The following is a 72089-nucleotide window of genomic DNA, read 5'->3' as shown; positions in this document are numbered from 1 at the left end:
TTGATTATGACTAAACCTTCAGCAACATGGTTAGCCAATAACATAAAGAATCTAGCATAATAGATGTTATTAGGTCTATTAGCTTTGTTACCTAATCTAGTACCTAATTCTAGCATCACATAGTTGCTAAAGGTAAAATACCTATCAGAAACAAGCATATAGAGCATATTAACCAGAGATGAAGTTATGGCATCAAAATTACTAATTTTCCCAGAGAAAACCTTTATAAAGGCATCCCCAAGGAAACTCCATTCTTTCCTAAGGCCTTTTCTTCTAATACTCCCTAAATTAGCAGAGTTAAGAGAATAACCTATGGAATCTAACATGCTGGATACATCACTATCAGTGTGTGGTGTCATGGCATTGTTCTCAGGCAATTTAAAATATGCTTGTAAATCATCACAGTTAATACAGTGAGTTTTACCTTTGAGAGTGAAGGAGATAGTCATATCCATGGAGTTGAACTCAGCAGTTGTCCAAATCTCCTCAACTACTTCACAGAAAATTGTTGGGGCTTCCAGCATTGCATAGCTAAGTTTACAGTTTTTGATGAAGTCCATCATTTTGTGATAGTCTGAGTGGGCTTCATTCTTTTCTACCAAAGCTATGAAATTGTTCTTTTCATAGATGAACCCAGATTGAGACATAATCTTCACGACTGGTGCCATTGTTGTGAGTAGAAATTGCAGAGAATAACTTGAAGTTTTTGCAGAGAGAAAATGGTAAATGCTTGAAATTTTAAGAAAGCGTAAAGTAAAAATGAACAATCAGAAGGACTTATATGCTTTCTCAAATTAAAAAACAAAAATATAAAATAAAGATTTATCAATAAATATGCGTTAGTGAATTTCAGCCGTTTTAAGAATAAACTGTAAGTATTCTAAAAACTACCTTTAAAACCAATACATACAGATGTATGTATGAGTATCAACGGTTAAGAGAATAGAATCAACGGCTGTTAAACACCTGAATTGATTGATGTGACATTTCAACGGATAAGGCAAATTGTCATCCGTTGAAAGGTACTTCAGTTTTATCCGTTGACGGATAAAAATTCCAGAAATGTATTTGTCTTTCAACGGATAATGATTATCCGTTGATAGAGCAATTTTGACTTTCAACGGATAGGGAACATCCGTTGATGGAATAAACTATGTTAAAAGTCAAATTTGTTCTTAGCAACTAATATATTTCAGGCTTCAATTCAAATTGCAATAAAGACATGAATTTTAAGAGTAATTAAGCATACCTAGCTCACTTACCAATCTTGTGAATGTTGATTCATCAAGTGGCTTGGTAAATATGTCAGCAATTTGTTGTTCACTTGGAACAAAATGTAGTTCCACTGTACCATTCATGACATGCTCCCTAATGAAGTGGTACTTGATATCAATGTGCTTGGTCCTTGAGTGCTGCACAGGATTCTCTGTTATGGCTATGGCACTTGTGTTGTCACAAAAGATAGGAATTCTATCAACATGAAGTCCATAGTCAAGGAGTTGGTTCCTCATCCATAACACTTGAGAACAGCAACTTCCAGCAGCAATGTATTCAGCCTCAGCTGTAGAAGTAGAGACTGAATTTTGCTTTTTGCTAAACCATGATACAAGCTTGTTTCCCAGGAATTGGCAGGAGCCTGTTGTACTTTTCCTATCTATTTTGCAACCTGCATAGTCTGCATCTGAATAACCAATTAGATCAAAGCCAGATTCTCTAGGATACCAAATACCTAAATTTGGTGTACCCTTGAGATATCTGAAAATCCTTTTGATAGCAATTAAGTGAGACTCCCTAGGATCAGCTTGGAATCTAGCACATAGACATGTAGCAAACATTATATCTGGTCTGCTAGCAGTTAAATATAAAAGTGAACCAACCATGCCTCTATAACTTGTAATATCCACAGACCTTTCAGTCTTATTTAATTCAAGTTTGGTGGCAGTGGCCATGGGAGTTTTTGCAGATGAACATTCCATTAAGTCAAACTTCTTTAAAAGATCATAAATATATTTAGTTTGACTAATGAAAATCCCATCACTAACTTGTTTAACTTGTAAACCAAGAAAATAGGTTAGTTCTCCCATTAGGCTCATTTCATAATTACTTTGCATTAGCTTAGCAAACTTTTTGCAAAGTTTATCATCTATAGAGCCAAATATTATGTCATCTACATAAATTTGAACAAGTATACTAGAGCCATTAACATCCCTAAAGAAGAGAGTTTTATCAACAGTACCTCTAGTGAAGTGATTCTCCAAAAGAAATTTTGATAAGGTTTCATACCAGGCTCTAGGTGCTTGCTTCAGTCCATAGAGTGCTTTCAACAGATAATACACATAGTCTGGAAAATTTGGATCTTCAAATCCTGGAGGTTGACTTACATAGACTTCTTCCTCTAATTTCCCATTTAGAAATGCACTCTTGACATCCATTTGATAGACTTTGAAATTGGCATGGGCTGCATGGGCTAGAAATATTCTGATGGCTTCAAGTCTTGCAACAGGAGCATATGTTTCATCAAAATCTATTCCCTCTTGCTGAGAATAGCCTTTAGCAACCAGTCTGGCTTTATTCCTTATGATAATGCCATTTTCATCCATCTTGTTTCTGAATACCCACTTTGTGTCAATAGGACTCTTGTTCTTTGGTTTGGGTACCAGCTTCCATACTTGGTTTCTCTCAAATTGGTTCAGCTCTTCCTGCATAGCTAATATCCAATCTGGATCCAATAGAGCTTCTTCCACTTTCTTAGGTTCCTCCTGAGACAGAAAACTACTATACAGACATTCATCTTGAGTGGCTTTTCTTGTTTGCACTTTAGATGATGCATCACCAATGATCAGTTCAAAGGGATGATTCTTGGTCCATTTCCTTTGTGGTGGAAGATGTGCTCTAGATGAGGTGGCCTCAGTATTGTCATGATGTGAGACAGAGTGTTGACTAGTTGAAACTCCCCCTGAGTTGTTGGTCCTTTGCAGGGAACTTGGAGTTCTATCAACTGATGATGTAAATCGATTATCCGTTGATGAACTATGATCAACGGATGCTTCATTTTGTACTTCAACGAATGATGCACTATGTCTTTCAACGGATACTGCATTGCCTCTATCAACGGATGCAGTATTTTGTGCATTATCCAAGGGCATGTTTTGAATCCCTTTTGAAGTGTCATCTCCATCAGTCTCCTCTTCACTATCATCACAATATATCTCAATGTTGTCAAATTTGAGTCTCTCATTATGTCCCTCATCTGTTAGTCCATCAATCTTTTTATCATCAAACACAACATGCACAGATTCCATAACAATGTTGGTTCTTAGATTGTAGACCCTATAAGATTTTCCAGCTGAGTAACCAACAAATATCCCTTCATCAGCCTTTGCATCAAACTTCCCTTTATGGTCAGATTGATTCCTCAATATAAAGCATTTACATCCAAAGACATGAAGAAAGTTTAGAGTTGGTTTTCTTCTCTTGAACAACTGATAAGGAGTCATGCCTTTAGCTTGATTGATCAAAGAAATATTCTGAGTGAAGCAGGCACAATTAACAGCTTCAGCCCAGAAATATGTTGGTAACTTTGATTCTTCAAGCATTGTTCTGGCAGCTTCAATTAAAGATCTGTTCTTTCTTTCAACAACCCCATTTTGCTGAGGTGTTCTTGGAGCTGAGAACTCATGCATGATTCCATTTTCTTCACAGAACAGCCTTAATGTCAAATTCTTGAATTCAGTTCCATTGTCACTCCTGATATTTCTAACCTTCAAGTCAGGATGATTGTTGACTTGCCTGATGTGATTGATAATGATTTCACTTGCTTCATCCTTTGATCCAAGAAAATAGACCCATGAGAACTTTGAGAAATCATCTACAATCACTAAGCAATATCTTTTTCTTGCAATAGACAATACATTGACTGGTCCAAACAAATCCATATATAGCAGCTGTAATGGTTCATCAATTGTTGTTTTAAGCTTCTTTTTGAATGATGCTTTCCTTTGTTTGCCTTTCTGACAAGCATCACACAAACCATCCCTTGAGAATTCAACTAGAGGGATTCCTCTAACTAAGTCCTTTTTGACTAGATCATTCATTGTCTTGAAATTCAAGTGAGATAGCTTCTTGTGCCATAGCCAACTTTCAACTGTGCTTGCTTTGCTGAAGAGACAAGTAATGGATTCTGCATCTGTAGAGTTGAAGTCAGCTATGTACACATTTCCTTTTCTAACTCCAGTTAGAACCACTTTGTTGTCTTTCTTACTAGTGACAACACAGGCTTCAGAATTGAAGGAAACTGTATTCCCTCTATCACATAGTTGACTGATGCTCAGTAAATTGTGCTTGAGACCATCAACTAATGCAACTTCATTAATGATGACATTCCTTGTTGAAATCAAGCCATATCCCATAGTAAACCCTTTGCTGTCATCTCCAAAGGTTATGCTAGGGCCAGCTCTCTCCTTGAACTCTGTGAGCAGGGAGAAATCTCCTGTCATGTGTCTTGAACAACCACTGTCCAAGTACCATAGATTTCTTCCATTTCCCTGCACACCATAAAATCAATCAATTTGATTTTGGTACCCAAGTTTCCTTGGGTCCATTCTTGTTAGCCTTTCTCCTAGACTTCATTCCTCCTGCATCTTTAGACTTAGGTAAGTTTGAGTCAACCTTGGTCTTGGATGTAGTTAGTTGAGGTGTAGGGTTAGTCACAGAATCATTTAGCACATTTGTAAAATTATTAGGCATTGATTGTGCAAACATGTTATTCCATATGGGCATATTGTATGGCATTTGAGGCATACTAAATGCAGCAAGATAAGGATTGTTAAAATATGGCATGTTTACAAAATGTGCATAAGGATTTTGTTGAGACATAACAGGCATAACATGCAGAGGTGATGCAGACATATTAGGCATAGAAGAGGGTACATTTATGGGAGTCTTCTTAATGGATTTACAACTAGCAGATAGATGATTAACACTACTACAATGCACACAGCTTTTTCTAGGAGCATACCTATCAGGTGTGTAATTGTTGTGTTTATTAACTCCTACCTTCCCATTTCTGTTGGATTTTCTTTTAGATTCCTTTTTATCCTCAACCATCTTGAGCCTATTATTTAACTGTTCTAAGGTCATGTGCCCTACATTCACCTTACTGACATCTTTGGATGTGCTTGCTTCTTCTTTGACAAAGTTCTTTGAAGTTGAACCAAACTTTTTGTTGAGTTTCTTTAGATTCTCTCTTTTAGAAACATCTGCCTGTTTTGATTGAGGAACCTTCAACGAATGCTCCTTTTCTTCCTTCAACGGATAACTTTCATCATCCGTTGATTCCACATCCATTGACAGCCCATCAATTAATTCCAGTTTCTTTTTATTTTTATCCCAGGCAGTTTCACAGAATGATTCAATTCCTTGGACCTTAGCAATTTGAGCACTTACATCCCTAGATGTCTTCCAGGCTTTAATCACCTCTTGCTCTTTCTCTAATTGATTGGAAAGTATTTCTACTTTCTTAACAGATTCAGCTAGTTCATTTTCAACAGATATACAATGCAACTTTGTTTTCTCTAGGTCAATCATCTTATCTTCTAACAAAGCATTTCTATTACTTAAAAATAGATTGTTCTCTCTAATTCTACTATTTTCTTTAGCAAGAGATTTAAGAGACACACGCAAATGATACAATTCGGTAGACATGTCATTAAAAGCATCATTGCACTCTTCTTTAGTAAGCTGTGTTAAGTCAGTAGTGATTACCTGATTGCTTGATGAACTAACTTCATTTTCTTCAGAATCAGCCATGAGAGCAAGGTTGACATACTCCACATCTTCATCCTCTTCATCTCCATTAGCTGCCCAGTCCCTTTCTTGAGTAATGAAAGCCCTCTCCTTTTGCTTGAGTAGATCAAAATATTTCTTTTTGTAATCTACTTGTTCAAATTTCTTCTTTTCAGAAGTTGGCTTTCTGCACTCACCTGCAAAGTGTCCACTTATACCACAATTGAAACACTTGAACTTGGATTTGTCCACAGTGTTTTTGTGAGGTTTAGTGGCTCTAGTGTTTTTCTTGAATTTCATCTTTGCAAATCTTCTGGACAGAAATGCAAGATGCTCATCAATACCATCTGAGTCATCTTGGCTGGAGTTGTCTTCATTTTCAGCAACTTGCTCTTTCCCCTTGCTTGATTCCTGATTTCTTATTCCATCTTTGGAGTTTGATGTAGATCTCGCAGTTTCTTGTCTGCATTTCCTCTCATCTTCAGCTACCAATGCAACTGAACTTCCTTTCTTTCTCCCCTTCTCCAATACCTCATCCTGTTCCAGCTCTAGTTCATAAGTCTTCAAGATTCCATACAATCTTTCAAGAGTGAAGTCCTTATAATCTTGAGAGTTTCTTAAGGAGACAGTCATGGGTTTCCATTCCTTTGGCAAGGATCTTAAAAATTTAAGATTTGAATCCTTCACCTGGTACACTCTTCCATACAGCTTCAGTCCATTCAACAGCTTTTGGAACCTATTGAATGTTTCATTTAAAGATTCATTTTCTTCAAAATGAAAGTATTCATACTGTTGAATGAGAAGCTGCATTTTGTTTTCTTTCACTTGTTCTGTACCTTCACACAATAGTTGAACTGTGTCCCAAACCTCTTTGGCAGTTGTGCAATTTATCACATTATCAAACATATCCATGTTAAGACCATTAAACAAAATGTTCATAGCCTTCTTATCCTTGTGGACTTCTTCTGTGTCTTCCATTGTCCATTCTGCTCTAGGTTTTGGAATGGATTGACCAACAGCAACTGTGGCTGTAGCAACTGTTGCTACTTTGTGGGGAATATGAGGACCATTCTCAATGCAGTTTACATAACCTTCATCTTGGGAGAGTAGATGAAGGTGCATTTTCACCTTCCAATGGTGATAACTGTCTTTGTCAAGAACTGGGATCTTTACTCCAATATCCTTCTTACTCATCTTTGTTAGATTCCAAGATCTTTAAACTCTTTGTATGTCAAGAGCCTGCTCTGATACCAATTGTTATTCCTAGTGGACTAACAATGAGATTTACAGAAGGGGGGTTGAATGTAAATCTCAAAACTTTTTCAAGTTTTGAGCAGTTTATGAAAGTTATGTGTTCAAGAAGAACAAGTGTGTGAATTGCTTTAAGCTAATACAGACAGATATATATTCAAGCACAAATGTAAAGAACACAACAGACCTTAAAAACTTTTCTGGTGGATTTGTTGTTCCACAGCTGCATCCTAGTACAAACTAGATGAATTTTCTCTCAATGTTTTTCTAAACAGCTCTGGAAAATCTCACATCTAATTACTAGCTTCTACTTGGTTTATATATATTACCAAGTGTACAAGTGAAGAATAATATAAAATACAGTAATAAAATAAGATCTTCACTTGCTTCTTTTCCTGTTCACTCCAGTACTTTGTTGACTATTGCATCTTTGTACTAGAGAAGAACGGCTGCTTTTTCTGTTGTTCCTGAAATTCGGCTACCACATCTCAGTTGTCTCTATCAACCCATGTGCCTCTGTTTGTAGGTACAACTACCCCTTATCAACGGCTAATCATCAGAACATCCGTTGAAGCTTTCATCCGTTGATGCACTCATCCGTTGAAGGATGTTATCCATTGAAGCTTTCATCCGTTGATGCACTCATCCGTTGAAGGATGTTATCCGTTGATGACTTTATCCGTTGAAGCTTTAGAGACATCCGTTGAAGCTTAGCTTCTCATCCGTTGAAGGTCTTTAAGTCATCCGTTGATACCACTTCACTTATACAAAATTACAAGGCATGAAGTATTTACAATTGGCCTTCCTATCTGCATATCATCTAGTAGTCAACATGACTCATAGTTTCTCTCAACTTCCAAGAATTACATTTTAAATACAGAGACTGAAATATGCTACAACACTAGACTTATTTCTAAGTAAAGCTACACCATCAACGGATAGCCAAAGTGGTCTTATCCGTTGAGGCTACAGACACTAAATTTCTACTTAAGTATTTTGTTAAACATATCATCAAACTAATGCACATACATTCCTAACAGCTTAGTTTTTCTCCAAAGCGATTTAACATATCGCCCATGCGATAAATTATTCCATTACACCGATGTTGCTGATGAGTACTGGTGGCGTTCCGCCAATTATCGGAGTTTCACGCATATCGTAGTGTCCATCCTCATATTAATCTTGATCACTTGATCATAGCGTCTATCTGCATGCTGCTTGAAGCGTCCATCTTCATGTTGATCTTGATCATAGTGTCCATCTTCATGCTGCTTGAAGCGCCCATCTTCATATTAATCTTGATCATAGCGTCCATCTTCATGCTGCTTGAAGCATCCAACTTTATGTTGATCTTGATCATAACGTCCATCTTCATGTTGCTTGAAGCGTCCATCTTCATGTTGATCTTGCATGTAACATTCACCATTAGAGTTTTAGCCGTTGTTGTGAGAGATTCCACCATTGTTAGACATCTTTTCCTCTTAAGATTCGATTTAATTCAAGCCCCTCCTTCTAGCGCCAATTTGTTAACAGAGGAATTTGGTTAACAAAGATTTGAGGTTCGCGGCCGGAATCAAAATCTTCTGCGGAGGTCGGTGATTGGAGAAATCCCCGGAGAGCGTTGATTTGTGCTTTGGAAACGGCTGAGATTGCTAGGGTTTATGTTTTCCTTCTCAGAGCTCTCAAACACATGCTCTCACAATGTGCCTGCATACTTCCCTTTTTAGAGGATCAATCCAAACATAGTTCTTGGGGAACAAGAAACCTAGATGGACTTGCCTTCTTATTCCGTGGCCCGATAGGAGTTTTCGAACCAACTTTTTATCATAACTCGAACACTGATCTGCTTTAGGAGTGCCTGAAGATGCAAACTAGTCACAAAGGCCCAAGGCTCGGTTACGACTTCACATTTCACGAAAAGGAAACTCCCCGGCCGAAGAATATCCCTATCCGCTTCCGCTACTTTCATCGATCGTAATCACAGGTATAGCCATGACTTACTGTAAATGTCAAAGTACATCCTTGCCCCCGATGAAAATAATCCACCGGACTACAGGACAAATGATCTCAAGCATAGAAGTGCAAAGTGTGAGATAGGCCCAAAGTCTCCCGTCAAACAAGGAGACAGGGCTCCCAAAGCACACACAAGATGTTTACGACCGTTCCCCCATGAGGATAAACCGCAAGACTACAGAACGACGCCTTTGACATGTTTTCTGGGATGAAGGGCTCTCCGAGGGCCCTTTTCCTTCATGGGGTGTGCCCTGTGAAGGGCTGGAGCTCTTCGGAGCCCCCCATGCCTAGGGCACGCCCTACGCATGAAGAGGTCCTTCGGGGGCTCCTCTTCCTTGTACGATTCTTATACTTTGTTCACTTTCCAGTTTAGTTGTGGGAGCAACATCCTCGCTAATTCTTCCTTGTCACCTTACTTGTGTTGCAGAGCGGCCACTCCGTGCGACCACATAACATGAGGCGCACCCTATGGGGGTGACATTTCCCCAGATTCTGGGTCGTTCTTCATTTCATGATCGTTTCACTCTTTCTTCCTTGACTTAAGATCATCCTTTGTAGGCTCCTTATCAATACTTGCTCCTTGTCGCCCTTCTTCTTCCATAGCGACCATCATGGTACCATCGTCGTAGCGGTTGTCGCACACTTTCTCCACCATGGTCATCGTAACCCTCCATCGGAATGATCATCGTAAGCCTTCATATAAAAATTCACCAATCGTCACCATAACTTCTCTTCGTCAATAGTCGTCGTAAGCGACTCCCATATAGGGAGCACCCTAGACTCTAGAGACGTGTTCTCCGGAGCTCGTCCTTCCTCTTTCTCGGCGGTGATCCGACCCATTTTCGTAAATACCCGATAAAATATCCATGACAATTTTATGGTATGACACATATGTACGTATCATCCTGATTCATTAAATTACACCCTTGATCGTCAACGTTGATCTTGTATAATTAATAATTGACGATTAAGATTATATCTTATTAGAATAAGTATAATATTAATAAAATTATAAATATAAAATAATTATTTATTTTACTACTATTCAAATACTAATTATGATACAACATTCTAATACAATCCTAGATAAAATATGATTAGAGATTTAACAAGTCATAAATATAAAATTATTACGTTATTTTACTACTATTAAAATACCAAAATATGTATGATATAATGATTAATGAACTAATAGTAGTTAGAATATGATTAGATATTCTACTACATATAACTGTAATAATTCAATACCACATATGTATATTTCTCAATATTTGTATATTTATTGCTACAATATTACAATAAACTATCAAAAATAAAAATATTTTTGCAAAATTATAAGTAACAATATGTATGTACACTAAATAATTATAAAAAAAAATTAAAAAAAAATAAAAAATAGGAAAAATAAAAATCGTGCGTTGCACGGGCTACATGGTAGGATTATATATAAATATTTTATGATATTTGTTGAAACGCCAACTTCATACCTTAATCAAATAAACTTTAATCTGAGTTGACATTATGTAATAAAAAATATTTGGATTTCGAACAAGTCGTTATATCAAGAGGAATTAGCAGTAACACTGGTAATTACAACTATAATTCTTACGTACCAAAATGGTGATGTGTACCTAATAGTATCTTTAAACAACTCAAGTTCAATGGAATGCTATATACATAGAGTTATATTTACTCTAAGTTCAAAATTTTAAAAGTAAATTTTGATGTTTTAGGGGAAACTTTGCTGCAATATATGATTTTTAAAATAATACCAAATATTTCTAAATGAAACTCTATTTTAACTACATAAAATTTTAAAGGTACAATTATATATTTCCCGTATGATCAGTTACCTATTCAACATTCCAGTTACATATATAACTCTTTATTATAAGTTTGTGTTAATTTTCAAGAATCGTACATTATGATAATCTCTCTTAACATCAACATTGAACCGCTCCAAGTATAGCCACCATGAAACTGTTAGTTATAAGCTAAAATATGCAGAAAACAAAACACTTGTTTTACTGGTATGGAATACGTACTAAGATGATTGATTACATTCTAAGGAAATAACAAAGCATTTAAACTACTACTAACCATGCTCCTACAAACCAGGTGCATGATCCTACAAAGACTCCACTAGTTTCCTAACAATAGATAACTACCTAGACTGAATCAAACTTGTCAACGTAAACATGCGTAGCTGACTTATTCAGACTGGACTTAAACAAAGTAACCCATAAGACATGTTTAGATTACTAAGGCCCAACAAACTCCCCCTTAATCTAAACATCTGCAAGACTTTTAACGCCCATCAAGTTCCTCATCCTTTCGAATTTTGTTGCTGCTAACACATTCGTCATTATATCTGCTCGCTACTCTTGAGTGCTCACGTACTTAATAACTATCAAACCCTTCTCCACGCAGTCACGGATAAAATGATACCTCAGGTCTATGTGCTTGCTTCTCCCGTGGAAAGTTGGATTCTTGGCAAGGTCTATAGCTGATCTGTTGTCTATGTACAACGTGACTGGTCCTGTTTCAGTGCCCATAATACAGTTCAAAACTCGTTGCAACCAAATTGCTTGGCACGCTGTAGCTGTGGCTGCCATGAATTCGGCCTCATATGAAGACAGTGCGACATAACGCTGCTTCTGAGAGACCCAAGTAATCAGGTTTTTATCAAGGTAGAAAACCATTCCCCCTGTGCTCTTTTGGTCATCGATACTCCCGGCTAAATCACTATCTGAAAACCCAGACAAAATATAGTTCCCACGACCCTTGGTATAAATCAATCCGTAATGCATTGTTCCTTTTATGTACCTGCAGATTCTCTTTACTGCAGCCATATGCAATTCAGTTGGTCTCTCCATGTATCTGCTTACTATACCTACAGAGTAGGCTATATCAGGCCTCGTGTGTACTAAATAACGGAGACCACCAATAATGCTTTTAAAGTGCGTAGGATTAACCGCTTTTCCCATCTGGTCTGCATGAATATTTAGTTTGTACTCCATTGGATACTTAACTGCTCTACACTCTACCATGCCAGCTCGTTCCAGGACCTTCTTGGCATACTGGGCTTGATAAATTTCAATAAATCCCTTCTCCTACAAAACTTTCAGGCCTAGATAATACGACAGTTTACCCAAATCAGACATATCAAATTCACGATTAATCTCCCCCTTGAATTTTACAATGTCTGAAATATTTGTGCCTGTAATAATGAGATCATCCACATACACGCCAACAATAAGAGATTCTGCTCCTTCCTTCTTAATGTACACAACATGTTTGAACGGACATTAGACAAAACCCAGCTGCAATAAGTATTGATTCAAGCGAGAGTGCCAGGCCCGTGGGGCTTGTCGCAAACCATACAGGGCCTTTAATAACTTACAAACTTTTCCTTCGTGTCCCTTCTTTTAATAGCCTTTAGGCTGTGACATACACCTCTTCCAGGAGAATACCATTCAGAAAAGTGGATTTGACGTCAAGATGATGAACTTCCCAATCATGTTTAGCTGCTACTTCCAGGAGAAGTCACACCATTTCTAACCTCGTTACAGGGGCAAACACTTCCTCATAGTCGATCCCTTGACGTTGAACATAACCCTTAGCAACCAGTCGAGCCTTTTGTTTAGTCACTGTACCATGTTGATCCTTTTTTAATTTGATAACCTACTTGAGGTCTATTTCCTTGTGTCCTTTAGGCAGAGTAGTCAGCTCCCAGGTATTATTTCTTTCAATCGAGGCAATTTCTATATCCATAGCTTCCTTCCACGCAGAGTTTTTCACAGCTTGTTCAAAACATATGGGCTCGTCAATACCCATCAACATAAGTTCTTCTTCGGCCAGCTCAATCTCGGTGGTGTCATTGTGAATGTCTGTCAGACTTCGAAACCTGTGAGGTAATTCACTATCCTGGCTATCTTGACTGTCAGAACTACCCTCAAGTTTCGGTGATGTATTCTGCAGAGATGACTGGGGTGTGACAGGAGATTCAGCAGTGTCTTCAAAAATATGGTCGCTTTCATCTGTTTGGATTGGTGTCTCTTCGTCAACTATCTCCAGAACCGACTTCCTGGTACTTATGTCACCTTATTTCTCCCAATCCCATACTTATCCTTCCTTATAAACAACATCTCGGCTTACATGTATTTTCTTTGACAGAGGATCGTATAGCCTATAAGCTTTAGTCCCCGGTTCTCTACCAAAATGCACCACAAGTTTGCTGCGATCATCCAGCTTTGTAATGTGAACTTCTGGCTGCTTCATGTAACCTGTGCACCTGAAAAGTTTCACTGATTCAACACTAGGCTTTCTCCAAAACCAGGCCTCGTGTGGTGTTAACGACGAGAGGGATCTTGTAGGCAGCTTATTCAGTAAATAAATCGCATGTCGGACGGCTTCACCCCAATACATTTTTGGCACTTTTCTTTCCTTCAACAAACTCCGAACCATAGCAACAACTATTCTGTTACGGTGCTCTACAACACCGTTTTATTGGGGTGTGTAGGGCGCTGTATAGTGTCTTAAAATTCCGCATTCATCATAAAATGTCTTAAATTCCTTTGAGCAAAACTTGCCTCCCCCGTCGTATCTTAAAACCTGTATTCCTCTTTCTACACCATTCTCAACCAACATTTTAAATCTTTTGAAATAATCTAGAGCTTCATCTTTTTTTTTAGCATGTACACCCACATCATGCGAGTGTGATCATCAACTAAGAGCATAATATTTATTTCCAGCTGGTGTGGGCGGGGATATTGGTCCGCACAGATCTACGTGAATTAATTCTAGAGCATGTTTAGCAACAAAGTTTGTTTGATTTGGAAATGACTTACGTGACTGTTTTTCCATGAGACACCCATTGCAATTTTCTTTTGGTTGGTTGATAGGTGGTAGTCCGTGTGCCATCTTGTTCCTTGACATGAGTTGTAGAGCCTTGAAATTTATGTGTCCGAGCCGCTTGTTCCAAACCCACGCCTCATCCTCATTCCTTGTTAACAGACACAGATGTTCTGCCTCCTCAATCTGAATCTTGTATAGTCGGTTTCTTGATCTTCTTACTCGCATCAACAGTTTCCCACAACTATCAAACACCCACGGGCTATCACCATTTATATCAACCCTGTTTCCTTCCTCGGTTAGTTAGCCCAGGCTAATAATATTACTCCTTAAAGTTGGTATAAAGTACACTCCATGGAGTTCTCTGGTTTCTCCATTCTTGCAAGCAAAACGTATGGTTCCTTTCCCCTCGATTTTAACTAATGACCCCTCTTTAAGCCTTACTTCTCCCTTCTCTTTTCTATCCAGTTTCTCGAAATTCTCTCGATGCCCTGTCATGTGATTGCTAGCTCCATTGTCGAGATACCATGTATTCTCCTCCTCCACTTTTTCATTCATTGATTTCTCATTTTCAGTCAGCATAATCACATCGTCTGCAGTGCTCTCACGCATCACCATCAACAATGCAGGTTCACTGTCATTCAACCTGGTCAGATTCACCTCCCCTCTTGGCTGTCTTGCCTTTCTCGACTTTCTGCACTCAATCACGAAATGTCCGTAAGAGCTGCAGTTGAAACACTTCACGGTGCTTCGATCACGAACAATGCGATTGTCCTTCACACGGTAGTCACTCCCCCCTGCAGAGTTATTCTTACCACTCTTTCTTAACCATTCCTCTCTGGTCATGAGGAGTTTGCTCTCTTGATTCTCTGCCTTCTGCCACTCTTCTTTCGTCAGAATGAGTTGCTGGTGTCCCTTGCTGCTTTCCTCTTGCCCCTGCAACCTCTTCCATCGTCATGGTCTTTAAGTTCCCAAATTGCTCAAGTGCTGATGCAATGAAGAAACCTGGTTGGCACGGCTCTCAGCAGCTTTTCACTACATAATTTTCTCCAATCACCTCTCCCAGTGATCTGATCTTTGTGACCAAACCAGTGAGTCTCATACAGAAATCATCTATGTGTTCTGAGTCCTTCATCTTCAATGACTCAAACTCCGATTTTAGAGTTTGAGCTTTAGCCTGTTTAACTTTTTCTGCGCCTTGACATAGAGTTTTTATCGCCACCCACGCCTCCTTTGATGTTTTCTTCTCAGCCATCGCCAACAATATTTCATTCGGTATTCCTTGATATATCATGGCTAAGGCTCTTTTATCTGTCTTCTCTTCAGGTACAACCTTGGGATCTTTTGGTTCAATTGCCTCCCATACACCATGCGCCTGCATAAAAATATTCATCTTTGTGTCCCAGACACTGTAATTTGATTTCGTGAGCATTGGATAACTCAATGCCAATGTCCCCTCTTTGCTTCTATTTGTCTCCATCCTAAGTCGAGCGTGTGTCAGAATTTTGAAACTCTGATACCAGATGTTAGTTAAAAGCTAAAATATGTAGAAAACAGAACACTTGTTTTACTGGTATGGAATACGTACTAAGCTGATTGATTACATTCTTAGGAAATAACAAAGCATTTAAACTACTACTAACCATGCTCCTACAAACCAAGTGCATGATCCTACAAAGACTCCACTAGTTTCCTAACAATAGATAACTACCTAGACTAAATCAAACTTGTCAACGTAAACATGTGTAGCTGTCTTATTCGGACTGGACTTAAACAAAATAACCCATAAGACATGTTTAGATTACTAAGGCCCAACATAAACTAATGTCTTTTAACACCAAAGCTGAACTTGCTTCAAATTGCCTTTAGATAGTCCTCTACGTGGCCTGTCACATAGCATGGGTCAATCCCTATGTATTCCTCTCTTCTCATATATAAATACTAATTAGAAAAAAAAACTTATGTGAAAATGAGGATAGACCTAATTTACTAGTAATTTTTCTATTATGCACGTACACATGAGCATTTAATAGTTACTGAAACTTATAATTTCTATTATATACACAGGAGCCCATAATAGTTGGTACTAAAACTTATAATTTTAGTGTATAGATCTTTTATAATAGTGGTGGACGGCAGTACTCATACAAACTTCATCAATTAAATTGACTTAAAAATTATAATTTTGGCGGAATAGAAAAACGGATTTACAAAAATTAAAATAAAATCAAAGCGTGATAAAGGCAAAGGTCTAGGCGTGCAGTAAGCACAATACCAGGACACCAGCCACTCCTAAAGTCCTAGTCAATACTACACTGAACCTGCGTGGGATCTATACTGTTACTATATGATGAGATTGCAGGTAGGGTTTGTTTCATTAAATCTAGGCTAAGTTGTAAATTTGAATGTGATGTATGCTCAATATGATAATACATGAATGTGATATGTTGTACGAGAGTCTTGTCTAAATGCAGTAAAAAATCATAGTGATATATACATATATCTGACATCTGGCGTTTCACCATTAATGATTCATAAATCTTTTAATTAACTAGTCATCGCTGCTATACATTTTTTATGTGCGACCGCATCTTAAAGTTTTGTACATATTACATAGTGCTGGTAGTAGTAGGCTAACAACTTTCCCAGCTCATTTTGGTAGTTATTTAGACGTGGACTATTGTTCCGATTTACGTGCACGTGTACGTTACCTTCGTAGTTAGAGTTTCTTAAGACCACCTTAATAACAAACGGCTAAATTCGACCGGTCAAAAACCCGTCATATATTTACCGGTTTTTTGTAAGGTTTTTTTAATAATTGAACTCAGAAAAATGTTCAAATTTTTAGGTATATTCGATTAATTTTGACCAGTTGAATACAATTATTAAATTTAACCGACCAAATTTAATTGAAGACAGTCAAATTTAATGCGAAAATTATGTGAAAATATTATTATGAATATATTTCATGCAGATTTAAGTTGTATAGTACTGATCTTGTGACAATGTCTCTTTCTCGGGCTTTTGAAGAATTAGTGAGTAACACCATGATTCCTTTTCATGTAAGTTCATATCAAACCTTCAAATTATGAATCATTTTTCTGGGATGTATAATATATTTTAGGTATTATATCATGAGATTTTACAAGAATTAAAACTAGTTTTAGTTTAGATCCTTCCAGCTTTTACATTTGACAAGTACTGATTTGAAATCATATTGATATTGTTTTAAGTTGAGTTGAGTAGTGTTTGGTAGAACAATCTCAGGATGGAGATGGAGCTTGTTGTTACACGAAATTATTATAAAAATAATTAAAATATAATATTATTTTGAGGGATGATATAATCACTTTCTTTAAGAATTCATTTTGCCCCAATTATATAATAATTATTTTTATCGTAGGTAACCCGCAGCCGCTACCCTTCATTTGCGTACTGGGTAAACCCTACGGGCTCAGACAATAGCCTGCAAATCACGTGAACCAAGGTACACCGCATTTAAGCGACAGACTCTGCCTCAGGAGGCATAATCATAAATTCTCCTGTGGGATTCGAACCTGTGACCAAGAGGATAGTTATCCCCTCTTTAGCAAACTGAGCAATAATAAACAAACTGAGCAATAATAATGTGATTCTATTATTTTTAATTTCGGACCCGTGCTTTGCACGGGTTACCAACTAGTATTTTATAAATATTATTTATAAAACTAGTTTTAGATCATAATTTTGCTTTTAGTTGAGTAGTTGAGTTAGCTCTAAGTTAGGGATTGTTATTTGAACTTATATGAACAACACAACTGATTTGCATAAATAATGGAAGTAAAGTCTCGATAGTACTATGCATACATTGTATCCATCTTATATGTATAGTCTAAACTTTCTCCAACCAATGGCAGATAAGTCGAAGCAAGAGCTGGTATAGGTTGGTCTTTGATAGAACTCGAACCGAAATCATATGTCCTCGGTTTTAGAAATTGTAAACCGCAATTACAGGCCGGAATATCATTGGTTCGATATTGGATTCAGAAACTTCAATTCGATTTTATCGGTTCAGTTTTTGTTTAAAAATTGGAAAAAAGAAGAACGATAAAAATGTACCAAGTCAAGTAAATAAAACCTAACTAAAAAAACTATTTTGTCCTTTTTAAAACACTCGGTTTAGTTTAATCAATATGGAGTATTGGAATTTCAAATTGCGGAAATAACAATAACACATTGGTATTTTGATAAAAATTTACAACATATTTAATAATTCTAAATTTCATAAAAATCATATAAACTAAATATCATACATTATTTTATATAAATAATCAGTTCAGTTAGAACCTATAATTGGAGACGAACCCTTAATTAACTTGGTTCAATTCTTTATATTTCAATTTCAGTTTCGGATATGTGGAAGCTCGGGTACTTGAGCACAAAGGCAACAACAGCAGTGCTGGTGGTCTGAGAGCTACCGAAAAGTAAACCGACGATGTAGTCTTATTATCATACTTAAATATGTCTGCATATGGCATCTAAATATGCACAGAAATTTCAACTTTTTGCCCAAAAATTTAGCGGTTAATTCAACTTTTCTCAAAATTTAGGCCCAACGAATTCTTTCATAAGTTAGCATATGGTTTTTATATCTTCAACTGGACTATAAATGATTGAACTTATCAGTAGTAAATAGGAGCATTTATGACGAATCTAGGGTAAAAACTTTGTTGTATATGACCTTTTTGTGTTGTAGTGAAAATGCTCCTGTACAGCGAATTTCAAGATGGGCAAGACAAGCACCTATAGATTTCAGACTCAAGAGTCAAGCATGGGTTTCGCTATCAAATCATTACTATATATGATGAGAGATTACGTATAGGATTGGTGTTATTAAAACTAGCTAGGCTAAGTTGTAAATTTGAATGTGATGTATGCTCAATATGATATATATATTATAGCTTATACGAGAGTTCTTGTCTAAATGCAGTAAGAAATCATAGTGATATATACGACAGCGCTGCTAGTAGTAGTTGTCTAAATAATATGTACATATTATTTAAAAATTACTGCCAAATTTTTTTCCATTAATACGACCTATTATCATATTTTATAAAAATTATTTATAAAACTATAGTTTTAGATCATAATTTTGCTTATAGTTGAGTAGTTGAGTTAGCTCTAAGTTAGGGTTTGTTATTTGAACTTATGAACAACAGAACTGATTTGCATAAATATAGGAAGTACAGGCTCCGCACTATGCATACATTGTATCCGTCTTATGGAAAATACTTGGTGTACGAAACTTGATACAAAATTGTGTATAAAATATCATGTCTTAAGTTTTAACCTGGAATGGACCTAAATAAAACATTCCAGATCAATTTTCATATTATTATGTACAAATTTTTGGTACACAATTGTGTACACCTAGCAGTACTCCCATCTTATATGTATAGTCTAGAGATGCATAAAACTTTCTCCAACCAATGGCGGATAAGCACGAGCATGAGCCGGTATAGGTCCGTTTTTTTAGAACTAGAACCGAAATCATATGTCTTCGGTTTTAAAAATTGTACACGGAAATCAAAGGCCGGATCATTGGTTCAGTTTCAGATTCAAAAATCTCAATTCGGTTTTATTGGTTCGGTTTCTGTTTTAAAAACCAGAAAAAAAGAAGAATTGATTAGTTTAAAGATGAACAGAATGTCCTGCACAGTTCATAATAGACTAATTAGATGACAGGTGCTGAACTACTACAAAATACTAAAAAGCCACATAATTTTTTCATACAAATTTACAACATATTTACTAATTCTAAACTTGATAAAAATCATATAAACTAGATATCTTACATTAATTTATATAAAATAATCAGTTCAGTTGGATCCTATAATTGGAGACGAACCCTTTAACTTGGTTCAGTTCTATATATTTCAGTTTCAGTTTCGGATTGATTTGATTCAGATTAGTTTTGACTGGTTTTTTGCAGGTTTCAGTTTGGTTTCGATTTGAATCAGTTTTTTGCACAGCGCTTCTGGCCAACAGCATGTTTACGGAAACAAGCTTATAGGTAGTGTATGAATGGTCATATTTGTATAAATCTTGTAATTGTATTACTCGGCACCCCCGCTTCGTACGGCTTATCAGTCAACTACTTCAAGATAATAAGCCAGCTAGAAAAAAATAGGTATAACATGTATCATACCTTTGCAGACCTAGCTCGTTATAGATATGTGGAAGCTCGGGTACATGAGCACAAAGGCAACAACACCAGCAGTGCTGGTGCTCTCAGAGCTACCAATAAGTAAACCGAAGATGTGGTCTTATTATGATACTTAATAATTATACATGTGGAAGCTGGTACTTGATATGCATTATCACACACAATGTGCGCACATACATAGATATATTTCCATCTATTTGGTGTGGGAAATTATGCGAAGTGGAAGGCCTTCCTTCGGTACTGGGATGACGTGGAATTTTATCTTCTCGTGGGGATTGATCTTCTCTAATTTGTATTGAGTAACAATGTTATATATAAAAACTAGAATTTCAAGTCGAGCATACTCTTTTCCCGGGCACATTCTAGGTCCTCCACCAAAAGGTACAAAAGTGTAGGGAGCAGGTCCTTTTCCTTCGAATCTGGACGGATTAAATTTTTCTGGATCCGGAAAGTATTCCGGATTCTTGTTTGTTGTATACACTGTCCAAGATACCTACAAATAATTTTTGATAAATTAACTTAAAGTTTCATAGACAAAGATGGAGTAATATGGTAATTAGACCAGATGTGCATAGGTATCTGTTACATACCTTCCATCCCTTTGGAATGGTAAAACCAGCAAACCAAATATCGGCGACAGCCTCCCGGAAGCCACCGTGACCAGGTGGAGTTAGCCTTAATGATTCGCATACAGCATTCCATGTGTACCTCATCTTCTGAATATCTTCCCATGTTAGCAACTCCCCCTCTCTTTTTGATTGTGCAATTTCCACTAGTTCTGTGATATTGTATAATTAATCATATTTAATTATTGAAACTTAATTGTTTGCTCAAAAGCAATTATAATAATAAGTTATGATTTCTTTCTATGATTTAAAGAAATAGTAATTCACGGTGATCACTTCAGATGTTTTAAAGTACCTCTGTAAACCTCATCGTAAATATGAGGAAGTTCAGCAAGATAGCTGAGTATGAAGGTAATAGCAGTGCTGGTGGTCTCATAGCTAGCGAAAAGTAAACCAACAATGTTATTGTAAATCTCCTTATCGCTCATAATCTGTCCATTTTCGTTCTTCACCAGGAGCAATCGAGATAAAAAATCAGTAGACGATGATAACGTTATTTTTCTCTCCATCATTTCTTTTCTCCTGTTGCTAATGATCTTCAAAACCTCCTCTCTGACAATTTTACCCCCCTTAACACCTTTATTAAAGGCAGTACCGGGCATATTGATTGGGACAGAAAACAATCCAGTACTTACAAGTGTTAAGTGCTTGACCAGCCTCGTGAGATGCTCAACATCGACAACATCAATGAACAATCTAAATGCCAAATCTAACGTGTATTTCTTTGCCAGAGGAAGAACCTTTACTACAGGATTACCATGCCATTCAGATTGCATATGCTCTCGTGCCATGGCATCCATCACCGGGATGTACTGTTTTAGTGCATCCGGTTTCAGGATCTCACGCACATAATTATTCATGACAGGAGAAACTTCATCCACAGGAATGTCTATAAACTCGGGGAAAAACAAGACCTTTCTCACGGACACTGGCCACCAGGGGGTGGTCAGTTTGGTGTAAACAAACTTGTTTCCTCGTGCTCCACAAATCACAGCCATTTTTTGCCCAAAAAGGCTAGTTTGAAACACATCATTGGAGTACTTTTTTTGTCTTTCACTGATAAATTTTTGAGGACCTGATAACAAAAATTTAATCGTTTCTCCAACCACTGGCCATCCACATGAACCTGGTGGAACTTTTATGTTTGAACCTGCACAATTTGGTTTTAGCAATACGAGCAAAAGTGACAGAGGAAGAATTATAAGTGAAATACAGAGACATAATATCAAAGTTAGTGCATTCATTGCTATTTATCAATATGTTGTGGTATCAAAATCTGTACAAACAAGAATTATATAGAAGAATTGCCAAAGTCACAACTACCTTATCAATTCATCCCTTGTCGTCGTCTTGACCAGCTGGCATAAGCATTAAGAAGTGTCATATAGCAAAAGCATAAGAGACTTGTTTGATCGAATATTTAAATTTATTAATGATCACCTCACTTACAGTTGAGAGTTGATCTAATATCTCTCTCCAGCTAAACTTAGTAATGGATTCTTACTCCTGATTGTTATAATCACATAGAGATGATGAAGATGATGACGCGGGCACCTTGACATTGCTGTTAATCTATCCTTCAACCTCCACCCTTCACCAAAATAGACTAAAGGATGAATGACCTATTTAAACAATCTATAATTTGGTGAGGAGTGTGCTGACATCTACATCTTGCCAAAATTTTATTTAATGGATAATTTGGATATGCAGTTGAATGAATTTGAAGAATCTAAAAAGGATACACTCTTGGTCTACCCGCATCTGAAGCTCTAACCAAAATGTTTAACACTTGGTCATGGACATGAGATATTATACAGGTTTCTGATGATGGAACTTCATTACAAGCTCTCCGAGAACGGTGCAGATTTGTCACGACAATTTTGTCACGAGAGTGATCAAGCGTTAAGCCTAGGTTTCAGTGTATTCAAGTTTGAGCGGGTATTCTATCTCATAATACTTCTCACACAAACTCTATCATTTTATCTCGCTTGAATATTTCAAAACCTTTCTAACCGGCTGTTTTATCGCTCCTTATATCTTTGATTTTCAAACAGTCTTGTTTAACAAATTTTATCGGTTTAAGTTTGAAAACCTCAAATCGTTACTTCAAAAAATAAACTCATACCTTTCTAGTGGAATCATCAATGAAAGTGATATAGTAGCGAGATCAGCCCAATTACGCAACTGTTGTTTGAAAATATACATCTTTATCAACTAACTCTAACTTTTTAGCCTTAGAGGTCCTCCGTAATTTTACAAAAGTAACACGTTTATACTTTCCAAGAACACATGACTTACATAATCCAACTTTCACATTCTTCAACTCTGGAATCTTCCCCTTCGAAGTTAACAACTTCATACCTTTTTCACTTATATGACCAAGCTTTTGGTGCCACAAAGTTGAAGACTTAATCTCATCAGTAACTGCATCCGATTCATACCTAGATTGTTCAACAATATACAAAATCTCCCTCTTTTCTCCACGAGCAATAACTAGATTCCCCTTTATAACCGTCCGATGTCTGTCTCCGAAAGTAACCCGATACTTTTCCTTATCTAACTGTCCCGCATACATCAACATCTTCTTAAGTTCATGAATGTACTTTACATTGTTGAACGTCCAACTAATTCTCAAAGAGGTTCTGAGATTAATATCTCCCATACCCGCAATATCCAAAGTCTCATCATCAGCAAGACGAACTTTACTAAAATTTTCAACTCTGAAATTTAACATTAAATCCTTATAAGGGGTAGCATGGAATGATGCACCATAATTCATAACCCATGATTCAACCGAACATTGAACACAACAAATCAAAATATCGTCATCCACCACTTCTTCAACTCTATTAGCTGAATTATGCTCTTTACTTTTTCCTTTAGGAACCGTGGGAGCCGTGCACTGATTCCTGAAATGACCCTTCTTCTGACAATTCCAATAAACAATATCCTTACGATCTTTGGAATATCCTCTCTTCCGTGACTTCGATCTTCTACGCCCCTTATTATGCCCCTTTTCGAACTTTCTGTCTCTACTCTCAGCACTCAACAAGGAACCTGACGAATCTCCTGAATTTCTCCTACGAATATCTTCTTCAAGAATCATATCTCGAACTCCATCAAAAGTCATCTTACCGCTCCCAGATGAATAACTTATAGCAGTGACAAATCCTGACCAACTGTGTGGTAATGATGATGTCAACAATAAGGCCGGTACTTCATCATCGAATTTAATAACCACCGATACCAATCTTGCTAGGATAGAATTAAATTCGTTCACATGATTAGCAACAAAATCGCCTTCATTCAATCTTGTGGCAACTAACAAGCGAATTAAATACACCTTATTTGGAACAAACGGCTTCTCATAATATTTGACAGAGTCTTAATCAAACCATAAGTTGTCATTTTCTTGACGATATTGTAAGCAACGTTCTTCGCCAAAGTCAACTTGACAACCCACAGAGCCTGCCTGTCCAAAAGCTTTCAGTCTTCATCCTTCATTGAAGTTGGTTTCTTATTTTCTAGCGGTTCTTGTTATTTTTTCTTATACAAATAATCTTCAATTTTCATCTTTCAAAACCCATAATCTTTCCCATCAAATTTGTCGATCTTTACCTTCCCGTCTTCTACCACCTCTCCCACTTGCCTGAAAACCTAGGGTGTTGATACCAGTTGTTGAGTATACAACAACGAAAGTAAAACCCAAAGAGAATAAATAAGAACAAGAAAATAAAACGACAATCGCACAAGACAAAGATTTACGTGGTTTGGAAATTTCTACTCCACAAACCGCACTAATTTTGTATTGATTTCTCATAATTTGTTGTATTATAATTTTACATTTGCATGAGAATTATAGAAAAATAAAACTAGGCCTAATTGGTGTCACGGAGATGAGAACTTGTGAAGTTACGTGGCTTTTCGGCTTGCTTAAAGACTTGGATTTCAAAATAATGCCATCTACTCAACTAGAATGGACAACAAAGCAGTTTTAGCAATTGCTGCTAACTCATTCAAACCCGAGCGCACGGGGTTTGTGGAAATTGATAGCCACTTTCTGCACATCAAATCAACAAAGACCAAAAATAAACCCTCATTAGTATAAGTGGTTGATCTTCTTACTGGAGTCCTACCAGTCCAACACACTGCACCTCCACCTCCACCTTGAAGGGGGAGTATTTAAGGACCATATGGCAAATTATAATCCAGCCAATTGTTATTCTCTTTTGTCTGCTAGTTAGCATTTGTTCAAGGCAGGCCAATCAATGATAAACATAGAGATCTCTTGCTCCTCTGATAACTTTCTTCATTCATGATTCATCGCAGTGCATGAATTTTATAAACTCATCAGAGTTATAAGGACCCTGTCGAATAAACACTACAATCATTATCAAATTTTGTATCAATGGCCTTATAACGTGATACTATTCACAGTGTCTTTACGGTGATTATGTTAAAAAACAACAATCACCTCATCAGATTCTAAATAACAAGACTTCAATTATAAATAAGTCATCGGCTATCCTTAAATTATACTGGCGATTTGAGTGACATTGTTTAATTAATAATATTTATCAACCTAATTAAGAATAAAATTCATATTTGTTTTACATTGCAAATATATTACACGTGTAGAAAACCACCGGTAATGTCTTATTGTCTATTTATTACATATAGAAACTAGAACTTGATCTGCATGATCATACACATACGTGTGTATTTATTACGGTAATGTCTTATTGTCTATTTCACTCTCGATGTAAGATTTTCTTACGATTAAGATATTTTTTACTCGATTGCATATATGTGTGTATGTGTATGTATTTTTTGTGTTTATATATATGATTTGAAATTAATTATATATTTTTTGTGTTTGTTAAAGTATTATTCTCACATAAATTGATGTGTTTCACTTCAAATCAAACTTCATTGATTTTTCAGTTTTATGTAAAGTTTTGCATGTTAAACATTCGTCGGTTATGTCAATTTGTTTAATATAGGTTAAAGTCATAATTTTGGGTGTTTCGTCGGTTTGTTTACTCCTTTTAGAAGTATAAATGTATTTTTAGGGGTTTGCTCTCGTTAACACATAAAACTACTCGAAATGGATAATTCTCACTTAAATTGAAGTTCATATGATTTTTCAGTTTTCATGTAAAATTTTGCATGCAAAAGATTCGTCGGTTTTGTCAATTTATTGAATATATGTATAAGTATAAATTTTAGGGTTTTTTTTGGTTTGTTTACGTTTAGGTAGAAGTATAAATGTATTTTTAGGGTTAATTTGTAGGGTTTGCTCTTGTAAACATGATCCGTACTCGAAAATGGATAAATATTGCACTTTATATGTGAGTTTGGAACTTTAATTTGTTGTATATATAGATTAAGTTGATTTAATGGTTTAATTTGCGTAATTAAATAATGCTCTAATTAGTTATGTTTATTTTTATCGTTAATTTGTGAAATGGATACGTTTATATTCATTTTATATGCATTTTATGTGATTTTAAATGTTTTTTTATGTAATGTGATTTACTAATGCAAGTCGTTTCATCGATTTGTTTGTTTTCATATTGGCTAATATATTTTTATTATTTATTTTAGGATCTTTTTGCTTGGATGTTGACATTGGTTATGATAAGTCTTGTGGTGTTGGCGATGACGAGAAAAGGGAAGGGGAAAGACAAGGAGCCGGAAAAAGATAAGGGGAAGGCAAAGGCCAAGGGAAAGGACAGAGTCGCGAGTAAGAAGGGCAAGGGCAAGGGTGCAAAGGGAAAATGAGGGAATTTGCATTTGCAGGATGAGCCGACGGATTCGGATTCGGACCCGAATGATCCGACTCGGCACATGACAAATGCGGAGGAGCGAGAATGGAGAGGAAGGCGACCTCGATCACATTCGAGTGGCATATATGGAGAGAAACCACCATTGAAGCCATATCGCATTGATATCTTTGATGGACAGTAAGTTAAAAAGTTTTTAAATTGCATTATTCCTATATGTTTATATTTTTTGTTCTGTTCAATATTGTTATGTGAATTGTTAATGTTTGTTGTTTTCTTTTCTTTAAATTTAGTATTGAAGATGATACTGCTAAGAAAACGCTTTTGGCTATAATTCGGGAGAAGTGGCCTCTTGGGCGTTACACTTATACCGATATCGAAGAACGTCACCCGGGTTGGTTGAATGCAAGAGTCGAGGAGTTTCAAGTAAGTTAATTTTTTTTTAATTGTCATTTATTTTTTGATTTTATGATGCATTTATCCTCGTTTTCTTTTTTTTTTTGCAATTTTAGAAATATTATAGGCATCTTAAGGGGCAAAGCCGTTCAAAGGCCCGAAAAATTGTGGAAGATCACATTAAAGTGACAATAAAAAGGACTTTGAACGAGCTTAAGAAGAGGGTGAAGCGAAAAGCAAGGGAGGAGGGCGTGAGCAAGTTGTCTTTGAAGCCGCCTTATTGGTCCGTTCCTTCACTACGCCATAGATGGCCTACAGCAACACCCAAAAAATATTACAACAGGCCTAAAAAATGTTACCATAGCCACCCAAAAGACCTAAGGTAACATAAAATTAATTTTTTTTTCGAGTTACCTTTGGCCCCTAAGGTAACATTTCCTTTGCCCTGGTGTAACATGGGCTTTTGTGTTATAATAGATACTGAAGGTAACATCAATGTATGTCTATAGTATCACACTATGTATGTTATCTTTGCATTTTGAATTTGCAAAAAAATGGGGCCCATATTGGGGCCCACTTGTGGGGGGCCATATTGGGGCCCACAGGTGGCCCCCATTTTTTTATAATGATTTGTATTATATTAATTTGACAGAATTTGTTTGTAAATTGAACATATATACCATTAACTTGTTTTTCATATGTAAAAAGCAATATTACATGAAATTCTGCTATTCGAAATCGACAATCCGAAAATATCATTACTTACCACAAAATGTATTACATCCAAATTCCAAACCAACTCAAACATTTAAACCATCAAATGTCTAAAACTACGACAACAACAATTATTTTAACTAAACAAAATAGTCCAGGTTCTCTACTAAACATTAGAAAAAAAGATAAACTTAATAAAATAGTAATACTAGAAACTCTTCACATTCTCCTACAAGATCTGGAGCTTTAAAATTTAAGAACTGGTGTTGGTTTCATTTCTGAACGTTAATCTGACGCCTTCTTCAAATTTCATAGGAGAATAGCCTATCATTTGAATTAGTTTGCTGATGTCCATTGATATGTCAGCAGGGGACTTGACATCGCGATCAACCTGAAAAGTAAAGACTTAAATATCATATATGTAGGGAGCAGAGGAAATCGATATCCAATTAGGTGAGTGTGATTGATTGAATGTTGCGTGCTTTCTGGAAAGGGCACAACTCGCACAAATGATTAAACAGAAGTGTAAACAATGTTACGATGACTAAGAAAGTAACTTTTGATTCAGGGTTCAGTATTAGGGCTCTACCTTCAAACTGAATGCACGTTATAACCCATCCCTTAACACATAACAAATATAAGATGAATTCGTTTTAAGATACTGCACAACTTAGTATGTACAAGCCTACACAACATGAAACAACTTCACCTACACCAGTATATTCAAATTCAAAAAACTCATAAGTCGTTGTAGACACTGGATAATCAAATTAAAAAAACTCATAAATCGTGGTAAATACCAGATAGTCACTTACTTCCTGAACTCCATAATTGCGGATATCAATCCCAACTTTCATCACAATGTTGTACACTTGTTTGTAAGTCAGCCACATGTAACTTCCATGCTACATGTAAAATAAAAGTAATCTTACTGTTACTTAAGAAAATGTAATGTAAAGAGAGGAAGTGAGGACAATACTAGTTAAACTGTATATATAATGCTTTGGAAAATGAGTGATTAATATAACTTAAAAATGGACATCATGCACCAGACGCCAATAGCCTATTCTATAAATTAAGAAATTAAGTCACAGTGAGGATCTAGACAGATGCTGGGCGAAAAGCTAGAGTTGTAAGTTTTACCAAATTTTGGACTAAAACAAAATTAAACTAACCCAACTTAACCCGTTACCTATATAGACACTTCTTACCTGTCTTTCATTAAAAGATACCTATTCATGTTAATTACTGAGCAACAAACAAATCCAAAAGTATGATAATTTCTAAACCAAAATACCCACCATCATACAAAACTACTCAATTCAAATCCTCCCCTCCAAAGCACATACATATACACTTGATACTTCTACAAGTACCAAATCCAGCTAATATACAGCAAACAGAAACCAAACCAACACAAAAACACACTCAAAACCAATCAAGCTTACGAGTTTACAAACACAAAAATCACTCAAAACTAGTCAAGGTTACGAATTAACAAATATAAAAAATTCACTCAACATTTGATACTAGTAAAAAAAACTTCCAAATTTATGAATATAACAAACACAATCCAGACTAAATTTCATTCAACGCTAGTAAATCTTCCAAATTTCCGAATATAACAAACACAACACACACAAAATTTCATTCAACACAAGGAAAACATCCAAATTTACGAATATAACAAACAGTAAAACAGAAACATACACTTAAAACTAGTAAAACTTACAATCTCCCGGTGACCAAGCATTCGATTATTAGGATTATTTTCACCCTTTACAAATGAAAGTGCACTGCTCAGCCGAAATATAATACACTGAAGTTGTGGAACAGATAAACTACTCCCGTTTCGAGATTCTAATAACTACACACTCCGAAATACAACACAATACAAAATGTAAATATCCAGGTCTTACTAAATTCAAACTTATGAAACTCCAAATAAAACTAAAAATTTAAAATCCAAATTACAGAAGCCCTAAAATCAAAGAGAAACATGAATTACCTGAAATTTAAGCGAAGAAATCGAGTCATATGAACTGAAAACAAGAAACCCCTAATTGGAAGAGCCCTTTCCAAACTATATTGAAAAACCCTAATTTGAAGAAGAAAATTTACTTTAGATGAAGAGATTTACAGAGAGGCTATGTATGAGAGAGAGATTTAAGAGAGAGAGAAAGAGTTTTAGGAAGAGTACAAGAGAGGGAGAAGAGGAAGAGAGTGTAATGACGAGATAAAAAGTGGGTTGGGCGGCTTTCATCCAAAAAAAGGGCGCTCCGTTTGAAATTTTTTACAAATTTTACCCGCTTTTAAAAATTTCAAGTCTCCAGAAAAATTATACAATTTGTAATTTATAATTGTAGTAAATAATATTGAAAACATTATTTTAGGACAAAATTAGCTATGTATTTTGTTACTTACATAAATTTGTATATTTACATTTTAATTTTTATTTTTAAAATTATGTACATCAATGCTCGTATCAGAATGAAAGAGAATTATAATATTTTAATTTTTTATTACTTTTAAAATTTTATATTAAAATTTTAAAATTTTGACTTTTCTAAAATTTTACCCAAGTCAGTCCAAAAAACTACCGCTTCTCCAAAAGTTTTGAGCCTACTTTAGTCCGCCTTATCGAGAGCCCATCATTGATAATTTTTTTATTAAACTTTTAAGTTTAAATAGTGTTCAAATTTTTTAATAATAAAAAATTATCAGTTACTAATTAGTACAGTTTACAAAATTTAACAAAAATAATTTATTTTATCAATCTTAGCTAATATTAAAATTACTGCTTAATTATGTTATAATTGATTATCTTTGAAGTCAAATAATTATATAAATTTAATTGTTTGTAAAATGTTACTTTTTTATCCATTAACATCCTATTATAACATAAGTTTCGACATGTTACCGTATGTAACACTTTGAAGCTATAGTAACCTGTTACGAAGGCTATCGTAACATCAAAAACACTAGGTTGCGGTAGGCTAAGATGAGCATACCTAAGGTAACATAATTTTGTAACACGCGTGATTAAACCATTGCGATAGGCCATCTATGGCGTAGTGGTTTTTGGAAGGACCTTTTGGAGTATTGGGTGAAGAACGAAGGACACTTGCACTGGTCATCGGTTGGATCCACCAACCGATAACAAGTTGAAAGATTGCATAGTGTCGATGCAAGGTCATTCAATAAAGTTCGGGAGGTAATATTATTATATTCCATCACACACACATACATACACGTTCACCATATTTAATATAATCAACTAATTATTAGGACATGCTAATATAAGTTGTTTAATATTTTGAAAGGTAATGACGAACAAGAACAAGAAAAAGCCGACGAGGGGATAAATATCATAGGAATGTTGGATCCGATCCAGAAAATCCCGTCTACACTACACCGGCCGCCATGCGTATTGCGGTAATTTTTATGTACTTTTATGACCATTTTATGTGATTTTAAATGCATCATTAATACGTGAATTTATATGTATTTTCATGTGATTTTAAATGCATTTTTATGTTTTTTATATTCATTTTTATGTGATTTTAAATGCATATTTAATAAGTGAATTTATATGTATTTTCATGTGATTTTATATGCATTTTTATGTGATTTTAAATGCATCTTTAATATGTGATTTTATATGTATTTAATGTGATCTTAAATGCATTTTTATGTGATTTTAAATACACCTTTAATATGTGATTTTATATGTATTTTAATGTGATTTTAAATGCATTTTAATGTGATTTTATATGCATATTTAATATGTGATTTTATATGTATTTTAATGTGATTTTATATGTATTTTAATGTGATTTTAAATGCATTTTTAATGTGATTTTATATGCATTTTTATGTGATTTTAAATGAGGGTTAATATGTGATTTTATATGTATATATGTGATTTTAAATGCATTTTTATATGTGGTTTTATATGCATTTTTATGTGATTTTAAATGCATCCTTAATATGTGATTTTATATGTATTTATGTGATTTTAAATGCATTTTTATATGTGATTTTATATGCATTTTTATGTGATTTTAAATGCATCCTTAATATGTGATTTTATATGTATTTATGTGATTTTAAATGTATTTTTATATGTGATTTTATATGTATTTTTATTTGATTTTTAATGCATCGTGAACTGTTTTAAATGAACTTGTGGGAACGATATGCCACCATTCTCGAGCGCATGCCCGTGGAGGTTACACAAACGGGTGATCAGGATGAGCCGTGGGATTGGTGGATGGAAACGTTGGAGGTCCACCAAGGTACAAAGCCGAAAAAGAATTATGTGGTGGGGTTCCCCAATGCTCGGGCCACCGATCTCTTGCCTACACTTGCTACCCGGTTCCGAGATTCCACACGGAATGAAGCCGGCTCATCCTCATCCGCTCCGAGACAACGTGAAGTCATCCCCAACAATGTATATCTTGCCATCGTGAGGAATGTGCTTACAGAGATCCGTGCTAATCCAAATCGGTTTGCTCGCCAACTTTCCGATGCGAAAATAGCTACATTCACACGTACCGCTCTCGAGGCCTCAGATCCATCCTCCGATCCTAGCCAAATGTTGCAATGGAATAACCTTATCGGTGGCGAGATCATGCATATCGTGGGCTCCTTGATTAAAGATATCGTCCAAAAGACGGAAGCTCGTGTTGCAGGAGTATAATTTTTGACCTTCTTGTTTATTTATTGTTTTCATTCACATGTAAATTTTGTTTCTTCTTTTTAACTAGTTTAATTAAACTTGTGTATCTAGGAAAACAATCGGCGTGCTATGGAAGTCGATAAGGATTACACGTCTGAGGATAAGACCTCCGATGATGAGGACTTTGATGATGGCGGCGGTGATGGCGGCGGATCGTCCGATGTTGATTTGTCGGATTAGTTTATATTGATCGGTTTTAAGACTACTGTAATTTGATGGTTATGGGATGTAAAATAATACGTTGTGATGGTTTGATACTTTGTCGGTTATTTAGGATTGCTTATAATGATGTAATGATACGGTTTAATCCTCCAGTTATGGGAGTTCGTGAATGTTTGCTTTGGATTTAATTACTATGGTTTAATTATTAAATTTGCTAGTTTTTGCGAATGATTTTGAGTAGTATAGTTTAATGATTATCATTGTTATTTGTTTTTTTTGTTTGGTTGTGATTGTATTGGATTTGTGTATTGATTTGGTTTGGTATCCAGGGGCTGCAGAAAAACCTGCAATTTTTTTTTTAAAATCAGACCTTAAAATCGACCGACAATAGGCATAATCGACCACTTTTGACCATTACAAAATCCAGAAAACCGAGCGTCAGGTGACATAACCGACCACCTTCTTCATAAAACCGACCGTCTTCTTTAGAGGGTGGTCGGTTTTAGGACGGTCGGTTATGACATTTAAGTTAGCTTCTGAAATAAAATCGACCGATGCGCACACTTTGACCACGGTCGGTTATGAGTTCCAGTCAACATTTTAAAAATAGACATAACCAACCACCTGCGGTCGGTTATGACTCAGTGACGTGGCGACACGTGTGCACACGTGTTACCACGTGTTTACAGTGACCCCACACTTTATTAAAATGCCCAGGCACTTATCCGACCACTGTGTTGGTCAGTTATGAGGGTTAAACCCGACCAATAATCATAACCGACCAGGTTGAAACCGACCACGTCCTAAACGACCGTTTTTGATTTAACCGACCGTTTTGCCTCTTAAACGACCGTTTTTGACAGTCAGTTTTGTCCTGTTTTCTTGTATTGATTAGTGACGGTTTTTTAATTTTTATTTTAATAAGTTTGTAGCTGAGTAGGACTCTATATATATATATATATATTACTATTTAAGATGCTCAATGTTGTACGATACTGAATAAAATTTAAAATTTCAGGATGGGCAAAACATACTTTCGACCGGATCTCGTTCCCTCGGAGAAGCGTGAGCTGTAAGATGAAATCATTACCATATATGATGAATTACTTATCGGGTTAGTGTTATTAAAACAAGGCTAAATAGCGAATTTGAATGAGATATATGCTCAATATGATAATACATGAATCCGATATGTTATTGGAGTGTTCTTGTTATATGCGGTGAGAAATCATAGTGACAGGTACATATATCTGTCGTTAATTATCGATAACTCAGAAATCTTAGTGTTATGGCATGTAATGCTTTCTCCCTGATTAATTTATTATAATGTAGCAGCGTTGCTGTAAATCTTGTATTGGCTGTTTTATTCAAAGTTTTGTACATATTACATATTGTGCAAGTAGTAGTAGTCTCAATAACTGTTGCAAGCTCGCCTTATTTTTGGTAGTTACTTGGACCACCTTTGTGGGCATGTTTGGAGGTCTACATTATTATCGCTTTTTTATTAGTTTCCCTTAAAATTACATATAGTGAATGTTTTTAAGCTTGAGAAGTGAAATTTTTGTCAAATAGTATTATTAAACATTATTCATGCAAATTAAATTGTATACAAGTATTGATGTTATTATATTCTCTAATAAAATGTTAACCATAAAATTGATTATTAATTTATTTTCTGTTAAAAGTGATCGATCAAAGAAACTAAACTCCTTGATATTATTTTTATGATAGTTACATCCATAAAATTGTTCAATTGAACACTTAAATATTCTAAATTTGATACTAACTAATAGATTTATTTTATAACAATTATTGATTCTATTTTCCCTAGTGTGTAACAACTACTTCATAAATTAAGTTAATAAATTAGTATCAAATTAAATAAATATTTAATAAAAAAATATAATAAATTAGTTTAATTTGTAATAAAAACTACATAAATTCAAAATAATTAATCTTGTAAATTAGCAAAGGGCTCCCTAAGTGGGAATGAAGTTATAACCCCACACAGTGTGTACCAAAATAATTACACAATTACAAAAAACATCGTCATATGAAATATATCGATACGCATTATAACGTTTTGTTAAATCATAATTATGAAGCAATCTACATTATTGTATGACAAAGTATGTAAGGCAAATAAGACATTCTTTTGGTACATTGTTTGGGCGGCCACATTTTAGGGAAAGGCCCGCTCAATTTTTGGATGGGCTGCTCGGGAGAATAAGAGATTAAAACTAACATTTTCATTTTCATTTTCATTTTCACTCTCCTCGTGGTCTGCTCTTATACATAACTCTAGTTATTTTTTTCTTTTTTTTCTAATACTAGTTTATTAAACTGCATTTCGCTTAGGCCTTTTACACATTTTTTAAAATTGAATAAATAAAAAAATATTGGATTTTCGGTTTCATATTGGTCTAAGTTGGGAGATAAATTATCTCCTTTTTTTTGAACTCTTTTAAGATTTTCTTGCCATCAAAACTTTTGATTTCAATAAAATGTAGTTGCGTTTCACAGCGGCCTTATGTTTGCGTCTTACTCCCGACATCCATTAATTTAATTGACATGCATGTTACGTGCGTGTTTATGATCAAGTTAAATAATGAATATCAAAATTTTCCTACAAATCAAATAATAATCTTAATTTACTGAACATAAGTACCTTAAAGTGAATAATAAGACCAGACCTGGACTTGCAAGCGAAACAAAAATCACAAAATAAAAGAAAAATTCACAACTTAAATCATATCATACGATAAAAAATAATCAGGAAATTAAGAGTTTAATTGAGAAACAACAAACATATTTATACGTATTGTTGACGGAGGAATCTGATAACAACAAAATTTGAGGTTCGTTGCCGAAATGAAGATTTACGATGCTCATTCTTCATCGGAAAAGTAAGCAGTGTGCGGTATTTGTGTATTAATCGGTGGCTGAGATTGATTAGGGTTAGTGCTGACCCTTTTTTAGCTCTCAACTTCCAACCCCTTTTAAGGTGCCTACGTAACCGTTGTACAGGGATCAAACCTGAAGTAATTGTCGGGGAACAAGAAATCTAATGGGCTTAGACTTCTTATTCCAAGGCCCGGTAGAAATTTTTTCAGAATCCATCTTCCGCTAGCTTTAGTAATTAATGTCCAACTATGAAGCCCAACTGCGAAGCCCTAAGACTCGTTTGTAATCGTAGGATTTCACGGATGATGCATCTCCCTGCGCAAGGATAACGCTCCACAATAGCTATCTCCCTTGATTTACGAACAAAGGTATAACTACGATTTATCCCAAATAACGGACACATCCTTGGTCTCCGAATAATGATAACCCACTAGATAGCAAGACATGTGATACCAAGCTCTTGGATGCAAAGTGTAGGATGACTCCAAAGTTCTCTAACAAATACACCCATTGAATACAATAACATAGCTCCCAAATCACATACCAATATTAACCCAAGAAGGACACTCGTTAAATACGGGAGGATACCTTTAAACATCAAGCATACCCCTAGCGGCATTCAAGTTTTTCACGAACATCCTCTTCCTTGACCAACTCAGAAAGAGAAATTTTCATAAAGTGCCTGCAACAAATATATTAGTAGAAATATCCTTCATTGTTCTTCCCATGTTTTCATTGTCCTCGGATTGTCCTTGTTTTCCTTGTCCTGAGGTGAAGAGAATCCCAACTATCCAAATGAATCCAAAACCATGCATCTTCATAGATTAGGACACGTCCTCACATTTTGGAATGCACACACTTCTTCTTACCTTAAAATCCAACACTCACATAACCCATATCTTGTATTTCACCTAATAAAGGCGCGTCCTACTCCCGGGCGCGCATCTTCCCCTCGTGCATTACGGCCTAAAATCTAATCCTTCAATATTTTGTCCAATTTGATTCCAATCCATTCATATTTGACCCGAAATAATCCATTACCAAATTTTGGCTATAACACTTAGGCATACAAAGATATATGAAAAGATGGAATAATGTGGCTAACCATTGTTGTAGCTGATGTCGATATGTATAAACTATTCCCGAACAATAAATCCCTTATTTTCTAATCTTATATTTTTATGTATTGATTCATAAAAATGACTTTATAATTATTTTTTGAATTATTGTGTAAAATATAAAATAATTAAATATATGGAGTAGTAAACAATACAATTTTGATCAAATATTTTATCAAGGTGTTTTCTTTGTGTCAATATTCACAGTGCAAACTCATAATAATTATGTTTGAAAGGAACACCTGGACATATGTAAAAATATTTTTTCATGAGAATTGTTGAAATAATATACTTCAGTTGTTGTAATAACCATGTTGTAATTTCATATATTGTCTATAATTTCCTAGTTGTTATTAATGTTTAAATAAATAACTTAGTAGCACTTGTCAGATTGTAATTATTTAGTAGTTATTATTGATTTTAGGAGGAAGTTATAGGAAGTTCCTTATCTTTAGATTATGAGTATGCACACTACAGGAAAACAGGACAAAATTGACCACACATAACCGACCGACCATGATTTAGATCAAATATAACCGACCACCAAGTTGGTCGGTTATATGAAGGGATAAATGATGCAATTTTGATGATGTGGCAGAGCTAAAATCGACCACAACTGAATACGACGTAGTTTTGCTGATGCGGCACAACTAAAACCGACCACGTTGATGTGGTCGGTTAAAACCCTAGTTGGAGGCCTTTAAAACCGACCAACCGCTTCGGTCGGTTATAGGTAAAAATATAAAATTAATAAGAATTTGTATCAACAGAACCAATGACTATTCATGATTCCATAATTGAATCAATTCCATATGGGTTCCAAATTAGAGGAATTTTTTGTTATGGTAAAACTTCGTTTGAAACGCTGTGGTAGAAAGCAACGTGCGACTTGAAGGATATGATCCGATGTGGATTTTTATTCTTATATCCGCCATCTTTTCTATGAATATAAAGTATAAAAAATGTACCCGTTATATACAGAACAATGTCGTTTTACTGCATTTTTTATAACCGACCGTCGTCGGTCGGTTTAAAGCTATTTGTTTTTTGTGTTATATCTTTCATTTCTTAAAATTGGGGCAAAATATAAAAAAACAACTAAGAGGGAGAATTGAAGAGAATTGAAGTGGAGGAGTAATAGAGAAATTATGAGTTTTTCTCATTTATTGTAACTAACGTGTGTGTATGTGTGTGTTTGTGTTTGTTGTATGTATTAAATGTGTTTCGGTAATGTATTGAATGTTAAATATGTTTTTATGAGAAATTGTAGTTATTCTCATTTATTGTAATCAATGTGTGTGTGTGTTTATGTTTGTGTTTGTGTAATGTATATTGGTATGTATTGAATGTTTTTTTATTTTTAATGAAATGCATGTTAAATTATTTGTAGATGAAAACCATTGATCGAAGTTGGATTTGTAATCAATTGCAAAGTGATAAAATTTCATTGACTTCGGAATATAGAATTGGTGTAGAAATATTTTTAAAATTTGCTCTTGAGAATGGAATGGAAGAAGATGGTACAATCAAGTGTCCTTGTAAAAGTTGTAAAAATTTGAATTGGTTAAAAATTGATGATGTTAGATTTCATTTGCTCGCTAAAGGGATGCTTGAGGGTTATACCGTGTGGATGTCGCATGGTGAAAAGATAGGAAGAAAACGTAGTCGAACATCACAGCATCGTCGTTATGTTCGGGAACCTCCGAGAGTAGAAGAACCGATAGATTTGAATGCGATGTTACATGATTTTGCCGGTGAAAATTATGAATTTTATGACACTACAGATACGGGAACTATATATGTAGAAGAAGCTCCATATGATAGTGCTAAAAAAATGTACGAGGTTATTGTTAAAAATGGAGCACCTATTTTTCCCAGTAATACAAAGTACACAAGATTAAGTTTTACCACAAAATTATTGGAATTCAAAAATAACTCGCATTGTAGTAATAAAGCTTTTGATAGTTTGCTTAAATTTCTTATGGATATGTTACCAAAAAAGAATACATTACCCGAAACTTATTATAAAAATGAAAAAAATTATGAAGGATTTGAGGGTTGAATATGAAAAAATTGATTTGTGTGAGAATGATTGTATCTTATTTTATGGAGAAGACAAGGATAAAGTTGTGTGTGATATATGTGGTGAAGATCGTTATCGGGATGTTTCTAGGAAAGATGGTAAAAAAATACCAAAAAAATCTTAAAACACTTTCCTTTGATTCCTCGACTACAATGCTTATATATGTCGGCACATACATCCGATCACATGAGATGGTACAAAAATAGAGATGTCAAATTAGGAGAAATAAGTCATCCCGCGGATGGAGAAGAGTGGAAAAATTTTGACCGTCGGTATCCATCATTTGCTCAAGAGATTCGTAATATAAGGCTTGGTCTTGCGACCGATGGTTTTAACCCTTTTGGCCCTATCGTAAAAACATATATAGTGTGTGGCCCATGGTGATGGTTGTCTACAATCTTCCACCATCGATGTGTATGAAAAACCCTTATATGTTCATGACCGATATATTGTCGGGTCCAAATAGTATTGGAAAAGATATTAACATTTGTCTAAGGCCTCTCATCGATTAATTGAAGATATTGTGGAATACCGGAGTGAAAATATACGACCAATATTTGAAACAAAATTTTACAATGAGAGCGGCTCTTATGTGGACAATTAGTGACTATCCCGCTATGAGTATGATAAGTGGGTGGTCGGGCAAAGAAAAAATGGGATGTCAAGTGTATCTTGGAAGTGTGCTAGGGTTTCAATTAAAATATTGTGGAAAATGTAGTTTCTATGGCACGAGCTGAATATTCCTTGAATCAAATGATCCACTCCGGCAAAAAAAGTAATTTATTTGATAACGAAGAAAGAAGATTGTTTAGTGGTTGTTTTTCCGGGGAGGGTGTTAAGGAGTTGCTTGATACTTTAGTTTTTCCACCACCCAGAAAGACTAATTCGAAGTCAAGGAGTGTCGGATACGGGGAAGAGCATCATTGGACTCATGTCCCAATCTTTTACGAACTCCCTTATTGGTCATCACATAATTTACGATATTCAATTGACATCATGCATACGGAAAAAAATGTTTTTGAACATATTTTTTTTTACTATTTTGAATGGGGCAAATTTAAAAGATCATAAAAAATCAAGAGCGGATTGCAAGCATTTTGGGGTGTTACCACATTTGTGGATCGATGAAAAAGGAAAGTCACCTAAAGCACCTTATTCCCTTACTAGAAAACAACGTAAACTTTTGTGTGAATGGATTAGTGCACTAAAACTTCCAGATGGTTATTCCTCAAATATATTACGTTATTGCAATGTTGAGGAGTGTACATTTTATGGATTCAAATCGCACGATTGTCATATTTTTTTCAAAAATTATTGCCTCTTGCAATTTGTGAACTTATACCGGCGCCTATTGCGGATGCCATCACCGCAATTTCTAACCTTTTCCAAGATTTATGCTCATCTGTGGTTACAAAAACCGATTTGGAAATAATGGAAAAATCAGTTATCAAAGCGTTGTGTTTGTTGGAAACGATTTTTCCTCAAAGTTGGTTTGATTCGATGGAACACTTGGTTGTACATTTAGACGAAGAAATTAGACTGCTGGACCTGCTTATTGGCATTGGATGTATCCGATTGAGCATTTGTTGGGGAAATTAAAACAAAAAAGTCGGTAATAAAGCAAGAGTTGAGGGTTCAATTGCCGAACGATATATGGAAGTTGAGATTCTTAATATTTGTTCCTTTTATTTTTCCTCTAACACAATTCATAATAAAGTACGTCGTAACGAGGTTTTGTTTGATGTGCAAAATTCTAAGAATTTAGAAGTTTTCAAATATCCAATTCAATCTCTTGGAAAATAAAGAACCCGATACATGAATGATGATGAACGAGAGTTAGCAGAAGAATATATTCTTTTAAACTCTCCTGAAGTTCAATCTTATCTAAGGTACCAAAATCTTACTTTAAACAATATGTGTAATAATTTTGATAATGACACACATGCATGATTTTATATTTTAGAAAGTACCAAGATGGTGTTATGAGACAACACCCGGAAACAACCCCTCAAGATTTAGATCGTATTGTCAAGAGTCGATTTAAAACTTGGTTTAAATAAAAGGTATTTATGTATTTAGCAATCTTAATTATATGTTTTGTTTTTAATTCTTATAATTACAACGTCGCATCACATGTTTTTTTTATCATAAGGTTGATAAAGATGAGGTGGAAAGATCTCATTTTAAGGACTTGCTTGAAGGACCGGTATTAAAAGTCATGACTTTTGAGACTTGTCAAGTTAATGGATATAAATTTTAAATAAAATCGGCATCAGGTTCTGGTATTATTGTTAAAGGAAATTTGCACGAAAATAATCTTGATTATTATGGTCAAGTACAAGAAATTATTAGACTTATTTATCAAGGATGCGATCATGTATATTTGTTCAAATGTATATGGTTTGATAGTGTCGGTAATGGTGTGCGAATTGATTAGAATCGTGTGATTACAATTGATATGACTTCAAGATTAAAGTCAAATGAGATTTTTATTTTAGCTAGTCAAGCCTCACAAGTATATTATGCTCCTAGTGTATTGAATCCAAAAGCAAAAATGTATACGGTGGTCAAATCTAAAAGTCGCCCAATTGATGAATCTATCATTGCGCAAAATGATATAGAGGACGCTTTTCAGGAAGATAGATATAATGCATCGACCTCGTTTTCGTTTTTTATCAATTTTGCATAATATGGACAAATACCATTTATACGGCGTGAAGAAGAAGAAGAAGAAGAAGAAGAAGAAGATAAAGATGACTAAGATGAAAATTAGGGAGAAGAAGAATCAAATGGAGGAGACAATGAAAATGATGATGATGACAAAGATGATGATGGTTTTGACGATATTGAATAACGTTGTTTGTAAATTTAATAATGATTTTTAGTAGTGTTTGAAATGATAATAGTGAATTTATTGATTTGTATTGGATTTTATCAAATTTATGCCATAATGATAAATATGTAATGGTTTTTAAATCCGACTTAAGGAAAATATTTGACCAAATTTTAGCATAATATTTCCCAGAAAACCGACCGCCACAAAACATAACTGACCACATTCTTCATAAACCGACCGTCTTCTTAAATAAACGGTCGGTTGTAAACGGTCGGTTATAAATAATTTATGTGCCCTCTGACTTAAAACCGACCAAAGTGCATGTTTGACTTCGGTCGGTTTTATCTGTGTCAGTCAACAGTCAATTTTGAAATAAATTTTAAACGATCAAACCGTACGGATGTTAACTTCATGTCGAAATATTCTTAGAAACAAAAATTTAGATTATTTTCACGAGTACAAATACGTTTTTATAAGTAAGTTAGCAAATTTATTTAAAAATGTGAAATAAATAAATAAATATAAATTTAAAATTATAAATTACAGAAGATCGAACAGTACGGATGGACACAAATGTACCAAAAATTAGGCTATTTAAAGAATATTATAATTAAATAGCGTGAAATATAATCAGTTCAATTAGTATGCCGCCATTCTGTATACATAATAAGTTGAACTTAACATTCGATGTACACAACATAATTTTAAAATGAATTTTAAACGATCAAACCGTACAAATGTTAACTTCATGTCAAAATATGCTTAGACACAAAAATTTAGATTATTTTAACGAGTACAAATACGTTTTTATAAGTAAATTTGCAAATTTACTTAAAAATATGAAATAAATAAATATAAATTAAAAATTAAAAATTACAAAAGATCAAACCATACGGATGGAGAGACATAATAAAAACGAACAAATATACCAAAAATTAGGCTATTTATATAATATTATAATTAAATAGCGTGAAATATAATCACTTCAATTAGCATGCCGCCATTCTGTATACTGAATAAGTTGAACTTAACATTCGATGTACACAGCATAATTTTAAAATAAATTTTAAACGATCAAACCGTACGAATGTTAACTTCATGTCAAAATATGCTTAGACACAAAAATATAGATTATTTTAACGAGTACAAATATGTTTTATAAGTAAATTAGCAAATTTACTTAAAAATATGAAATAAATAAATATAAATTTAAAATTATAAATTACAAAAGATTAAACCGCACGGATGGACAGACATAATGAAAATGAACAAATGTACAAAAAATTAGGCTATTTAAACAATATTAATCATGTTTTATAAGTTTTTTTTGAATTTAGTGGTTTCTAGGGTTAGTCATAGCTGACCATTATGGTTTCTAGGGTTGATTAAAACCGACCACCAGGTCCTAAAACCGACCGACACTATTTTAGGAAGATTTTTTTGTGAAAAATTAAAAAACCCGCCTTTAACTGCAACGACGTCGTTTTGCATGTTGCACGTTTTCCAACCTCATAACCGACCACCCTGACGGTCGGTTTTAATCCTGGTATAAATAAAAAAATCTTTCATTTTCTTTTATCTGTTTCTTCTTAAAATCATTTTCTCTCTTATTTTCTCACCGAACTCAAATTCTCCGAACTCGAAATCTCTTCTATGGCGTACAATCAACGAAGAAGTCGGGCTCACTCAAAATCTCCTCATTTCTCACTCAATGTAAGATTTTTCACTCAATTTTTATTTTTTTGTGTGTGTTTTGTGTTTTTTGTGTAAGTATATATCTTTTGTGGGTGTTATATATGTTTTTTGTAAGTATATATGTTTTTTGTGTAAGAATCGAAGTTCAAAATGAACTTTTTTCACTTGAAATCGAAGTTCAAATCGTAGTTTTCAGCTTTTATATGTTTTTGAATGAAAAATATTCGTCGATTTTGGTTGGTTTGTTGAATACATGTATAAGTAAAAATCTTGGTTATTTCATCGGTTTGTTGATATATGTATGACTATAATTATGTTGGTAGATTCTTAGGGGTTTTCTTTTTCCGCTCACGTACTTTCATTTCGTACTCGAAATTTGTAATTATACCTTAATTACGTGAGTTTTATATTTTTAATTTGTTGAATATACGTATGTATGTGTGTGTGATTTTTGTGTGTAAATCTATGAACTGACCGTTTGTATATATGTTTACGCTCTCGTAATTTTGTTTCGTAATCGAGGTTTGTAATCGAAGTTAATATATGAGTTTTCAAACTTTAATTTATTGAATAAATAGTGAAATTAAGTTTATTTGATGGTTTAGTTTAATTTATGTAATTGTTGGATAAATTGTGAAACTATTGGATATATTTTTATATGCAAGTCAATTTATTTGATTTAGTGCATACATTTTATATGCATTTTTGTCGTCGATTTGTATGTTCGTATATTTGTGCTAATATATTCTTATATTTTTTATTTTAGGATCTTTTTACTTGGATGCTAGCGGTGGTCATGATTACGATGGTGTTGTTTGCGATGGCGAGGAAAGGAAAGGGGAAGGAAGTTGAAAAAGAAAAAGATAAGGGAAAGAGAAAAGCTAGCAAGGGTAATGGTGGAAAAAGCACGTCGAAGGGCAAAGGAAAGGGCACTAAGGGCAATGGTAGAGGAAAGAAAAATATGGGGAAATTGAGTTTGCGTGATGAGCCGACGGATTCAGATTCGGACCCGAATGATCCGACTAGACACATGACACCTAAAGAGGAATGAGAATGGCGAGGAAGGCGACCTCGATCACATTCAAGTGACATCTATGGAGAAAAACCGCCATTGAAGCCATACCGTATTGATATCTCCGATGGACAGTAAGTCTTAAATAAGTTTTTAAATTGCATTATTCCTATATATTGTTGTGTTCTTAAGTGCATGAGATTATGTTCATTATTTTTTTGTATATAGTATTGAAAATGATACCGCTAAAAAGACTCTGTTAAGCATGATTCGGGAGAAGTGGCCTATTGGGCGTTATACTTTTACCGACATTGAAGAACACAATCCCGGTTGGTTAAATGCAAGTGTTTTTGAGTTTAAGTAAGTTTAAAACCCTTTTTTTGTTTACATTTGTTTCTTTATTTTATGATGCATTTATCCTTAATCTTTGTTGCAATTTTTAGAAATATTATAGACATCTTAAGGGGCAAAGCCGTTCAAAAGCCCGGAAAATTGTTGAAGATCACATCAAGGTGACAATCAAAAGGATGTTGAATGAGTTAAAAAAAAAGAGTTGACAGAAAAGCAAGAGAAGAGGGCGTTTCAAAGAAATCTTTAAAGCCGCCTTATTGGCCTGTTGCTTTTTGGAAGGATCTTTTAAAGTATTGGGAGACAAATGAAGGGCACTTACATAGGTCGCCGGTTGGATCCGCTAACCGGCAACAAGTTGAAAGATTGCATAGTACCGGTGCTCGGTCATTTAACAAAGTGCGAGAGCTAATGATATTTTTTTTTCAAACACGCATACACGCACACACACACATACACAATTATCTGATTTAATAATGTCAACTAAGCACGTGCTAATATAAGTTGTTTATATGTTAAAAAGTAATGACGAACAAAAATAAGAAGAAACCGACGAGACTTAAGGTTTGAGATAAGTGTCATATGAGAGTTGGATCGGATCCGGAAAATCCCGTCTACACTACTCCGGCTGCCATGCGTATTGCGGTAATAATTTTTTTTTAAGTCTACACATGTATTCTCATTTTTTTAAATAAAATTAAGTGTGCATTCTCATTTTATTTTTATTTTAATAGATTTAATTGTTCCAATAAAACTTGAAAATTGTGTAGGAACATACCTTCTCATTTTTATTTTTATTTATATAGATTTAATTAAGTGTGTATTTTCATTTTCATTTTTATTTCTATAGGTTTAATTGTTCCAATAAATTTTAAAAATTATGTAGGAACGATATGCCGCTATTCTTGAGCGTATGCCCGTGGAGGTGACATAAACAGGTGATAGAGATGAGCCATGGGATTGGTGGATGGAAGCATTGGGGGTCCCCGAAGGTAAAAAGCCAAAGAAGAATTATGTTCTTGGATTCCCAAATGCTCGAGCCACCGACTTTTTGCCTATATTAGCTACAAGCTACCGAGATTCCACCCAGAATGAAGCCGACTCATCCTCATCCGCTCCTAGACAACGTGAAGCCATCCCCGATAATGTTTATCTTGTCATTGCGAGAAACGTGCTTACAGAGATTCATGCTAATCCAAGTCGGTTTGCTCGCCAACTATCCGATGATGAGATAGCCAGATTTGCTCGTACCGCCCTTGAGGCCTCGGATCCATCCTTCGATCCAAGTGAAAGATTACAATGGAATAACCTATTTGGTGGTGAGATTGTACACATTATTGTGAGTTTGGTTGAAGACATTGTCCAGAAAATTGAAACTTGTATTACTGAGGTATTAACTAATTTGTGTTGTTTAATTATTTGTTCTCATTTGCAAATAATTTATTTCTTTTTTATATTTAGTTTATAATTGTGCATATAGGAAAACAATCGGCGTACTTTGGAAGATGACAAGGATTATACATCCGAGGACTAGGTGACGGATGATGAGGACGTTGATGATGTTGGTGGCGATGGTGGGCAGGAAGATAAAGACGGTGAATCGTCCGAAGTTTCTTTGTCAGATTAGTTAAATTTATCGTTTATGGGATGATTGTAATTTAAGACGTTGTCGTTTATGGGATGATGCTATGTTTGTAATGCGATACTTTATTATGTTGGTTTTATAGCTACGTTGTGGTTTGATGATCCGGTTGTCGGAGTTAGTATTTTATTTGAATGGATATATTATGGTTATGACATTATATATGATAGTGTTTTATCAGATTTAATATTTTATTTGATTTAATGTATTGATTGTGTTGAACTGAGAATTGGTGTTTTGTTGATTTGGATGTGTAGAGAATTGGTATTTTATTTATTTGGATTGATTTGGATTGGGACTGTAGAAAACCTGCAATTTTTTTTTAAAATTTAGCATCAAAACCAACCGACAGAATACATAACCGACTATTTTTTAGCATGACAATTCCCAGAAAACCGACCGTTTATAGACATAACTGAACATCTTCTTCGTAAAACCGACCATATTCTTAACAGGGTGGTCAGTTATGTCTAGTTAAGTTGGCTTCTGGTGTAAAACTGACCATTGTGCACATTTTGACCATGGTCGGTTATAAGTTTCAGTCAACATTTAAAAAGACCACATAACCGACGACTGGTGGTCGGTTTTGAGAAGATGACATGGCAACACGTGTGCACACGTGGTGATACGTGTACAAAGTGACCGTAATTATTGGTTCAGGACAATGACACATAACCGTCCACATATATGGTCGGTTATGACCATTAATCACGACCACATGCCATAACCGACCAGTCTTAAACCGACCACCATGCGTCGTCAGTTTTAAGCCTTTAACCGACTGTTTTTCCTTAAAACCGTCCATTTCTTGCAGTCGATTTTGCCCTGTTTTTCTCTTTAGTGATGTCATAGTTATTGTATAATGCATATTTATAATTATGAAGTCTATTCACAGGAATTTGTTTGTCTTCTCTCATACATTAACTAATTTCTTATTTCCTACCTAAAACCCCAACAATATAATATTTTTTTTATTCTTGTGGATGCGCACATACATAAATATTAAACATACACATGCACCTCGAACCAAGAACATGATCATACACATACTCAAGTACATAAATGGTGATACTATTTAGCATGGGGGATAATGCGAAGTGGAAGGCCTTCCTTCGGTACTGGGATTACGTGGAAGATTATCTTCTCGTCCGGATTGACCCTCTCCAATTTGTATCTGGTAACTATGTTATATATAAACACCAGAATTTCAAGACGAGCGTACTCTTTTCCTGGGCACATTCTAGGTCCTCCACCGAAAGGTACAAAGGTGTATGGCGCGGGTCCTTTCCCTTCGAATCTCGATGGATCAAATCTTTCTGGATTGGGAAAGCATTCTGGATTCTTGTGTGTTGTATGCACTGTCCACGATGCCTACCAACAAAATTTTATTAACAAAATTAATAAAATCCTAACTAGACTATATGTGTTAGGCAAAAGAAAATATACTAAATGTGTCGAGGTATTTGTCATATACCTTCCACCCTTTCGGAATGGTGAAACCAGCAAATGAAACATCAGTGACAGCCTCCCTAAAGCCACCGTGACCAGGTGGCGTGAGCCTTAGAGATTCGCAGACAACATTCCATGTGTATCTCATCTTCTGAATATCTTCCCACTTTAACAACTCCCCCTCTCTTTTTGATTGTGCGATTTCCATCAGTTCTGTAATATTGTTTAATCAATCAAAATTGATTAACAGTTAGGGAAAAAGCAATTAACCAGATTAATGCTTAAACAAGTAAAGATTTCCATTAGTTCTGGAATATTGTTTCTTGATATGAATTTAAAGATTTAATGCTTTCTAGTACCTTTGTAAACCTCATCGTAAATATGTGGAAGCTCGGCAAGATACTTGAGCATGAAAGTAACAGCAGTGCTGGTAGTCTCATAACTAGCAACAAGTAAACCGATGATATTATTTGATATCTCCTTGTCGCTCATAAATTTTCCATTTTCATCCTTTACCAGTAGCAATCGAGACAAAAAATCGGTAGACAATGCCGTGGTTTCCTTTTTGTCCATCATTTCCTTTCTCCTGTTGCTAATGATCTGTAAAAGCTCCTCTCTGACCAATTTCCCACCCTTAACACCTTTATGAAAGGATGTACCCGGCAAATTAATTGGAACCGAAAACAATCCAGTAACTACAAGCGCAAAGTTCTTGAATAGCCTTCTGATATGCTCAGCATCGACAACATTTATGAACAATCTAAATGCTAAATCAAACGTGTATTTCTTTGCCAGAGGATGCACCTTAACAACATCATTACCATCCCATTCCGATTCAACATGCTCCCCTGCCATGGCATCCATCACCGGGATGTACTGTTTAAGCGCCTCCGGCTTTAGAATCTCATGCACAAAGCTATGCATGACAGCAGAAACTTCGTTCACCGAAGAATCCGCATACTCCGGGAAAAACAACACCTTTTTCACCGTCACTGGCCACCAAGGAGTGAATAGTTTGGTGTAAACGAACTTATTCCCTTGAGCTCCACAAAACACAGCCATTTGTTGCCCGAAAAGACTAGTTTGAAACACATCATCGCAGTACTTTTTTCGTCTTTCGTCGATAAATCTTTGAGGACCGGACAACACAAACCTAATAGTTTCCCCAACCATTGGCCATCCGGTTGTTCCTGGTGGAACATTTATGTTTGAGTAACCACTCTTTGGCTTTAGCAATACCACCAAAAGTAAAATGGGAAGAACTATAAGCAATATGTTAAGATAAAAGCTCAAAACCAGTGTATTCATAGCTAGAAAATGGCAGAAGTACTTGTACTGGAAAGCTCTGGATTGCTATGCTAAATGGTAAAGATGTGGTCTATCTTTATATAACTTCGATAAGTCTGAACAAAAAAATCAAACAGTCAATTAATGGTAAGTAGGTTTAGAGATAGAAATAAATTATCACTGAGATATGTAATCAAATAAGGGATGATCAATGAATTTAATAACAGTGTATACGAGCTCTCGAGGTTAAACAGGAGTAAATGAGGCTGAATTATTTTTTGTTTATTTTTGAATATTTTAAACACGTGTATACTTTAAATAGTAACGCATATTGAAAAAACTGAATATTTGATGAAATACATTATATTAATTGCATTAGTTAAATATAATATATAAAATATGGTTAATCTTATAAATATAAATTAAAGATATGAAATTAAATTAATTTTAAAAACATAAACTTATATTCGAAATTGAAGCCGATTAATAGCTTAATATACAATTTTGTTGCTAAAGGGGTTATGTATCACTTTACATTCAAATATGAGTTTAGTTCTTTGCCTTTTGTTTTAGTCTTTCAGATTAGTTCATTTTCCATTTATGTAATTTCCACAATCTTAATTTATGCAACTTTTCTTTTTATATCTAGTTTATATATCTTGCTATTTATTTATCCCGCTTCCCCTAGCTAGTGCCGAGGAGGATTGAGATTCTTAAGTTATGTTCCAACTACAAAACTAATAATTGGTATAGAATTAGGATACATTACGATAAACAGGGTTTTTTTTTCATCGACTCATTCCGACTAATCAAAAAATAAAAAAATGATTGAACAGAGTAATCAGTCAGTATTAACAAAAAAAATTACGATCGAAGAACAAAGACGTCGGTATATGTATTTTACCGATCCATTATTCTAATCACTGTCAAGATTTTTTGACTTCCTGCTGACATGGTTTAAAACTAATTGACTGACTGTTAAACTTACTCCACGTCATCTAACTCTGATCACTATACCGACCGAATCGATCAATTACATCGATCGCTTTTGTCGGGAGAATCAAAAAATAAAGCATAAAGGCTGTGCCAAAGCTTTTGTCGGGATAAAGATGTAAGAAATTTTCACTAGTTTTTTGGTACATGATTTTATACTTTCCGCATCGTGCATTTTTTATTCTAATTAAATGTTTTATATATAGGATTGCGTGAAGAAGAGGGGAAAATGAGCCACTTGTTTATTTAAACGAAAATTCACTCGAAAATGGTTCCCAATTTCTCTATTGATAAGTTGTCTCCAAATTTCAACTATTTCACACTAGAAAGACAAGAGATAGCGGTACTTTTTACTATCTATTATTTACTTGGTTGTGTTCTATTTAATGATCTATCTTCTATATATGTTTATATTTATGTCTATATTTTTTTTGTAAGTAGATATTGTTAAAAGGTATCAGGATGCATTAGCTGAAAGGCTCGGGCGGTCGAACATCCTATTCAATGATTGCTCGAGGCAGTTGTACCGGGAACGACAAGGCCTCCCAAAATGAGCTGGATGGATTTTTAAGAATTTCAGCGTCGATACTCCTCCACGATCTTGCTACAAATTATAGCCAACCTGCTTCCTGGTCTGTTATTAGGAATAGTATTTTTTTCAACATGGTCCGAAATATAGTGGAAGATGCAGCGGTAAGTCCATGTACTTACCATCAGGAGTAAATGTCAATGCCCAGGCCGCTATTAATATGCATAACAATGTTGAAGGTTGTGTCGCGCCTTCTCAGCTGCCCTTCTTGTAATCGGGACCTTATTCACCTGATTTTGGAAAAGTATTAGTGGGAACACCAAGAAATAAAATCTTTAAACATCTCAATTTGGATTTTATAGTGTTAATTTAAGGCATTTTAATCTTATATAAATTTTATGCTACAAGGAAGGCTCAATAAGGAGGATGGTGACACCGGCATCACCAGCAGTGAGGACAACGATGAAGAGGATGTTGAACATGGAGAAGAGGAGGACCATGTCCAAGAACAGGACGATGACGCCGAATGGGACTTAATTTTTAGTTGGTTTTTTATTATGCTTTTGTTTAGGGTGTTGGTTTGAATCTGCAAGTGTACATTTAGTATGTTTAAGTGTTGATTTGATTTAAACTTTTGGTTGTTGAACGTGAATAACCCAACTTAATGTAGTTGGTTTGACAGTTTGTTCGTTAATGTATATAGTTTCATAATAGTTATTGATGGTTATGTTATTGTTATTTAAATTTATTGGAATGGCTTGCTTGTGTTTGCTCTTGGTAACGTACGTGTGTTTGCGTACCAACCATATATAGATTCATAAAGTACCGACCAAATTTGTAAGAAAAACAATCGTTTTCTTCCGAAATGGTCGGTACTTTTTGGCGCTATTAGGATTTACAAAAAAAAATTAAACTAATCATACAACCAATTCTGTCACTTTTTATATCAACTGTATCGATCGAGTGTCAATCATAATATATTAAAAATAACTGAAATATGATCATAAAATATGGTTAGAATTAGCTAGCTAAATTGAGGTGCAAGGACTATCTTCCATAATAATAGTTGATTGGTAAAATCATATTCCTTGCAGTGACAGTGGTGTATGGTTGAGTTATGCTTACTGTGGTATTTTCTTTGTAACTCAATTCTTAGCTGACTTTGAATTTCAACCTCCGGAGTTTGAATTGCAGCCTTGCGGTTCTTATTTCACATTAAGTCAGATTATGTTTCATTTATTTAAGTTGGATTTTTCTTGTTTTTGTTCGTATTTATTTCATTTAGTTTTACAATTGAAATCAAATTATTTTAAATCGATCAGATATTTTAAAATTGAAATCAAATCAATGATTCAATTAGGGTTACAGTTTCTTTTTAAACCAAAAATAATTGGTTCCGGTTCTGATTCTATTAAAACCCGAACCGAAGAGGCCACGATCACATCGAACCCTTAAAATGATCGTTATGTACAAAAATTATAGATTATTTTTTCTTAACAAACAATGCGCAATAAACGAAATATTATCTTGTATCAAATTTATTTTCACTGGTAATTTTTATTTCTTCATTATCTTTTATTAAATTAAACAAATATTAGAAGTATACTTGAAGTATACTAGATAATGATATCAATTTAATTGTTTCGTTATGTTGAATGAAATGAAATATATATTAATCGCATAGTGGTGGCATGTAAAATAATTTTATTACACCATGATGAATATTGTTAGATAATGACTGGCTAAAATTTAGAAAACAGGGGGCATTCATATCTCCTACTGTAACATGATGAGTTCAAAAACTTTACAATTACTGAATAAAGATTGGAATGGCAAAAACTTTGCAATTAGTAACCAAATATTGGAAAAGGCTTTACTAAGTATTAAGGGTCGCTTAAAATTATCCCCATCCAATTTACATGGGCATGTGATATATTTGTCTAAGTTTAAAATTTATTAATGCCTGATATCAAAGTCTATATATTTGAATAATCTTTATTTATAAAATTTTATTTCATGTTTTAAAAAATATTATTCTATTAAAAAATTTATTTTAAGTACAATTGGTAAACAATACATCTAAGCAAAGTTAAAATATAACTTATGAATTAAAACAAATAAATCATATTGTTAATTTTAAGTTTTGTTTTTAAATTATTTATGAGGGTTTAGTTGGGACAAGACTCATAGCTAGTGATCCATATGCTGATGAGCTTCAAATAACCATCAATGCTTAACTAAAAATGCATGCGGCACCGACGAAGTATGAAGTTCTGTGCTATCCAGTGAACCAAATCTGCAAAATCAGAATGGACCAGATTTGAATGGACGAAATTTGAGATGAGACAATACCAGTTCCAACCACTCCTATCCCTGAATTTAAGTACCCTAGCTAGGGTTCCTGGCTGAGGCAAACACGTTTACATATATATATATATGTCAGCCTCTACTAAATTTAGGTGAGTACTAAATTTGAATGTGATAGATGCTCTATATGATGATGATACCTGCATGATTGTGATATGCAGAGTTGTTATTCATAAATCTTGTACAATTGCATATACCTACTTTCTTTATTGAACTTTACTAATTAGCTCGGTTGCACCTCTTCCTCTTCCTGTTCATAATCAAAAACTATATTATAATAAGAAATTGATTAAGTGATAAAAGCACCCCTTTTTTCTGAATAAGTTATGAAAAGAATTTAACAAAATTTACAGTGAAATAATTAAGAGCTAATGACTATATATATAGCAAAGTTAACTGGGACTGGGAGTGAAGTATTGAGAATTCTGTAGCAGTGGACAACTAATTATTAATGTGGTTGAAGTAGTAAACACATGTGGTACTGGACTCATTAGATTTTTCAACTGCTTCATCTGTCTTGTATGCTATTCTTGAATAGATGTAATAATGAGGATCTCAAGTTGTCACAGTGACATATACCTATATATCTGTCATTTGTTGATCAATATAATAAAACTATTTTGTTATTCGTAAATCTTGTACAATTGCTTATAGTTACTTTATACCTCTCGGTGTTGATCATCACTACTATACAATAATAAAAACTTATAGGCATATTTGTGCTTCAACATAATAAACATGAAAATTAAACTTTGATTAAGCAGATGATAACCGTTAGAATATGCATGGGCATGGATGTGCATACTGTTGGAGGTATATAGAGGGCCTCTTTGAAATTTCTTAAAAAATATAAGTTGTCATGAATATTTGAATTCATAAGTTATTTATGAGTTCGAACAATTTTATATATAAGTTATTTATTATATGATATCCTATTATATAATGCGAATAAGAGAGTTAATAAGTACTACCAAACGTCGAGGGTTCAACACCCATCAAACACTTTTTTAAATCTAATTTAATATATTAATTATCTTACATACACAATTTTATTCTACATGTAACAAAATTAAAAATATTGATAATTAAAATTTCTTTTAACACATTCAAATTCACTACAAGAAAAAGAGCTTCGCACAACTGTTTTGCACCCTTGTCTGTCACTCACTTAGTTTTTCCGTCGTCTATCGAGCCGCCATGTGATTGCCTTTAAACAACGGTTAGCTAAACTGTTATCCGAAGAAACGTCAAATAACAGTTTTAGACAGTTATGTGAATTTTTTACAAACAACAGTTTTGGTCAAAACTGTTGTTGGACAATATGTACTCTAACAATTTTCGGGTGATTACACAATGGAGAATAAGTGTTAGGCAAGATGTTTAAATTTTCTCAAAAGTTTTAATAGTTTTACTCTTAACAATGGTTATTTGACTTGGCCATTGTTTGAGAGGCTAACCACAACAATTTAACAGATAAACGTTTATCTTATTTTATTTAGACAACAGTTTATTTAAGCACTGTTGTAAGAAATTCGTCAAACAACTGTTTGTTAAAAATATGAACTGTTATTTTCCTGTATCGAGTTGTGCTTAACTGTTATCCAAAACGTGTTTAGACTGTACTCAAAGTTTAATTTATTGTAGTCACGGTTTCACACAACACTTGTACCCCTACTCTAGTTATAAGAATGATGTAGAGACAATGGTTTACAAGTGTTAAGAAATTTTCATATCTAGCTTTGGTGGACTGTTAACACAATGGTGCAGTGTTGTCCGAATTATTTTGGTATAATGGTTACTTTTTTTGTAAAAAAACCTTTATGTGTTAAGTGTGTAATTTTACATTTTAAATACACTGCTTGCAAACCACCACCAGAAACTTAAAAGTAAATTATGACAATAAACATTTGGTTCCAACAACATGAAATGACATAAAACTAGAATAGATAGGCTATAATATTAAATCATCTATCCGTAACATGTCAATTTACCAATTCACCAAAATGAAAAACAACCAAATACATACCCAAGCAATCGATCAATCCGCAAATTGACATACCCAAGAGACTGACCAAAAGAAGCAAATTGATAGACCCATACTGATCAATCCACCTAACACCAAATACCTCATCCAAAGTTTACTTTACCATTACCAAGTACATAGTTACAACTTCCACTTAAGTACTAGTTTAAAAAATTCCACTTTGCTCCTAGTTGAAAAAAAAAGAACCAGACTATAGAACCTAATTTGTGTGGCATTTCATAAAATATTTTGCGAACTCAATCTGAATCTCGTTAACGTCATCATCTGTATAAACCAGGTTCATCCTGCACATCCACTGAAAAATGACCAAATGTTTTTGTAAGTGACATATTTTACTAGTGTATGAGCAAACCCGAAGAAAGTAAAAACTGACCTTGACAGCAAACTCAAGCTCTTTTCCTCAACGATCTCCTTCATATACCGCATCACGAACATGCAACGGTTCTTGTTCCCCGTCTACACCGGAACTCCCTGAAAATATCAAAAAAATATTAATCACATCCTTAGATGACATGTTCTCCGCCATGTTATCCCATACTATTTTCTTCTTTGAAACCTTGTTTTGATCCTCCTTACACCTTTTAATGGCACTACAACCAAAATAATATGTATCAACATAAAATCAAACAAAAAAAATATGGTCAACCAAGGTTTGGGACTGAATACAAGAACTTTAGAAGTTGAACTCACTTGTCGACAACTTCCACCCATTCCCCATTTACAATTCGACGTTTGAGACAGTCCATGTAGTAGACAATCTCTGCCTTAGGATTTGCAACAGTCAAAGTCCAGTGGTTCCTACGCAAACATGAACAATGATGCATGTTTTAAATTAAAAGTTGAAGACCTAATTCTCGTCGCGTTACCAACTCAAACATCAACAAAAAAATAACATCCATACTAAAATTAAATCCACCATAAATTTACCTCAAAAATTTATGTGAGAGATGTAGTATTAAGACTTACATCAGATTAAATCCACCAAAAATATTGATAACTTAAAAAATGAAATGAAAATATAATCAAAACAATTCCACCAAATTGTCTCCCTATGTGATACAACTTGACCATTTAATATATTTGGAACAACTTATTTTAAATGTTAAACCTAAAATTGTAATAAATATTAACAGATTTAACCTCAAAAGCTTAACCCTTGTCTTCACTATTGAAACTTGAATTCTTATAAAAAATTCAACTAAAAAAGGGCAAGACATATGATATTATCGTATTTTACCTCAAAAATTTATTTGAGAGATGTAGTATTAACACTTACATCGCATTGTAAGGCATGATAAAGTATTGGCCTTTCTTAGCATTTTTAAATCATGCAGCGAGTGCACGTGACCTCTGCCACGCATTACCACATCCAATTGCACCAATTATATCAGGATCTATGAAGCTTATCATGTTGGTCATCTTCTGCTTTTTCACATATTCATTTAAGAAGGTACATATAAAGTTAGGTAGTAGTTAGTAAAGTCTTTGTTTGATTGCAGGACTGTCTACGGAAAATAAAATTTTTTTTACAAAAAACATACTAAATATAAATGCAAATGACAAACCCTGCCATTTCACCTCCAGAGCAGACACATGTATATCTCATAAGAAAATGAATTTATTCTTTTTAGCGCCAAAGGCTTCTTTGCCAAAAGACTTCGTTCTTCCATCAGCCAATGCATCCTTTGCCCATCTCCATAAATGTATAAAGGTAGGAAGATAATTTGCACCCATCTCAACAAAAAGCCTTGATTCAACATCTTCAACTACTTTATACGTCTTCTTCGTTTTCTTAGAATGACCTTTCTTGGCTTTCTGAAATAATGGATGTGAAAAAAGCAAGAAGAAATATACTACATAAGAACCTCCCATATATGTACAGAAATTACCATGCGCAAAAATATTCTGACCTTTGAAGCTGACAAAACATCGAAAGGGCTATTGTTTCCTATTGCTATCAGGTTTCAGTGCCATGCAATAATATTTCCTATGGCTTGTTCCAGAGTCACAATTTCATCACCAATAGGAAAGGGAACCTTAGTATCACCTTGAATGACTTGAGTGATCGACACTCTTACATTATCTTCTCTAAGTATTAATACTCCATGGATTTTCTCTTCACATCCTTCAGGAACGATTACTTCATCAGTCTTTACATAAGCTACAATGTTTCTCAACGATCCAATGGCCAACTTACAAACAACATTAACGGAAGCATTCACCTTCACTTCATCATATGTCTCATTTTCAACAAACCTACAATTTTCATCCTCACCAGCTACCATGTTAGAAGCCTTAAGTTCCTCCCCAAAATCAACAAATAAAGCATAAATCATTTGCACTTTATGAACACCTTCATCCTCTTGAACATGAAAAATCTTCCTCGCAGTCTCTGGTGTTTCAAGATTCTTTACACCTATATCCACATCAACCCCGCCATTAGAGTGACAACTTGCTTGTTGGGAAGCAGGTTTCGGACTACAGTCTTGATGAACATGCTTTATCGATGTCCCTGCTCTGAGCTTTTCAAATTCACCAACCCAAAAAGCGTCTCTCTGTTCAATAATCTTTGTAGTCTCTTCTGCCATACATTTCTGAACTCTCTCACGTATATTTTCATCCATTGAGTTGGATTTCCTTTTTCGTGGAAGATCGAAGTAAACTGACTGCTTCATATGAGTTCCTTGACCACGTAATCTCCCTCCATGCTCAGGATTACCAAGCGCCATCATCAAAACATCATTAACACCTTCCACTTTTAGTTTCCCCTCCTTCACATCTTCCCTCAACTTTGCCTATATATATAATAATAAAGAATTTATATTTTGTTACAAGTTCAGAAAAAAAAAGTTCAAAGAGTGAGCAAATGATTTGAATTAAGATGCAAATAATAAACTTACAATTTCCTTAGCTTTTTCTACAATAGCATCACTTAAAAAATTGCCATCCTTGTCCATCCTTGCTAGAACCCAAGTACTCGACGATCGATCTACTTCCTCCTCATCTGGATGATCTTCAGACTGCAATCACATGTAGATAATCACCTTATTAATAATATAAACATGTTCGCAAAATTAGTATGTATCCAAAAATCCAAAAATAAGTATGATGTTTCATTATTACTCACCCATTCTTTCTCAAGGTTATCATAACTTTTTCGAGACATGCGATGGGTATATAAATTCTTCGCCCTCCTTGCTACTTGTTCATCATGAATTTTCTACATAAAAAGCACCAATATTATTATAAGATCACTAATAAGAAAATATTGTACAACAATAGAGGGAAGTAGAAAAATACCAGAAACTCAGGTGACGTGCGTTCAGTAACAAATATGTCCCAATGCGATTTTTCTATGAAAGAAAAAACTGCAGGAGTATAGGCTAAAATTTCAGGTTGATCCCGATAAGGAAGAATGTAATGTACGGTCAGCCGACATTTGAACTCCCTCCATTTTACACAGGCTGAATTTAAGACAATATTCTCGGCAGTTGATGGTAAAACAAAACTCATCTACGTACAAAATCAAGCAAAGTAAAGTTAAGAGATGTATGTAATAAAATGAACATAACAAACAGAAAAAATAAATTATTCTTACATCCACACAATCCCAAATCTTCGTCATTGTCTCATTAGGAACACATTTCCAATTATCATGCCAGATTGGCACTTTGGTTCTTGCCAAAACACCAATATAGGACTGCATCTCTGCCGCTTCTTCACCAAATGACGCTCATTTTTCATTAAACAACATGATAGGTTTGATCCCCATGATCTTGTGTCTCACAATTCGATGCATCGTCACACATCCTCACTTAAATAGTTCTAGTCCTTGGGTGTCTTTCGGCTTGGTAACAGATTTTTCTCGTTTCCTTTTCTTGGCAATTTATTTTTTTATGTTTTTAGAAATGGCCTTCTTCCTAGGTTTTTGGGAAGAACATGACGGAGTCGGGGTCGGAGTAGGAGTTTGGTGGTTTAATGACCTCGTCTTTCTTAAAGCTTTTATCACATTCATGGTACATGCAGTAGATGATGTTTTTTTTCTCTTCTTGAACTCTTTCTTCTTTGGCTCTATCTTCTACGATTTTCTTTTGTTCACCTCTTTCTTCTTCAAATCGGTTTTCATTTTCGGAGTAGCCATAATCTGTATAATACACCAAAAACATATTTGACAAAACCTGTACATGTGACATAATTGACACAAACCAAACATAAAAACATAACAAGTACAATAAAATCACTTAATAAGAATGAAACACAAGAGTGAAACACAAGAGTGAAACAAAAGAGTGAAACACAAGAATGACACAACACAAAACATAGAAACCAAATAAAAAATCTTTAAATTTTTCCCCTTTTAACATAAACAAACATAAATTGACTAAAAACACTAAAATTATTTCAAAAAATTGACAGGATATCATGAAGTAAAAGCATATTCATACACATAAAAGCATATCCATACACATACAATCAATAAGTAGAGAGATTAAAAGCCTAATCGATTTGCATGTAAAATTTCATCATAAAAAATTAATTACAAATTTTAATCAAACATAAATTTATATGCATGTATTCGAATCTACATCATCAAATATCAAATATCAGTTAGAAACCGCCCAAAAAATATCCAGTTAGAAACCCCCAAAAAACTTGTATTCAAATCCACATGGGTTGAGATGAAAACGCTTACCAGTTGAGATGAAAATGTGGGTTGAGATGAGAAAGTGTGGGTTGTGATGAAAGAGTGGGTTACAGATGAAATCATCGGCTAATCGTCGATGTATTATGGGTTAGAGATGAAATTGCCGGTAAATAATGAAAATGAAAAGGAGACTGTTATAAATGGAGGTAAATGAAAATTAGGGGGGGAGATAAGAGGGGGGACTGAAAAATCAAATGAACGGCTTAAATATCCCCCAAATTTTCCCAATCAGAATTTTATATACATAACACCAAAAAGTTTTGAGGTTCGAGTCCCAGTCTTCGTAATAAACACACATGGAGAATCACAAAACTCCCACATGGAGACAATATTATCATTCAGAGACTTAAACACTCACTCATTAACACCTAAAATTTTCGAGATTTGAGTCCCGCTCTCCATAACAAACATACACGGAGAATCCCAAAACTCCTCCACGGAGACAATTTCATCATTCAGAGATTTAAACACAAACTCATTAACAAACAGAATACAATGAGCTTTCGCAAACTCAACCAAACTGGCCTGCTCAATTGCCGAATTTTCCGAGTGCACAATACTAATCCCATTTATATAATATTACATCAATTTTTCTTTTGAAAAAGTAAGTATACCATATCTATATTTATATATTCAGTGTAAAGTAGTATGGCTATCATAAGATTTTAACACTTTTAACCGACTAATTATCGTACTTACATGGGTCACATATACGTAAACATCTTCACATCTACCAGTTGTATATTTATAAATTCGTATATTCAGGATTTAGTTGCTTATATTAAAATTTTAAAACTGAAATATGTATTTATCGCAATTTTTTTATATACACGATATTGTACTAGATTTTTCGTACTTTTGTACTTTTGTAATAAATATGATATAATATGTGTCCTTAATATTTTTATTGTTTGTAATAAATATAATCAAATTTTACAATCAAATATATATGTATGTAACCGATTCAAGTTAGAATTTAATTTTAAAATTTTTGGAAAATTTTAAAAAATAAACTTATACAAGTTAATTGAATATTTTATGCTGAAAATAAATGATTGATTCGGTTTGGCCGAACACCCATCTCTTTATTCACTTTAATCTCACTTCCCCACTCTTTCTTCTTCATCACTGTCTCTTTCTCCTTCACCACCATCTCTTTCCCCCCTTCTCTTTCTCCTTCACCACCGTCTCTTTCTCCCCCTTCCCTTTCTTTTTCACCACCATCTCTCTTTGACCTTAAAGCACCACCAAAGAGCTTTCATTAGTTTAGCCCTTCAGATTTTTGAGAAACATATAAAGAAATAGATCTGAGCTGTTATTTATTTTACTTCAAATTTCAATTTTTTGAGCTCAGCTTTCATGAATGACTGGATTCAAGACCTCCATTAATTTCATTCTAGGTAAATTCGAGTTTAATAATTTATGTTAATTAAGTTTTATATTGTTAAGAATTAAGTTCGTGTTATTGAGTTTTGATATTTAATTTTCTTAGCAACTTAACAATTTATTGACTCTGTTTAAGACCTCCATTAATTTCATTCAAGGTAATTTTGAGTTAGTGTTATCGAGTTTTGACCATGTTTAAGACCTACTTCTCTGTTACTTTTGTTTTGATTTAGTGCCAAAATAAATGGTTTATCTCTTGTCACTCGATACAGAGTAGTTTGGAGTGCTTTGTATCTGGGAATTTTTATTCCTGTGTAAGCACCATTATTGAAATATACCAGATTTGTTTCCTTTCTATTAATATTTTTAATTGGAGTAGTGGTGTAGTTGGGATCACCTGGCTTAGAACTTATGTTTGCATATTTAGTTAGCAATATAATAATATATTTACTCTATTTAAGACCTCGATTGGTATTGACTCTATTTTCTCGAAATTAGTTTGAAACTTAACAACGTATATTTTCTATATTAGTGTAAACTTTTGTACAGATTTTGAAGAAACATAAGGCTATAAAGATGGATAGATCATGGTTAATAGCTGATAGAAGAACAAAATAATTTAGGAAAGGAGTGGACGATTTACTAATGTTTGCATTTTAGAATGGGTATAGTGAAGAAAAAATAAGTTGTCTATGCACAAAGTGCGCACATAGCAAATCATGGAATGCTCGGATTGTTAAAAACCATCTCTTTCATTCTGGTATTGATCAAACATATACACGCTGGATATGGCAGGGGGAATCAGTATTGGTAGAAAGTCCTATACTAGATGATACCAATACTTCAGAATCTATTAATCAAGCCTCCACAAGAATGAGTGAAGCTAATGATGATGATGATGAAATTTCTTCAGATTCTTCTTATTTTATCAACCACGTGAGTATGAACCTCTTTATCATGGATGTGAGAGTCACACTAAGATGAAAACTATGGTTAAGTTATTCAACTTGAAAGTGAAGCATAGTATTTCTGATTCATGTTTCTCTGATGTTCTATTATTAATTGGGTCTTTACTTCCGGAAGGCAATAATGTCCCTTCTTCCTTCAATGAAGCAAAGAAGACTTTATGTGCATTAGGAATGGGGTATAAAAAAATACACGCATGTCCGTACAGAAAGCAAAAATAAGCTTTTGATAACACTGTGGAGAAAGGAGTTGCTTCTATACCGTTAACTGGAGAGCAGGTTTTTGAAAGAGTACGAATATTTGAAGAAGCTACCACAGGATTGCCAAAAAATTCTAGGTTTGAGCAGACTGCATTAAGCAAGCCCTTATCTGGTGCAACTATGATAAAGCCGAGCAAATAGAAATTGTACCTAGCACACGTGTGTTTTCTGTAAAAAACACCAATGAAATTAGGCCATATTTTGAGTAAGTTACTATCATTTGTATGTGTTTAGGCCCTGTTTGATTACACAGGGCAAGTAAGATGGTTAAAATTACCTATGAATCATGCATAACAAATACATGAACCTATGCTAGCATGGCAAGTTCTAAATCCTTAAATTCACTTTCACTTCATTAAGAATGGACACACTATCTTATAAGTTCGCGATGCTCATAAGACGAATCCGCACATCCAATACTAGGAAATCATACAATCACCACATACTAAAGTATCGAAACAATTTAACTACAGAAATCCATAAATAAATCCGATAGAACCCCACGATAACGATTAGCCCATAATCAGACTCATCATCAATGTGGGTTCCGATGAAAACATGATATAACAAACGTAGTATTTATAACGAATAAATAACAGAGAATAACACAAGATTATAGGTTCAACAAAACGAGAAATGAGCATCCAAAATTACAACTAAAAATATAGATTCACAAGAATAAACTAGATTGTCTCCGCCTTTGTTGATTTGTGCTTTAGTCTCTTGTCATCTTCTCCTTAGCTCTGAAGTGTCTCTTGCTTGATTAGTTATGAAAAATGACCTAGAGTTGTTTATATAGTAGCCCTGATCAACATAGAACCCCAAAAAATCAGTCTTCTATTCAAAACAGGAATTCTGCATCCCGAACTGGCGCGGCCGCGCGCGTTGGCTCTCTAAAGTTCTGGCGCGGGCGCTCTTGATCAACGCGGGCGCGCTGGTCTTCTACCAAAAATTATTTCTTTTCTTTTTCCTTTTCTTGCAGCCTCGAGCCAGACCTCGCGGGTTTTTATTCCAACACCACCTAGACACTATATTAGCACCAAAATTATGCTATTTCACCTGATTCACAGATTAATGCCTGAAATGAAAAAACACTAGAAAATACATTAAAACACTTAACAACCTGAGTACAAATGCATCAATTCAAAGCTTATTAGAGCATAATAAACTGTCATAAATGCCACTCAACATACCCCCAAACTCGAATCGATGCTTATCCTCAAGCATAAACAGACTCAAAGAACAAGAAATAAAAATGCATGAATGTAACTAATATGAATGTAACGATCCCCATAGAATAACTAAACCAATCAACAAGCAACACCTCGGCAAATGCAATTATTTGCATCAAGATCTATCAAATCTCACAAATCAACCTACAAATCAGAGACGTGCGTGTGTGCAAATACTTACAGATATACTATCGCAATTACATCGACAATCATGACTCACTACTTATCAAAACAATCGCAAGCTTATAAATAAAATAAAAGCTAGACTCATAATAACTTATAATACTTCAATTCTTATATCGGAGATTAACATGGATTCATGCTTTTATTCACAATAAAACAACACAAGTATGCTTATTTGACCGTGCAATGAGTAAGGTCCACAAAAGACTTATACAATAGTACCCATGTAGCGAGCGTTATGCTAGCAAATCCCAGACTATAAAAGTCTTAGGTCACTAGGCACAAAGTCCCCTAAGAACTTAATAACACGAGTACTAAAGAGCCCACTCGTGATCAATTATACATAACACTTATTCTTTTCTCTTTTTTTTTCTTTTTTTTTCTTTCTATTTTTTTTCTTTTTCTACGAATTTCTGAATGAGTGCATTTCGCTCCATCTCATCTAACCCTAGACTACTCATATAAATATGAGCCGGCTACTAGCCGTTTGACACCTAACCACACTAATAGCAATGAACTCCAATTTTCTCCAATATTTTTAAAATATCCATGTCTTTTATTATTAAGAGAATATCCTAAATTCTAAATATAAATAAGCGATTAACCTCGACAAACAAACAAACCATGACTATGATCTAGCACTCTAGCAACCTATAAGACTTAGTGAAATACAAGTGTCTCTAGCCCGCAAATCAATCCAATAAGACTCAACATCACTAAATACGACATCACTACACTAGCATCGACATCACCAATCAATTGAAAAAATTATCTAAGGGATCATGTTATAATGCAAATGCATGAAACTACATGAACAAAATATCATAAAACTACCAAAAAAAATAATAAAAAAACTATATGAAAAAATATGTAACTATATGAACTAAACTAACATGAAATATGCAACTATATGTGACTCATACACAAACATATTCCTTCAACTACTACCCCCAAACTTAAAATATTCACTGTCCTCATTCAAGGTAATAGTAAGGAATCAGGCATACCTATTGTGAATCAGAATCCTCATCCTCAACGGGTGGAGTTTTAGGTGTGTCTGGAGGCGGATACACTGAGTCTTCACCAAATACTGGCCACTAGCTAGATGTCAACACCGGTGGCTCTGAAAGCTGTCCCAAGTGCCTGGGTAAGATCATGTGTAAATCGACTATGGATATCGTGCATAGCATCCATCCTCCTCGCGAGACGCCTATACTGCATCGAGCTCAAACCAGCTCCCATCTCTGCTCCTGGTGCCTCCTGCTGCTGCTGCTACTACGATCTTGATGATCCAACCTCCTCTCCTAACAGAGCTCTCCAAACTGATCTACTTGCTTGCTGCGTACCACCATCATACATCTGATCGCGGGGCACATCGCCTGGCAGATGATCAAATGTATAACCAAACCCCTTAGGATCGGGCTTACCTCCTCCCCACTCAACCATGCTGTGCAGCGTAGAACTGTCAATAAGAGCACTGGGAATCTGAAGCTGCTCATGTGCGGCCCAATGAACACCAACTGCCACGCACAACTTCGTCACAATGGGCGCATACGAAATAGCACCTGTAGTACCTCCTCTCAAAAATCTCAAAATCCCCTGATATATCACCATCCCCAAATCAATGTAATCACCCTGAATAATACCCTATAGCAGACGAGCACGCTCCACAGTAATCTCAGGCACATGCAAAGATGGCATGATGTTAGCACAAATAAATAAGTTCCAAGCCCGTGCAAACCTGTTCATGCACGATGCAGGAAACGTGGAGTAATCAGTATTGCCCCTCTTGAACTTCCAATGAGTTTCAGGCACACACAGAGTAGCAACAATGAGATCCAAATCAAAGTCCTTCGGAGCCTTATCGTTCCAAGTATCCTAACCCACCTTCCTCGCGGGCTGCTCAATCATCGTCCTGATAGCTTCAGTACTGTATTCTACAGTTCTCCCCCTCACCACTGTGAAACCATCTTGAGAATCATCTCTAACAACTTACCATCCTTCCCTGATGGTAGAAAAGCTCGCTCCTTAGCAATACGCTTCGAGAGAATCCTCGTGTACTCTTTCTCAGCCTCAGGAGTAGAAAATCTGGGCCTCACACCACCCACAGATGAAGAATCGGTGGTGTTACTTCCAACTTATGTTCTTTGTCTCTTGGGTGCCATCGGGATTGCAGAAGAGAGAATAAAAGCTTAAGTGTTTAGAGAGAATTTGTGTTTTAGAGTTTGTTATGTGGTGAAAAAGTTGTGTATAAGTGTATGTATTTATAGGTGGAGAGGTGCGAATTCTATAAGGAATAGAAGTGGGAATTGATTGTGGGAATCGTGGGAATAATGGAATTGATTAGGAGAGGGAATTATGGGATGTGGAAGAGTAAAAATCGGGTTGAAATTGATTTTTTGTTAAAAATCCCGATTTTCTCTTAAAAACTGCTATTTTTTATTTTTTTTCGAACAGGGACCCGGCACGGCTGCGCGCTAGGACAGCGTCGGCGCGCTCACTCTCTGGAAAACCGGTGCGACCGTGCGCTAGATCAGCGCGGGCACGCTTGGTTACTGGAAAAACGGCGCGACCACGCACTTGGTCAACGCGGGCGAGCCCAACTTCTGTAGTTGGCCCTAAATTTTTTTTTCTTTTTCTGATTTTTTTATGTTTTTCTCCTTTCTTCTTGCTTCTTCTACCTACTAATGTACAACAAGCTTGGGTTGCCTCCCAATAAGCGCTTCTTTTACGTCGCTAGCTCGACGTATAATCTCGAGATCAAATGGACAATAAAACGGCACTAACCACCTCGCGGTTTTCTGTGTCACCATAATAATGCTTCAACCTTTGACCATTTACTTTGAATACTTGGCCCGGATCATTCTCAAAAATTTCCACCGCACCATGTGGAAACACAGTTTTGATTATGGAGGGACCTGACCATCTTGACTTCAATTTTCCAGGAAAAAGACGGAGACGGGAGTTGAATAAAAGAACTTATTGCCCCGGCACTAGACCCCGATCGTGCCACCTGTTGACTTTTTCCTTGTATATTTTGTTGTTCTCATAAGCTTGAAGTCGAAACTCGTCGAGTTCATTCAATTGAAGCATCCTCTTCTTTCCAGCCGCATCCAAGTCAAAATTCATCTTTTTCAAAGCCTAATATGCCTTATGCTCGAGCTCCACAGGAAAATGACACCCCTTACCATAAACCAACTGAAACGGCGACATTCCCAATAGAATCTTATATGATATTCTATACGCCGAAACAGCTTCATCAAGTTTTAAAGACCAATCTTTCCTCGATGGACACACCATTATAATATAAATATTATTCTATTAGCTATAATTTTTATGTTAAACATAACTAAATAAATTTAGACGATGACTAAAGTACGCTAACTATAGGAATAAATAAATCCACTACTGCAAAATGTTTTACCAAGCACACTAACAAAATTTTTAATATTTTATTTTTAATATAAGAGTATAGATTGATGTTGCTTCCATTCTTTTTCTTCCAAGTTAATGACAAAAAATGTGTTAATTTCCTTTGTAGAAAACCTTTATAATTTTTACATCGAAATAATTTTCTAAATTCATTGCTTAAATAGAAATGCAGGTTGTAGCGACAAGAAGTGTAAAGTAGTGTCCACTAATGCCATTTTTGTTACATATTAGTACTGAAAAAAGTCAGTAAACGTGGATTTTAGTTGGGTGATATTAAAATTAACTATTGTGAAATATGTCTTATTACATAATTTCTAATTTATTAAATTTATGACTAATTCAAATATAACTAACCACTCAAAATTAACAATGATTAGTATTAAAATTATATATATATATATATGTTCTAACCTATACAACTCAAGGTTAATTTGCCTATAAACATCAATTTTAAAGTAAAACTATGTAAATAGAGGTTTATAACCTCAGTTAATGAAACCGAACACATGTTTATACCATGTATACTGCATGGGTTCCTTCACTAAAATCGATGTGTATACCAATTTTTTTTATATTTGGACTGATTAAATAGCCTCATAAAGTTGAATGTACTAATGTGGTCATGCAGTATATATAAAAGAAGTCATACATGCAGTCAAGGTGTTATATCTAAGGATGTTATTTTAGTGGGCAACCCTTATAATGATCATTGATTTTCACTAATTAGGAACATTGTACTTCTTCATGATCATCGATGCAAAATGATAATAAAAGTTATATAAATAACTGTGTTTCAACATTATTCAACTATTAAAGAATTTATAATGATAGTCAGTTTTATAAATTTTGAATTAATATGAATCGAAAATGAACCATGGTAAAATAATTAAGGTTCCTGCCTGAGAAAAACACGTTTATTAATTATAGGTATATATATATATATATATTTGGTCCTCTGTATAAGATTTACTGATTATTTTTCTTTGTAAATAAGTTTCCTAGTTATCTCAATGTTCTATTGATTAGAAGAAAGTAAAAAATATTACAGAGAAGTATAAATATTGCGACAAATATTTTACTGACAGTATGATAGACCAAATTTTTATGGATCATACCAGCACCAACCACCCCTAACCCTAAATTTAAGTTCTTCACACAGTAGGAAAACACGTTAATATATATGTATATTTTTATCAACACTTAAAAATTTTTGAATGCGACAAATGCTAGAATGATGATACCTGCATGATTGTGAATATATGTTATTCTCTTTATCCTTCTTATTTTTTTAATGTGCGTATAAAATATAATTATGTAATTAATTTTTAAAAAATTTCTTTTGTGAATAAAAAATGAATATCTAAACTTTTATTCAGAAAAAAAATTAAAATTATTTACACAACTATACTTTACATGCACCTTGTACACTTCCTCACAAAGATAAAGAAATGAGTGGGAATGAGGTAGTATTATACAACCGTTGTTGTCAGTCATTTGTCAATTTAGAGCATCTCCAAAGCAAATAGCTAAAATGGTTAGCTAAATGATCATTATCTAAAAATTTGTTCAATCTGTAAGAGGTTTCACTCCGGTGGTACTAGATATAATGGTTAGCTATTTTCAATAAAATAATTTTTTTACTATATATATATGAAAATTTTATATGTTAAAATAATTTTAGTATATATTTAGTTAAATACACGTGAAAATATAAATAATATATTCAATGAAAATATATTAAATATAATAGTAATTTAATATTATCTCAATTGAAATATAATAACATATTTAAATATAATCAAACATAATTAATAAACATTACTTATATATCTAATATAAAATATATAATTATATTATATTATTTCTATTTGTATTCATAAAAATATGCATTGTATATTAAATAAATATAATAAAGTTTAAAATATTAAATGTAAAATAAGAATTTTAATATATTTTGATATATATATATATTAAGTGTAATATAAATATATGTATATATTAATGTGCAGAGTAGGTTAAGTTTTAAATAAGGCACTAAAGCAGACGTGGATATTTTAGCTAATGGTTAGAGGATCAACAGATATATAGAAGACGGGATGGAGGATATCTAAAATTATTGCTAACAGGTCTAATGGTTGGAGGGGTATATTTTTTATATAATATCTAAATCATGCTGCCACCTAGACTTTTTACCTAACAGGTGAACATGGTTGGAGATTCTCTTATAAATAAACAATCTTTCTGTTATTCATAAATTTTGTACTGTTACATACGATTACTTCCTTTGTTGATCACAAAATCTATATTATAATACGAAGTTAAGTGATAGAAAGGAATTTAATACAATTACACTAAATGATTAAGAGCCAGTACTCTCCACGTCCCGTTCACTTGTATGCCTTTTTTTCTAATATTCGACATGCTTTTTAAAGTAAATATAAAATATATAATGAAAAATGACAAAAATAGCCAGTTTTTGAAAAAATTTACCCAAAATACTCATTCCGAAAAAAGTAGTCAATTTTAGGCGACCAGTTGGATATCTCATATAAAGTGAATACTGCGCTGAGAGTTGGGTATTCCATGGGCTAAAATTGGCCAACTTTTAAGAATTGGTAATTTTTGTTAATTTTGTATAAAAATAGGCTAAATTTGTCCTTCACCCAACTATATATATAGTTATTTTTTAATTTTTTATTTTGTATTAAAATTCAAATATTAATTTTTTATTCAACAAAAAATTAAAAATTATTTATAATATCTAAATTTAGAGTGATTGACTACTAATTTACGGTTAATCTATAAGATCAAATATAATCATAAGTGATTTTGTTGTATTCGTATTTACGAGTATTTTAATATAGTGAAGTTTTTATATTTAATACTAATACGAAATTAAAGATATTAACAACCAAAAATGTGCATGAGAAAAATATTGACTATTTCGTTGTTAACACAGGTGGCCGTATCACTCATTAGATTTTCCAACTACTTCATTTGTCTTGTGTTATTTTTGTAGGTGTGATAATAAGCTCATTCATCAGACAAGATTTTAAGTGGTTACAGTGATGTTTTCCAATATCATTTGTACATGCATAAATGATAAATTAATTTATTATTTATTTATTTATTAATTAATTATATAGGCACGTGTAAGAGTCAAACTCATCAAAAATATAAGGAGGGATACAAGAGTTCAATTATTGTATCAATTTTTTATTAAATTTTAATTAATTTTTTATTCGGTAATATTCAACTACTTTATTAACTTATTTTCCCTAAGTAGGAATGTTGTACTTTTTCATGATCATCCATACTTTTTTTATCCCATTCATTTTTATAATCCTACTGAGGCAATTTTTTGGATTCGCTCCGTCATGTACCATTCAAAACTTAATCAAAATAGCAAAAGTTATATAATACAAAAATTAATTACACCTACTATTTTTTTCCACTAAACTAATTATATATATTTGATCACACCACTTTAGAAAAAATGCCCAAAATACATGTCCAAAATACCCAAAATGCTCATTGCTCTTACGTGTCGCCGAAAATGCCCACTGAATATGCATTCTACACATGCGTATTCAATTTTTTTTAAAAAACAAAGAACACACAATCTGAGAATGCACATTCTTTTATTTTTTTAAAAGGAATAAGCATTCTGAAAATGCGTATTCGCTACAAGCCAAATTTGAATATGCATTCCCACACTGCGTATCGTTTGTTAATTTTGAAAATTTTGAACACGCATCTTCCAAATGCGTATTCAATGGGTATTTTGGGCGGAACATCAGGTTAACCAGAATTTTTGGCATTTTTCTCCCAATGGTGGGTATTTTGGTTTTTCAGCCACCACTTTACCCGTTTTTCTTATATTTTCTTACAATATTCCATTTTTCCTTAAATTTTGTGATCAAACCAAACATATATATCTTAACGGAGGGGGGAGTACTAAACTATGTATTAATGAAAAATAATATTTAGGTTTATAAATATTGAGATTCTAATATTACGATAAAAATTATATATATATATATATATGAGTTAGATTTTATGGAGTCCCCTATTTCATTGAATCCTTATAGTCCATATAAGTTCTACAAATAAATATAGCTTAAATTGTTGTAAAACGTATTATTTTTTTAATGATATTCTATAAATATCACAATTTTATTAAAAATCTTGCAGATTGCACGATTTTACAAGTAGAACGTTGTAAAATATATTATTCTACATAACATGCTTAGTTTGCAGAACATAAATGTTCATGTTGCAGAACATACATATTTTACTTGTAAATATATGAGATTTGCATTATTTTATTGAAATAATGATATTTGTGAAATATGTTTTGCAAGATAACACATTTTAGAAGATATTTTATTTGCAGAATATAGATAGATTCCGAGGACTCCAATTAAAATGTGTACTACATAAAACTTTACTCATATATATATATAAATATATATTGTATTAATAATTTTTAAGCTATATATTTTTGGGCTTTTTTGAAAAATACCCAAGTCTAAAAATATTTTTGCAAAAATACTGTTATTTTGTTTTAAAAAAATGCAAAAATAGTTTTTGATTTGCAAAAATACTTTTTTTCAAAAAAAAAATTCCAAAAATACTGTGTTTTGGCAACTCCAATTAACTGCATGCAACCTTGAACGAGTTTATGCAACTACATACAACCTCAAATCAACCAAAAAATCTTTATTCAACTACTTGCATATCTGATTGATTTTGGTTAATTTTGATTTATTCTGTATTTTTACAAAAAACAAATAGAAAATAGTAAAAACACAAATAAACTTAGAAAAGTTAGTATTTTTGGCAATTTTTATAAATTTAATGCTTAACTAAATATGCATGCGGTTGCTATCATGTAGGATGGCATTCTTCTGTCAAATCTTCCCATGACTTCGATATATTTTAATGACAGTGTGATGGACTAAATTTGTATGGACCACTTTTGAGCTGAGACCATACAAGCACCAACAACTCCTACCCCTAAATTTAAGTACCCTGGCTGAGAAAATTAAACACGTTTTTTTGTATGTATATATTTATCTGACTA

At 34.2% G+C, this 72089-nt stretch overlaps 3 protein-coding genes across 5 annotated transcripts; all 3 read right to left on the bottom strand.

The window, feature by feature from the left end:
* Positions 1-14923: 14923 nt before the first annotated feature.
* Positions 14924-15382, bottom strand: LOC141674926 (uncharacterized). Its single transcript, XM_074481626.1, has one exon. The coding sequence runs from the start codon at positions 15380-15382 to the stop codon at positions 14924-14926; it is 459 nt and encodes a 152-aa protein (XP_074337727.1).
* A 4807-nt stretch (positions 15383-20189) lies between these two features.
* Positions 20190-22698, bottom strand: LOC141670485 (beta-amyrin 6-beta-monooxygenase-like). Of its 3 annotated transcripts, none has more exons than XM_074476361.1 (5): positions 22183-22698; positions 22054-22091; positions 21029-21883; positions 20698-20885; positions 20190-20600 (listed from the first exon to the last, which is right to left on the bottom strand). In XM_074476361.1, exons 3-5 carry the CDS (start codon positions 21729-21731, stop codon positions 20301-20303), a joined length of 1191 nt encoding a protein of 396 aa, XP_074332462.1. In that variant the 5' UTR covers positions 21732-21883; positions 22054-22091; positions 22183-22698; the 3' UTR covers positions 20190-20300. The 3 variants fall into 3 exon arrangements, with proteins under 3 accessions (XP_074332462.1, XP_074332461.1, XP_074332460.1); XM_074476360.1 differs by having other exon boundaries at positions 22057-22091; XM_074476359.1 differs by lacking the exons at positions 22054-22091; positions 22183-22698 and having other exon boundaries at positions 21029-22009.
* Positions 22699-47126: 24428 nt separating this feature from the next.
* On the bottom strand, positions 47127-48994 carry LOC141672143 (beta-amyrin 6-beta-monooxygenase-like). Its single transcript, XM_074478644.1, has 3 exons — positions 47979-48994; positions 47645-47832; positions 47127-47541 (listed from the first exon to the last, which is right to left on the bottom strand). Exons 1-3 carry the CDS (start codon positions 48925-48927, stop codon positions 47242-47244), a joined length of 1437 nt encoding a protein of 478 aa, XP_074334745.1. The 5' UTR covers positions 48928-48994; the 3' UTR covers positions 47127-47241.
* Between the last annotated feature and the right edge of the window lie 23095 nt (positions 48995-72089).

Source organism: Apium graveolens, chromosome 7 (assembly GCF_009905375.1).
Source record: "Apium graveolens cultivar Ventura chromosome 7, ASM990537v1, whole genome shotgun sequence".
NCBI classification, from domain to species: Eukaryota; Viridiplantae; Streptophyta; class Magnoliopsida; order Apiales; family Apiaceae; genus Apium; species Apium graveolens.
This window is presented reverse-complemented; position numbering and strand designations above follow the sequence as displayed.

Coding starts and splice junctions, on each gene's coding strand:
- LOC141674926 (XM_074481626.1), bottom strand. CDS start 15,382: ATGGAGACAAATAGAAGCAAAGAGGGGACATTGGCATTGAGTTATCCA.
- LOC141670485 (XM_074476359.1), bottom strand. CDS start 21,977: ATGAATGCACTAACTTTGATATTATGTCTCTGTATTTCACTTATAATT. Junction 20,886..21,028: donor TTACGATGAGGTTTACAGAG/GTACTTTAAAAC, acceptor ACAATATCACAG/AACTAGTGGAAATTGCACAA. Junction 20,601..20,697: donor CCATTCCAAAGGGATGGAAG/GTATGTAACAGA, acceptor AATTATTTGTAG/GTATCTTGGACAGTGTATAC.
- LOC141672143 (XM_074478644.1), bottom strand. CDS start 48,927: ATGAATACACTGGTTTTGAGCTTTTATCTTAACATATTGCTTATAGTT. Junction 47,833..47,978: donor TTACGATGAGGTTTACAAAG/GTACTAGAAAGC, acceptor ACAATATTACAG/AACTGATGGAAATCGCACAA. Junction 47,542..47,644: donor CCATTCCGAAAGGGTGGAAG/GTATATGACAAA, acceptor TTTTGTTGGTAG/GCATCGTGGACAGTGCATAC.